General features: G+C 44.1%; 4 protein-coding genes and 1 pseudogene across 7 annotated transcripts in view, besides 1 other annotated feature; 1 reads left to right on the top strand and 4 right to left on the bottom strand.

Moving 5' to 3' along the window:
- On the top strand, window positions 12,524-14,248 carry VDAC1P2 (voltage dependent anion channel 1 pseudogene 2; annotated as a pseudogene).
- Window positions 37,345-46,870, bottom strand: GAGE1 (G antigen 1). Of its 3 annotated transcripts, NR_102272.2 has the most exons (6): window positions 46,756-46,870; window positions 45,625-45,716; window positions 45,039-45,159; window positions 42,090-42,215; window positions 40,743-40,885; window positions 37,345-39,890 (listed from the first exon to the last, which is right to left on the bottom strand). NR_102272.2 is itself a non-coding variant. In NM_001040663.4 (5 exons), the coding sequence occupies exons 2-5, from the start codon at window positions 45,706-45,708 to the stop codon at window positions 39,868-39,870; spliced, it is 354 nt and encodes a 117-aa protein (NP_001035753.1). In that variant the 5' UTR covers window positions 45,709-45,716; window positions 46,756-46,863; the 3' UTR covers window positions 37,345-39,867. The 3 variants fall into 3 exon arrangements, 2 of the variants coding, with proteins under 2 accessions (NP_001035753.1, XP_011542198.1); NM_001040663.4 differs by lacking the exon at window positions 40,743-40,885 and having other exon boundaries at window positions 46,756-46,863; XM_011543896.3 differs by lacking the exons at window positions 37,345-39,890; window positions 40,743-40,885 and adding an exon at window positions 41,779-41,819.
- A 2,188-nt stretch (window positions 46,871-49,058) lies between these two features.
- On the bottom strand, window positions 49,059-56,387 carry GAGE2A (G antigen 2A). The gene is made up of 5 exons (NM_001127212.4): window positions 56,280-56,387; window positions 55,152-55,240; window positions 54,566-54,686; window positions 51,640-51,765; window positions 49,059-49,172 (listed from the first exon to the last, which is right to left on the bottom strand). Exons 2-5 carry the CDS (start codon window positions 55,230-55,232, stop codon window positions 49,150-49,152), a joined length of 351 nt encoding a protein of 116 aa, NP_001120684.1. The 5' UTR covers window positions 55,233-55,240; window positions 56,280-56,387; the 3' UTR covers window positions 49,059-49,149.
- Window positions 55,494-56,215: an enhancer, noted in NCBI's record as "H3K27ac-H3K4me1 hESC enhancer chrX:49354271-49354992 (GRCh37/hg19 assembly coordinates)". NCBI's record gives its function as "activates a minimal SCP1, AML or CMV promoter by ChIP-STARR-seq in primed H9 embryonic stem cells {active_cell/tissue: H9 hESC(primed)}" and the evidence as "EXISTENCE:reporter gene assay evidence [ECO:0000049][PMID:30033119]".
- Window positions 56,388-58,581: 2,194 nt separating the features above from the next.
- Window positions 58,582-65,934, bottom strand: GAGE12H (G antigen 12H). Its single transcript, NM_001098410.3, has 5 exons — window positions 65,827-65,934; window positions 64,696-64,787; window positions 64,110-64,230; window positions 61,162-61,287; window positions 58,582-58,695 (listed from the first exon to the last, which is right to left on the bottom strand). Exons 2-5 carry the CDS (start codon window positions 64,777-64,779, stop codon window positions 58,673-58,675), a joined length of 354 nt encoding a protein of 117 aa, NP_001091880.1. The 5' UTR covers window positions 64,780-64,787; window positions 65,827-65,934; the 3' UTR covers window positions 58,582-58,672.
- Window positions 65,935-68,125: 2,191 nt separating this feature from the next.
- Window positions 68,126-71,042, bottom strand: part of GAGE12G (G antigen 12G) — a 7,361-nt gene continuing 4,444 nt past the window's right edge. Inside the window, exons 4-5 of one of the 2 annotated variants that reach the window (NM_001098409.4) lie at window positions 70,710-70,835; window positions 68,129-68,242 (exon numbers count right to left, since the gene is read on the bottom strand). In NM_001098409.4, the coding sequence (NP_001091879.1) occupies window positions 68,220-68,242; window positions 70,710-70,835 (149 nt within the window). In that variant the 3' untranslated portion in view covers window positions 68,129-68,219. Of the gene's footprint in view, window positions 68,243-70,709; window positions 70,836-71,042 lie in introns of both variants that reach the window. The other variant, NM_001354422.1, reaches the window with a different exon arrangement.

Below are 71,042 nucleotides of genomic sequence, written 5' to 3'. Positions count from 1 at the left end.
AATCCTCACTTATACATCATATACCTATTGTGTCCCCAGGTCGGCAGTACACTGCACCAAGAGGGATGTAAGAAAAAGAAGGGACCTCAACACTATTTCCTGCTTTAAGGGAGCCCATACTTCAGCTGGCATAAGAAGATGAAGGAGCCTAGGATTTTAGGAAGCATAAGCAGGACAAGGTTGTTCTATTTACACTCCAGGTGCTAAGACTATCAGAGAGAGCCAGATGAACCAGAGCGACTATGATGGCAGCAGCAACCCATCTGGAGCAGCTGCTGCCAAGGTGCTGGCTACAGCCGGGAGGCACAGGGCTGCAAGTTACAGGGAGCTGGTGGGAGCCAGGGACAAGCAGGAGCTGCACCCCTTCCAAGTTGGTGGGGAGGGAGCTGCTGCAGCTGCCCTGCCATGGCTCCAGACCCAGGCTTCCCTGTGCTCTTGGGGGCTAGGAGCAGGCGGGAGCCCCACCCTCCTGGACATAGCTGCAACCATCCAAGCCACAGCTGCAGACCTGGGCATATCTGCACTCTCAGGGTCCCAGGAAGACCCCCGTCCCCCCACAGGCTCAGAGGGGTCTGCTCCTTCTGCCTGGCTTCTCCACACTCCCAGCGCCCACTCCAATCTCAGAGCAAGGTTGGGGCCAAGCCCAGGTGCTATCACAGCCTGGCCGTGTGTGTGCGCACTCTAGGCAGTGCTGACATGCCAGCCCCCTGCTGCCTCAGCCCTCTCCAGACTTTGGGCACTGACCAGCACAGGAGGGAGGCCGAGGGGGTGCTGAGGGCAGCTCCACACTGGCCTGCAGGCACTCCTTGGCACAAACAAATTGGGCACCATAGAAAGCCATAAGAGACAGGCTCTGGGGTAGAAAGTAGTGGGTCCCCGGTGAAGCCCTACCTTCAGGCTGGGGAAGGCCTGAAGCCTGGAAGCCAGGCCTCCAGTCCTGCTGACCGGAGGGGGAACTGGTGATGTTTTTCCTGGGCCCAGCCATGGCTGCCCATGGACCAATCAGCACACACTTCCTCCCCTCTGAGGCCCATGAGAACCCTGGACTCAGCCAGACTCTGGGAGACATCACCATAATGTGCCTGTAAAGAAGAGCTACCCATTTCAGGGCTTCCTTGCTGCTGAGAGCTGAACACTCTCATCTGAAAGATGACCTGCCTTCAGAGAGGAGCTACCCATTCCAGGGTTTCCTCTGAGCTATTCAGTCACTCAGTAAAGCTCCTCTTCACCTTGCTCATTGTCCATTTGTCCATGTACTTCATTCTTCCTGGACACAAGACAAGAACTCGGGAGCTGCCGAACGGCAGAGCTGAAAGAGTTGTAACACAAACAGGGCTGAAACACACCTCTTGCTTGCCACGTTGCAGGCAAAGAAGGAAAGAAGAGCTGCAGCCCTTCAGGGAACCCAGATGTGGGTGCTCCCTGAGCCAGGGCTGTGACTTCCTCTTTGAGGTCCTGTGGTTCCTAGAGTCTCCAAGTTTCCAGGCACCACTGTTCCCCAGTGCCAGCCATGGAAGCTGCTTGTGGTGTGCCTGGTCCAGCTGCAGCCTCGCAGTGAGCCAGCATCCATGCTGGCACCTGGAGCTGCCTGTCCCACTGCAGCAGCCAACATGCTTGACTGTGTGCAGTGGCTGGACCCCCTGCTCACTTGCTCACACACCCCTCACTGTTCCATGCCTGGCTTGCCCTTGGCAGGTGTGGGGTCCAGGGCAATAGCATGAGCAAAGCACAGCCTGCCAGGCTGAGTGGGTGGAACCAGCCCAGCGGGCCTGAGCAAAACTTGGGCAAAGGCGCCACTGGCCACAGAGGTTTCCAGCCAGAAAAGCAACACCCAGGAATCCTGCGACAGCTACAGAACTAGTCCACTGGCAAGTTAACAGAAGTGGTTGTGGAGCCCCTTCTTTGGAGTGATTCAGAGATGAGATGAGTGTTGTTGATGAAAAGAGTCACACTCTGTAAAGTATTTGAAAATATGTATTCAGAGCCAAATATAAGTGACCAATTGTCTGTGACACAGCCCTCAGGAGATCCTGAGAACATGTGCCCACGGTGGTTGGGGTACAGTTTGGTTATATATATTTTAGAGAGACATAAGACATCAATCAGTACATGTAAGATGTACATTGGTTCGGTCAGAAAAGACAGGACAATTCCAAGTGTGGAGGTCCTTCCATGTTACAGATAGAGTCAAAGATTTTCTGATTGGCAATTGGTTGAAAGAGTTAAGTTATTGTCTAAAGACCTAGAATCAACAGAAGGGAATGTCTGGGTTAAGATAAGGGGTTGTGGACACTGGGGCTTCCATTATGCAGACAGAATCAATAGAAAGGAGTGTCTGGGTAAAGGGGGAGTTGTGGAGACCAAGGTTCCCATTATGCCAATGAAGCCTCCAGGTAGCAGGCTTCAGAGAGAATAGATTGTAAATGTTTCTTACCAGAGTTGGTTCTCTCCTGGATCAGGGAAAAGGCCTGGAAAAGGAAGGGGATTCTCTTCAGAGTGTACATTTTCCCCATAAAAGACAGCTTTGCAGGACAAAGATATGGCAAATAAACATGATTTCGGGTAAAATACTTTGATTTATTTCAGGGCATGCTATCTGTCGTGTGATGCTGTACTAGAGTCAGGATGGAATTTGATATCTTCTTATTACAAAGAGTCTGCTTTGTCAGCCTTAAGGTCTGTGTTAATGTTAATACTGGTCAGCTGTGCCAGAATTCTAAAAGGGAGGAGGGCATAATGGGGCATGCCCTACTCCTCCTTCCCATCATGACCTAAACTAGTTTTTCAGGTTAACTTTGGAATACACTTAGCTGAGAGAAGGGGTCCATTCAGATGGGTGGGGGGCTTAGAATTTTAGTTTTGCTTTACAGAGTTGACAAAGAATTACCAGATGGAACAGTGTAAATGGTCAATATTAGGAATGAGAGAGGTAACATCACTACTAATTCTATTAAAAGAATAACTAGGGGTGTATTATGATATTAAAATTATATTAAAAGGTGATTCAAGGGAATATTGTAAACTTTACACCAATAAATTTGAAAACAGCCAACACAGCTTTGAAAAAGAGGAAAAAGGTGGGCTAACACTACCTGACTTCAAGACATGATAAAGCATATTAATTTGTATTGCTGCCATAACAAATTATCACAGACCTTTAAAACAACACAAATTTATTAAGTCACAGTTCCTGTAAGTCAGTAGTTCAGTTGGGTAATCCACTTCCAGGGTTATTCAGGATGTTGACGGAATTTAGTTCCTTGCAGTTACAGAAATGAGGTTCTTGTTGCCTTGCTGGCTGTCAGCTGGAAGCCACTCTTTGCTCCTAGAGTCCTCTTTGGTCCTTTCTGTGGACTCCTCCATCGCAGAGACAGCAAAAGTGTGTGGAATCCTTCTTACTCTTGGGATCTCTCTGATTTCTCGCACCTCTCTGCTGCATCTCTCCTACCTGACTCTATCGCCTTATCTTTCTGACTTCAGCTGCAGAAAGCTATCTGCTTTAAGGGTTCGTGTGATTAGATTAGGCACACCCAAATAATCCAAGATAATTTCCCTATTTTAAAGTCCGTAACTTTATTTACATCTGCAAAGTCCTTCTTGCCAGCAAGGTGCAGTGGCTCAGGCCTGTAATCCCAGCACTTTGGGAAGCCAAAGTGGGAGGATTGCCTGAGCCCAGGAGTTTGAGACCAACCTGGGAAACATAGCGAGACTCCATCTGTACAAAAAAATAAAAAAAGTAGCCAGGGGTGGTGGCACGTGCCTGTAGTCCCAGCTACTTGAGAGGCTGAGATGGGAGGATCACCTGAGCCTAGAAGGTCGAGCCTGCAGTGAGCTGAGATTGCGCCACTGCCCTCCAGCTTGGGCAACATAATGAGACTCTGTCTCAAAAAATAAATAAGTAAAATAAATAAATTTTTTAAAAAGTCATTTTTGCCAATGTAACACAACAAATTCACAGGTTTCAGAGATTACAGCATGGATATCTTTGGGGAGCCATTCCACCCATAACTTAAAGTTATAGTAATTAAAAGAGTGTAGTTTTGACATCAAGGTAGACAAATAGACCAACGAAACAGAATACAGTCAAGAAATAAACCTACACAGATATAGATCACTGATATTTTACAAAGGCACAAAAGAAACACAGTAGAGAAAGGATAATCTCAACAAATAAATGGTAATAAAACAATTGGATATCCATATGTGAAAAAAAGAACAAAGAACCTCAAGCCATACTTTCTACCATGTGCATAATTACCTCAAATGGATCATAGACCTAAACATAAAACCTCAAACTATAAAACTTGTAGGACAAAACCTTTGTGATGTTGGATTAGGAAAAGTTTTCTTAGACATGACAGCAAAAGAACAAGTCGAAAAGAACAAATTAATAAATTTGACTTAATCAAAACTAAAACGTTTCTGCTTTTCAAAAGACACAGGAGAATAAACTGACAAGCCGCAGACAAGGAGAAAATATTTGCAAAGCATATATCTGATAAAGGACTTTTATCCAGAATTTATAAAGAACGCTTAAAACTGAAAGATGAGAAAACAAGCAACCAAAAAATATAGGCAAAGAATTTGAACAGACACTTCACCAAAGGAGACACTCAATTGGCAAAGAAGCACATAAAAAGATGCTCAACATTATTAGTCATCAGGGAAACGCAAAATAAAACCACAATGAGGTACCATTCTACAGGCGCACACCTATTAGAATGGCTAAAATTTTTTAAAAGCTGACCATACTATGTGCTGATGAGGATGTGAAGAAACTGGAACCCTTATACACCACTGGTAAGAATGTAAGATACAACCACTTTGGAAAATTATTTGGCAACTTCTTACAAAGTTAAACATATACATATAACCCAGCCATTCCACTCCTAGGTATTTACCCCAAAGAAATGATAGTATAAGTCCACACAAAGACTTGTACACAAATGTTCAGAGCAGCTTTATTTGTAATAGCCCACAGCTGGAAACAACCCAAATGTTCATCAATAGTTAAATAGATAAATTGTGTTATATCTACACAATAAAATACTACTCAGCAATGAAAATAAATGACCTATTGAAACACGCAACAATTTGGATGAATCTTACAGTAATATGAGTAAAAAAAGACAAAAAAGAATGCATACTATATGATTCCATTTATATAAATTATAGAAAATGCAAAATACCTATACTGACAGATAGCAGATCTCTGATTTTCTGAGGAGGTGGTGGCAGGGAGGACCCAGAAGGAGGGATGACAAAAGGGCATGAGGACACTTTCAGGGGTGATGAATATGTTCACTATATTGATTGTGGTGATGGTTTCATAATGTAAACATATGTCAAAACTTACCAAATTGTACAGTTTAAATGTGTGCCATGTATTGTATGTCAATAAATGTACCTCAATAAAGCTATAAAAAAATTGTAAAGGACACAATGTCCTTAGGGAAGTGTTACTCATGGAGGAGATGAAACTGAAACTTGATGGATGAGGAGCATTTGCACGGATACGGAGAATGGGTGTAGGGGATAAAGTGGTAAGAAGATATTGATAGGAAGAAACATAAAGACTTAGATGATGACAAATGCAAAAGGTGTTCAGGCCAGGCACCGTGGCTCACGCCAGTAATCCCAACATTTCGGGAGGCTGAGGTGGGTAGATCACCTGAGGTCAGGAGTTCAAGACCAGCCTGGCCAACATGGTGAAACCCCATCTCTACAAAAAAATACAAAAATTAGCCAGACGTGGTGACGTGTGCCTGTAATCCCAGCTACTCGGGAGGCTGAGGCACGAGAATTGCTTGAAGCAGGAGGTGGAGGTTGCAGTGAGCCGAGATTGGGCCACTGCACTCCAGCCTGGGTGACAGAGTGAGACTCCGTCTAGTTTAAAAAAAAAAAAGGGGGGGGTGTTTGGAGAATTAGACATAACATAAGTAAGGATTCACGAAGGGCTGTTCTATGGGCAAGACTATAGTATGACTTTTCAGAGGATAAAGGACGATAAAGGAGCTATACAAGAAATTTCTTCAGATTTCCAAAAAGATTACTTTCTGACTAAGGAGAAGTAGGGGTCCATCTGAGGGTCTACCTTAGCCACCATTTTTGCCTTGGAAAATAGAAGCTTTCTGATAAAAACAGTAAGTTGCAATCACTAGAAAGGAGGCTTAGCTTCAATGTGATTGCTAAATTTTAAGAAAAGGAGACAAGGAAACCATGGGCAGCAATTGTATTCAACTCTTCAAAGCTCCTGGAAGGCAGTAACCAGTTCCTGACAAAACGAAGATCCAATTCCAAGGACAAATGTAAAAGGTGAGGGGGAAGAGGCTGGTTGTTCAGCACCAGAGGGGGGATGCTCTGCCTTAGAGATGATAAGAAAATGTATCCAAAAACTTGGAAATAGAGCAAGTGGAGATCAGTGTGTCTTCTTTATTTATTTATTTAGAGATGGAGTCTCGTGCTGTTGTCCAGGCTGGAGGGCAATTGTATGATCATAGCTCACTATAACCTCAAACTCCTGGGCTCAAGCAACAGCATGTCTTTTTAATGTCATATTGGAGCATTGTTTAACAGGCTCGCCCAGGAACTACTGAATTCTGTAAGTAGAATGTGCCTTTCTTTGATACACTGTCTACTATTGATCAAAAGCCTAGACTCTGTGAAGTTTTCTATTAACTTGCAGATGTTTGTCCAGTAGAGAAACAAATGATTTTTGTTCTGTCAGAAAGATAACTCCAAAGGATATGGTTTCATTGCCCTGTGACACATTAATCTGTTTTGTACCTAACCTAACAGTATTAATCTAATATTCTTTTTTATAAAGGATTATATAAATCCAGGTCCTCAAATGCTCTCGGAACCAGCATTAGCATACTGCTGTTTCCTCAACGATAAGTTGAATAAAATATTTGACACTTTGAGGTAAACATAGAGATGCACCACCCAGACCACCTTTCAAGGAAAGACTCACTGTGCAGCTGCAGGGAGTGCAGTGGGCAGGCAGCCTCCAGTTGTCAGCTCCATCAGGGTTCGCTCCAGCTGCAAAAAGCTACCTCTCGAAGGTCATGCCCTTTCCCCAAAACAGGGGACACTCTACTGCGCTGTCCCTGCTCCAGAGCTCCCCACTGGGTTGGCCAAGGCTTTGTGTGGCCTGCATCCCACTCAGCTCTCCCTCTGCCTGATCCTGTTTATTCACCCCTTCCTTTCATATCAATTGATCCCCAATCTTGTACCCAAAACTCCATCTCAGCAACTGACTCAGGAAAACCCACCCTGTGATAGATAATACTGGGAGGAGTCTAAGAAAGTAAGAGATGGCCAGGCACAGTGGCTCACGCCTGTAATCTCAGCAGCTTGAGAGGCCAAGGTGGGTAGATCACGAGGTCAGGAGATCGAGACCATCCTGGCTAACATGGTGAAACCTCGTTTTACTAAAAATACAAAAAATTAACCAGGTGTGGTGGCATGCGCCTATAGTCCCAGCTACTTGGGAGGCTGAGGCAGGAGAATCGCTTGAACCTGGAAGGTGGAGGTAGCAGTGAGCCGAGATTGCACCACTGCACTCCAGCCTGGGTGACAGAGTGAGACTCCAAATGAGAGAGAGAGAGAGAAAGAGGAAGGAAGGAAGGAAGAGTAAGAGATAAGATGGGCATTTGGAGCTGGATCATTCACCATCAGCTGGCAATGAGGACCCCATCCTTGGTGGCAGATGGAGCACAGACAGCCCCTGGTACAAAATAGGGGTTTGGCTGTTAAAGCTTTCACTGTTTGTGAGTTGGGAGACTATACAGGTGGGAAAGAATGCATGATTGAACAAGATGTATCAGGCGTTAGAGATATATGGGGGAAACAGTAGATGAAAGGATCTAAGGATAAAAGCATTGGATGGCTATTACAAGTGCCACTGATGCTTTACAAAAAGATAATGTTATTCAGACAACTGGACTGTGACAAATGACTGAAAGCCAGATGTGAACACCAGAGGGCCTCCTTATTTGCATTCAGAATCCCAGCTCATGACCGGCAGCTCCAGGTGCATGATGTCTCAGTGCTCCATGGCCAAGCATTCCATCTCTACCACAGCCCAGTAACACATCAGGGCCATATATATATATATGAAACAATGTTCACCATTTTTATTTGTGAGATTCTGAGTCTCTTCTTTGTTACCAACTTAACCATTTCCAAGTCTATGGTCCAGTGGTGTTAACTCGATTCGCATTGCTGTGAAACAGATCTCCAGAACCTTTTCATCTTGCATAACTGAAATTCTTTTCTTTTCTTTTCTTTTTTCTTTTTTTTTGAGATGGGATCTCACTCTGTCGCCCAGGCTGGAGTGCAGTGGTATGATCTCGGCTCACTGCAACCTCCGCCTGCCTCCCAAACTTAAGTGATCCTCCTACCTCAGCCTCCCAAGTAGCTGGGACCACAGGACTGCGCCACCACACCCAGCTAATTTTTTGTATTTTTGATAGAGAAAAGGTTTTGACATATTGCCCAGATTGGTCTTGAACTCCCAGGCTCAAGCAATCCACTCGCTTCAGCCTCCCAAAGTATTGGGATTACAGGCGTGAGCCACTGCACCAGCTGCATAACTGAAATTCTACACTCATTAAACAACTCCCCATTCCCCACTCCCCTCAGCCCCTGGCATCCCCCATTTGGCTTTGTCGCTATGATTTTGACTACTCTAGGTACCTCACAATATGTGGAATTATATAGTATCTGTTCTTTTGTGACTGGCTTATTTCGCTTAGCATAATGTCCTCCACGTTCATCCATGTTGTAGCCTGTGTCAGGATTTGCCTGGGCCTTTTTTAAAAAAAACAATTCACACATTGTCTAGCTATGTTGCCCAGGCTAGAGTGCAGTGGAATGATCATGGCTCACTGCAACCTCGGCCTCCCAAAGTACTGGTATTACACGCATGAGCCACCATGCGCTGCCCAGGGCCAATTTTTTAAAAATGTATAATTCTCCACTGTACATGTCATAGGCCTGCTCCAGAACCTCAGAAGTCTAAGCTTGGATATGCCCACTGGGGCTTACTACAAATTCTATACCATCTTTTCCCACCACTGATACTTCCAACACTCTAGTGGTTGCCAGGTCACATGGCCCAAGCAGCAGAGCTGTTTGAACTGCATCCTGAACCTGCTATGAGGCCCTTTCCTGCTCTGGGTTCCATTCAAAACTGGTAGCCTTCTATATCATGTGGTATCAGCAATATTCCCAGGTGTCAAATATGCTGCCTGCAGAATCTGATGAAGCCCACCAGGCATTGTCCCTCCTTCATGGTGGGAGATGCAAGATGCAATCATCTGTCCTTTACTTTGTGGATTTTTTTGTTTTTTTTGGTTCTCATTTTGAGACAGAGTCTCACTCTGTTGCCCAGGCTGGAGTGCAGTGGTGCAATCTCAGCTCACTGCAACCTCTGCTTCCTGAATTCAAGCGATTCTCCTCCCTCAGCCTCCCAAGTAGCTGGGATTACAGGTCTGCACCACCACGCTCGGCTACGGGATTTCACCATGTTGGCCAGTCTGGTCTTGATCTCCTGACCTCAAGCGATCTGTCTCCTTTGGCCTTCCAAACTGCTGGGATTACAGGCATGAGTTACCGTGCCTGGCTTGTCCTTTACTTTGGAGGGAACGTTCTAGGACTGAACTCCAGACCACTGAACTCCTAACATTTGTAGGCACGTGGCAGTTTCCTGAATTTTCAGTGTTCATCTCCTACCCTCTGGAGCCCATGTCTCTTACCAAGTCCTTCATTGTGCTGGCCCCCTCTTACATAATGTAATCGATATCATGACTTGATGTGATGTTCTGTGGGGTATCCAGACTGTCCAGATTCCCTTTTACTAATTATGACAGAAGGCAGGAGAGTTAAAATACCTTTGGGACAAAACTATAAATGAATATTGTCTCCCATTTTGTGTGATTGTAAACTGTTTTTGATCTTATTTTCTGATAGGGATAGAAAAGCATGCATTCGACAAATTGAGGGCCACATACCATCGACCTGAGGCCAGGTTAAGCTTCTCTAGAAATGATACAACATCTGGCTGCCACTGGGGCTGCTGTTATTTGGTTGAACTGTGGCAGTCCTCTGTCAACCTTCAGGATCCAGCCAGTTTCTGAAGGAGCCAGACTGACAAATTAGATGGAGACACGATGAGACTCACCATCCCTGCATCTTCTAGATTCTTAAAGGTGGTGCTAATCTCAGCCATAACCCCAGGATCCAAAATTGCTTTTGATCCTCTGCTGAGTGGTGGGTAGTGTTATGGGTTGAATAGTGTTCCTCCACCCCACTGCAATTCAGATGTTGGAGTCCTAACCCCCACTACTTCAGAAAGTAATCTTATATGGAAATAAAGGCATTACAGATGTAAATTAGTTAAGTTAGGATGAGATCATACTAAAGCAGGTGGGCCCCTAATCCAATATGACTGATGTTCTTAAAGGGAAATTTGGGCACAGACACACAGACACATAGACACACACACACACACACACACACACACACACACGCCACGTGAAGATGAAGGCAGAAATTGGAGTGATGCTTTTACAAGCCAAGGAAAGCCAAAGATTGGCAGCAAACCGCCAGAAGCTAGGGAAGAGGCAAGGAACAGATTCTCCCTCATAGCCCTCAGAAGGAATCAACCCTGACAACACCTTGATTTTGGACTTCTGGCCTCCAGAACTGTAAGATGATGAACTTCTGTTATTTAAGCCACCCAGTTTGTAATACTTTGTTATGGCAGCCCCAGAAAACCAACACAGGCAGTTCCAGAGGTTTCCACTTAGCCTTCCCCACATCCAGCTCTTACCCCACAGGCCAAGAAACAAATGTAGGAGTTACGCTAACTACCAATTATGTCAATCCCAATTATACATTCAAAGACCAGTAAAATGACAACCAGCTGGGGCCTTGGCCCCATTGCCCCAGTGTAAGCACCATAAAGTCCCACTATAAGGTGGACTTGGGCCAGGACTCTACTTATTATCTGGCTTTTGTACACGCCACTCTAACAGAGGGGCCACAATGACACTTTGCGTCTCTAGATATCAGTGTCAACTCAGACCCTGTGTCCAACAGTCCTTGAAAAGTCTGGATATTTTTCTTTTCCTAGTGCAGTTGTCTAAGACCAGCTCCAATGGCAAGGGTTATGATTCATCCCACTAGTTGCCCTCATTAAGTTAACCTGAAAGAACAGCAGCCCACCAGAATTTTAGAGGAATAGACCATGCAAACATAAACCCGTACCACCCAGGGCCCCTTCAAGTTCTTTCAGGGACTGCCTCAGCTTCAGAGAGCTGCCTGGGCTGAGGTCACATACTTCCTAGGATGGCCCACAAGCAGTGACTCAGTGAGGCCACGGGGGAATACAGGGCCGGCCATCTTGGCCCAACACAAGACACTCAGGTGAACAGTACTCACTGCAATGGACTGAATGTTTGTTCCCCTACACTCCCCACTCCACCGAAATTCACTTGTGGAAACCCTAATCCCAATGTGATAGTGTTAGGAGGTGTGGCCTCTGAGAGGTCATGAGGTCATGAGGACTCTGCTAATAGGATTAGTGCCTGCCAATAGGATTAGAGCCAGAGAACTAGCTAGCTCTCTTTCCACCATGCAGGGACACAACATGAAGTAGGCATGTCTGCAACCGGAAGAGGGCCCTCACCAGAACCCAGCCATACTACCACCCTGATTTTGGACTTCCAGCCTCCAGAACAGGGAGAAATAAATACTTTGTGTTTGAGCCTCCCAGTCTATAGTTAATGTGTTCCAGTAGCCCAAGCTAAGACACTTACTCCAGAACTCCTGTCCAGATTAGCTGGCCAGGGCTTTGTTGGGCTCTCCATTGTAGTTCCGTTTGTTCCTCTGCCCAGTTATACTTCTGTCCCCTCCCTTTTACAGGGCTGATGCTTACTAAAGGTCTTGTCAGGCTCAGTGGCTCACACTTGTAATCCCAGAGCTTTGGGAGGCCAAGGTGGAAGGATCGCCTGAGGCCAGGAGTTCAAGACCAGCTTGGGCAACATAGAGAGACACCCATCTCTGCAAAAAAAAAAAAAAAAATTAATTAGCCATCATGTCATTGCACTCCTGCCTGGATAACAGAGCAAGGCCCTGTCTCAAAAAAGAAAAAAAAAAATTAGCCAGCTGTGGTGGTGCACACCTATAGTCCCAGCTACTTGGGGGCTGAAGCAGGGGGACCACTTGAGCCCAGGAGTTGGAGGCTGCAGTAAGCCAAGATTGTGCCACTGCACTTTGACCTGGGCAACATAGCGAGACCCTGTCTCTAAATAAATAAGCAAAGTCTTGCCAACAAACCTCATCTCAGCAACAGTTGCCAGAGAATGCACCTTGTGATATATGTTCACTCCATATTTGTATCAGGGCCACGCTTGTGACATTTTGAAAAGTGTACTTCAACAGATATCACAGGCAGCATAGAAATGTTGCAAGGGCCCGCTGTAGCCACCTCTGAGCCCGCCGCCACCGTCTCTGAGCAGAAGATGGCTGTGCCACCCACGTATGCCGATCTTGGCAAATCTGCCAGGGATGTCTTCACCAAGGACTATGGATTTGGCTTAATAAAGCTTGATTTGAAAACAAAATCTGAGAATGGATTGGAATTTACAAGCTCAGGCTCAGCCAACACTGAGACCACCAAAGTGACAGGCAGTCTGGAAACCAAGTACAGATGGACTGAGTATGGCCTGACGTTTACGGAGAAATGGAACACCGACAATACACTAGGCACCGAGATTACAGTGGAAGATCAGCTTGCATGTGGACTGAAGCTGACCTTCGATTCATCCTTCTCACCTAACACTGGGGGGGAAAAATGCTAAAATCAAGACAGGGTACAAGCAGGAGCACATTAACTTGGACTGCGACATAGATTTTGACATTGCTGGGCCTTCCATCCGGGGTGCTCTGGTGCTGGGTTACAAGGGCTGGCTGGCCGGCTACCAGATGAATTTTGAGACTGCAAAGTCCAGAGTGACCCAGAGCAACTTTGCAGTTGGCTACGAGACTGATGAATTCTGGCTTCACACTAATGTGAATGACGGGACAGAGTTTGGCAGCCTCATTTACCAGAAAGTGAACAAGAAGTTGGAGACCGCTGTCAATCTTGCCTGGACAGCAGGAAACAGTAACACGCGCTTTGGAATAGCAGCCAAGTATCAGATTGACCCTGACGCCTGCTTCTCAGCTAAAGTGAACAACTCCAGCCTGATAGGTTTAGGATACACTCAGACTCTAAAGCCAGGTATCAAACTGACACTGTCAGCTCTTCTGGATGGGAAGAACGTCAATGCTGGTGGCCACAAGCTTGGTCTAGGACTGGAATTTCAAGCATAAATGAATACTGTACAATTGTTTAATTTTAAACTATTTTGCAGCATAGCTACTTTCAGAATTTAGTGTATCTTTTAATGTTGTATGTCTTGGATGCAAGTATTGCTAAATATGTTAGCCCTCCAGGTTAAAGTTGATTCAGCTTTAAGATGTTACCCTTCCGGAGGTACAGAAGAAACCCATTTCCAAAAAAAGTCCTTTCAGTGGTAGACTCGGGGGGAACTTGGTGGCCACTTTGAGATGCCAGGTTTCTTTTTTATCTAGAAATGGCTGCAAGTGGAAGCTGATAATATGTAGGCACTTTGTAAATTCATATTGAGTAAATGAATGAAATTTTGATTTCCTGAGAATTGAACCTTGGTTTCCTAACCCTAATTGAGGAGAGGCTCGCTTCTTGATGTTGTGTACAAACTCACCTGAATGGGACTTTTTTAGACAGATCTCCATGACCTGTTCCCACCCCAGTTCATCATCACCTCTTTTACACCAAAAGGTCTGCAGGGTGGGGTCACTGTTTCTTTTGTGCCATTTTGGGGTGGAGAAGGTGGATGTGATGAAGCCAATAATTCAGGACTTATTCCTTCTTGTGTTGTGTTTGTTTTTTTTTTTTGCCCTTGCACCAGAGTATGAAATAGATTCCAGGAGCTCCATCTATAAGCATGGAAGTGTCTGTGTGATTGTAATCATATGGTTACAACACTCAGAATCTAAATTGGACTTCTGTTGTGTTCTCACCACTCGATTTGTTTTTTAGCAGTTTAATGGGTACATTTTAGAGTCTTCCATTTTGTGTGGAATTAGATCCTCCCCTTCAAATGCTGTAATTAACATCACTTAAAAAAAACTTGAATAAAATATTGAAACCTCAAAAAAAAATGTTACAAGGGCAAGCGCCTGGATAGGACAGAGAATCAGTTATTTATTAAGAGCTGTGTGACATGGACACAGGGAGGGGAACATCACACACCGGAGCCTGTCAGAGGGTGGGGGGCAAGGGGAGGGAGAGCATTAGGACAAATACCTAATGCATGCGGGGCTTAAAACCTAGATGACAGGTTGATAGGTGCAGCAAACCATCATGGCACATGTATACCTATGTAACAAACCTGCAAGTTCTGCACATGTATCCCAGAACTTAAAGTAATTAAAAAAAAAAGACCTGTGTGAGGTTAATTGATATCTTTACTATTATCTCAACAAAACTGCTATGTTCTGGGTACCCTGCCTTGGGAACACGTTGAGACTCTCTAACAGAGAAAGGGCAGTGCATACTCTAAAAGATGTAAAGGAAAGGGAACGTTCTCAGTAACACTGTAAACAGGGTGAGTTTCTTCAGGGTTTTCCCTTTTTCCTTTTGGCATCCCCTTTGCACTCTCTTCCTTCTCCTCTATTATCCATGCCAACTGCACTGTGCCCTGGGTCTCCAGAAAATCTCCGGGACCTTTTCCTCCATCCCCTTCCCCTGTCCACCAAAAGGGACCTATGCTTCATTACCCCTCTGGTAATGTCTCATTCCCTTAGACACTTGCTAAGTGACTCATTCATCTGGTCAATCAGGCTATTAATAGCTGCTAATAGCACTGTGAACAGTCCCATTTCTATGCTTTTTCCAGGAGAGGAGTATAATGTGGGGTTTTAGAGCCGTAGTAGGGCCAATAGGACAGACAGCTGCAAGTAGAAGCAGCCACAAATCATGACTTCTCAACAACCACTTTGATATGAAAAGACAGAGTTCAGAGTAGGATCCTAGGAAAGGGATAGTGACAAGTATGGCCTTCAGCAGCCAGAAACAAGTGGCCCGGACTACTCCAGGGACTGGAGAAGTGAAGGGACCAGGGAGAAGAGTGAGACTGCTCCAGCCACCTTCTTGTGAGTTCTGACTTGTATTCAGAGGCAATTCCCAACAAAAAACTGATTTAAAAACAGTCCGAGTTGTTTGCTAACAGTTTGCTGCCCTTGTCCTGGAGAAATCTGGCTTCAGGTAAATGTCAAAATCCTGATTAAAAGAAACAGGAAGCATTCAGAACTCTTGACAAAAAGAAAATAAAATTGAATAATGAAGGCTGTGCACATGGAGCCCTTCCTCTGTGATAAGACTGACACAGCCAGGAAACTGTATTCAAAGTTGTCTGGAAGAATACTTTTCCCTGTGGGTTATGGTTTTGATTAAGAGTTAGGTTCATTTGCGTATGCTTGTATTTACTTTTGGGGGTTGCTTTTTTCCTCCCATTTACATTTACTTTTTTTTTTTCACTAGGTGGCTTTTTCTCATTTTCCTATACATCACAAGAGGAAATGCTGGAAACATACACTGCGAACAGAAGAATTTTTAATTGCCTTTAGATAAAGATTTATGTTGTGCAGATTGCTGAGCCAGGCAAGGTGGCTCACGCCTGTAATCCCAGCACTTTGGGAGGCCGAGGTGGGTGGATCACCTGAGGTCAGGAGTTCAAGACCAGCCTGGCCAACATGAAGAAACTCCGTCTCTACTAAAAATACAAAAATTAGCCTGGTGTGGTGGTGCATGCCTGTAATCCCAGCTACTCGGGAGGCTGAGGCAGGAGAATCGCTTGAACCTGGGAGGCAGAGGTTACAGTGAGTGGAGATTGTGCCACTGCACTCCAGCCTGGGCAACAGAGCAAGACTGCATCTCAAAAAAAAAATACTAGATTGCTGTACCATCTCAAGATATTAAACCTGGCTCCAGGTCCTTAATGTACTTCTGGAATTAACAGCAGAAAGAAAACCCAAGAAGAACAAAGCTGGAGGCATCACGCTACCTGACTTCAAACTATACTACAAGGCTACAGTAACCAAAACAGTATGGTACTGGTACCAAAACAGATATATAGACCAATGGAACAGAACGGAGGCCTCAGAAATAACACCACACAGCTACAACCATCTGATCTTTGACAAACCTGACACACACAAGCAATGGGGAAAATATTCCCTATTTAATAAATGGTGTTCAGAAAACTGGCTAGCCATTTGCAGAAAACTGAAACTGGACTCTTTCCTTACACCTTTTACAAAACTGAGCTCAAGATGGATCAAAAACTTAAACATAAGACCTAGGACCATAAAAGTCCTAGAAGAAAACCTGGGCAATACCATTTAGGACATAGGCATGGGCAAAGACTTCATGTCTAAAACACCAAAAGCAATTGCAACAAAAGCCAAAATTGACAAATGGGATCTAAGTAAACTAAAGAGCTTCTGCACAGCAAAAGAAACTATCATCAGAGTGAACAGGCGACCTCCAGAATGGGAGAAAATTTTTGCAATCTATCCATCTGACAAAGGGCTAATATCCAGAATCTACAAAGAACTTAAACAAATTTACAAGAAAAAAACAAACAACCCCATCAAAAAATGGGCAAAGGATATGAGCAGACACTTCTCAAAAGAAGACATTTATGCAGCTAGCAGACATATGAAAAAATGCTCATCATCACTGGTCATTAGAGAAATGCAAATCAAAACCACAATGAGATCTCACGCCAGTTAGAATGGCTATCATTGAAAAGTCAGGAAACAACAGATGCTGGAGAGGTTGTGGAAAAATAGGAATGCTTTTACACTGTTGGTGGGAGTGTAAATTAGTTCAACCATTGTGGAAGATAGTGTGGCAATTCCTCAAGGATCTAGAACTGGAAATACCATTTGACCCAGCAATCCCATTACTGGGCATATACCCAAAGGATTATAAATCATTCTACAATAAAGACACATGCACATGTATGTTTATTGCGGCACTATTCACAATAGCAAAGACTTGGAACCAACCCAAATGTCCATCAATGATAGACTGGATTAAGAAAATGTGGCACATATACACCATGGAATACTATGCAGCCATAAAAAAGGATGAGTTCATGTGCTTTGTAGGGACATGGATGAAGCTGGAAACCATCATTCTCAGCAAACTATCACAAGATCAGAAAACCAAACACCGCATGTTGTCACTCATAAGTGGGAGTTGAACAATGACAACACATGGACACAGAGAAGGGAACATCTCACACTGGGGCCTGTTGGGGGGTAGGGGGCTAGGGGAGGGATAACATTAGGAGAAATACCTAATGTAGGTGACAGGTTGATGGGTGCAGCAAACCACCAGGGCACATGTATACCTATGTAACAAAACTGCACGTTCTGCACATGTAACCCAGAACTTAAAGCATAATTTAAAAAATAAATAAATAAATAACATCACAAAGCCACTTTTGATTGAAAAATCAAAATCAAAAAAAGAAAAAAGAAAACCCACATGGAAAAATATTTCATCACAGAAGTACCAGCTGCTGGAGACTGGGCTCGTCTAAGGGACCCCTGCTCTGTGGTCCTGGGGTGAGGGGCCCTCCACCAGGGCAGGAATTCTGCTTAATAAAATTTTTTCTTTGAAGTTTCCCTAAATCCCAAATCCGACGATGCAATTTTAGCAATGGAACAAATGAATTAATAAATGAATACACTGCAAGAATGACTGACTGGAGGCAGGGTGCCTGCTGGGCTTGTGACTTGAGTTTAGGGATGAATGGGCACCACAAGACTGCAGGAGCATACATGAAGTCAACCCCCATCACCCGTGCACTAAGAGGCAGAACGCTGTTACAAGCCAGTGATCTCCGTGAATTCTACTACAGGATTTACTATCTTTGGCCCCTTTGACAAATGTCAGTCTCGAGGCACCGAGACAGGATTCGAATCTCTCTTCTCATCCCAAAATTCCCAGGAACCGCAGCCCGGAACTCTGGCCAAGCAACCATTGCGCCTGCGCCGAACCAGCGGCCAATTGGAGGTCGGCGCGCGACCGAGTTGAGGTGCGGGAGTTTGCCCCTTTTGCGCGCAGAAAAAGCTTAGGAGAAATGAAAGCTCGCGTTGACCAGTCAGATCCGAGAACGAGCCTTGCAGCCCGCTCCCTTCTGCTTGGATCCAATCACGTGCCCCTGCAAGCGCAAGCCACAGTTTCAAAGTCAAAAAGCCAAAGAAGGCGGTGCCCAAGGAGCTGGGACTGGACCCGAGGAGAGGTGGAGGCCTGTCATGCTAGCTGGTGCCTGCCTGGGATGGGAAACGAGAGGGTGGGTGTGAGCTACGGACAGTCAAGGTAGCGTGATTCCTGCCTTCTTCAGAGTCTTGGGCTGCAACCACTTGCATGGGGTGGAAGCGGCCCTTCGAGTCCCCCCAACACACACAATGGTTTGATCCAAGCCCCCTACCCAGTGGTGCCTCCCAGAGCTGACTGTTCTGTCTCTGCCTACCGCAGTGGTATCGCCTGGCAGGATGTTTCCATCCTTGATTTGTTGTCCCCTCCTTCCGTAGGCCCCCTAGTGGTGCGATCAAGGAAGCTTCTGTGCAAATGCCTTGCAAACCGTTCCTTCTCCACCTCCCTACTCCCCAGTGGACCATTCCATCCCCACCTCCCGTTATTTCATACTCATGACCCCAGAGGGATCGCCCGTCCCAGGTCCTGACCCTGAAGATCATGCAGAGAGCAAAGGCCAAGGCGTTTATTCACCTGCCTCAAAGCCCCCACCCCAGGAGTGAGCTGAGGATGCCGGTAATTGGACAGCAATATGGCAGCATCTACCAAAATAAAAACTGGAAACATCCTTCACAAGAATTTCCGCTCCATCAAGGCAGGCACATATGGCCTTCTAATTCCCCGATGTATTCCCAGCACCTAGAACAGCACCCACCACAGAGTAGGCAGTCATTAGGTGTTTGTTGAATGAATGGCTCCTTTGACGAAACCATTCCACTTGTAAGAATGTGACGTTAAAAGAAAAAACACTCACCGGGCACGGTGGCTCACTGTAATCCCAACACCTTGGGAGGCCGAGGCGGGAGGATCACCTGAGTCAGGAGTTTGAGACCAGCCTGACCAACATGGAGAAATACCGGCTCTACTAAAAATACAAAATTAGCCGGGCGTGGTGGTGCATGCCTGTAGTCCCAGCTACTGGGGAGGCTGAGGCAGGAGAATTGCTTGAACCTGGGAGGCAGAGGTTGCAGTGAGCCAAGATTCCCATTGCACTCCAGCCTGGGCAACAGGAATGAAACTTCGTCTCAAAAACAACAAAAAAAAAAAAAGAAAGAAAGAAAAAACACTCGCACGTGCGCACAGAGCAATGTGGACAACAATGTCCGCAGCAAACTACTGGCCTGGGGTGGGGGAGACTCTAAATGACCACTTATAGCCAATGACTTGCAGAGTAAAATTAACCATGGGGTTCATGTTATACCACAGAGACCCCCCTCACTAGACATGATGCAGAATGGATAGGACCTGAGGGGGGTGGAGCCAAGATGGCTGAATAAGAACAGCTCCAGTCTACAGCTCCCAGTGTGAGTGACACAGAAGACAGGTGATTTCTGCATTTCCAACTGAGGTACCGGGTTCATCTCACTGGGGAGTGCCAGACAGTGGGTGCAGGACAGTGGGTGCAGCACACCGTGCATGAGCCGAAGTAGGGCAAGGCATCACCGCATCAGGGAAGTGCAAGGGGTCAGGGAATTCCCTTTCCTAGTCAAAGAAAGGGGTGACAGACAGCACCTAGAAAATCGGAACACTCCCACCCTAATAATACTGTGCTTTTCCAATGGGCTTAACAAACGGCACACCAGGAGATTATATCCCGCGCATGGCTCGGAGGGTGCTATGCCCACGGAGCCTCGCTCATTGCTAGCACAGCAGTCTGAGATCAAACTGCAAGGCGGCAGTGAGGCTGGGGGAGGGGCGCCCGCCATTGCCAAGGCTTGAGTAGGTAAACAAAGTGGCCGGGAAGCTCGAACTGGGTGGAGCCCACCGCAGCTCAAGGAGGCCTGCCTGCCTCTGTAGACTCCACCTCTGGGGGCAGGGCACAGAAAAACAAAAGGCAGCAGTAACCTCTGCAGACTTAAATGTCCCTGTCTGGCAGCTTTGAAGAGAGTAGTAGTTCTCCCAGCACGCAGCTTGAGATGTGGGAACAGGCAGACTGCCTCCTCAAGTGGGTCCCTGACCCCGGAGTAGCCTAACTGGGAGGCACCCCCCAGTAGGGGCAGACTGACACCTCACACAGCCGGGTACTCCTCTGAGACAAAACTTCCAGAGGAACAATCAGGCAGCAGCATTTGCGGTTCACCAATATCCGCTGTCCTGCAGCCACCGCTGCTGATACCCAGGCAAACAGGGTCTGGAGTGGACCTCCAGCAAACTCCAACAGACCTGCAGCTGAGGGTCCTGACTGTTAGAAGGAAAACTAACAAACAGAAAGGACATCCACACCAAAAACCCATCTGTACGTCACCATCATCAAAGACCAAAGGTAGATAAAACTACAAAGATAGGGAAAAAACAGAGCAGAAAAACCAGAAACTCTAAAAAGCAGAGTGCCTCTCCTCCTCCAAAGGAATGCAGCTCCTCACCAGCAATGGAACAAAGCTGGATGGAGAATGACTTTGACGAGTTGAGAGAAGAAGGCTCCAGAAGATCAAACTACTCCAAGCTAAAGGAGGAAGTTCAAACCAATGGTAAAGAAGTTAAAAACCTTGAAAAAAATTAGACGAATGTCTAACTAGAATAACCAATGCAGAGCACTCCTTAAAGGAATTGATGGAGCTGAAAACCACGGCCCAAGAACTACGTGATGAATGCAGAAGCCTCAGTAGCCAATGCGATCAACTGGAAGAAAGGGTATCAGCGATGGAAGACGAAATGAATGAAATGAAGCGAGAAGAGAAGTTTAGAGAAAAAAGAATAAAAAGAAACGAACAAAGCCTCCAAGAAATATGGGACTATGTGAAAAGACCAAATCTATGTCTGATTGGTGTACCTGAAAGTGACGGGGAGAATGGAACCAAGTTGGAAAACACTCTGCAGGATATTATCCAGGAGAACTTCCCCAATCTAGCAAGGCAGACCAACATTCAAATTCAGGAAATACAGAGAACGCCACAAAGATACTCCTCGAGAAGTGCAACTCCAAAACACATAATCGTCAGATTCACCAAAGTTGAAATGAAGGAAAAAATGTTAAGGGCAACCAAAGAGAAAGGTCGGGTTACCCACAAACGGAAGCCCATCAGACGAACAGCGGATCTCTCGGCAGAAACTCTACAAGCCAGAAGAGAGTGGGGGCCAATATTCAACATTCTTAAAGAAAAGAATTTTCAACCCAGAATTTCATATCCAGCCAAACTAAGCTTCATAAGTGAAGGAGAAATAAAATCCTTTACAGACAAGCAAATGCTGAGAGATTTTGTCACCACCAGGCCTGCCCTAAAAGAGCTCCTGAAGGAAGCTGGAAAGGAACAACCAGTACCAGCCACTGCAAAAACATGCCAAATTGTAAAGACCATCAAGACTAGGAAGAAACCACATCAACTAATGAGCAAAATAACCAACTAACATCATAATGACAGGATCAAATTCACACATAACAATATTAACCTTAAATGTAAATGGGCTAAATGTTCCAATTAAAAGACACAGACTGGCAAATTGGATAAAGAGTCAAGACCCATCAGAGTGCTGTATTCAGGAAACCCATCTCACGTGCAGAGACACACATAGGCTCAAAATAAAGGGATGGAGGAAGATCTACCAAGCAAATGGAAAACAAAAAAAGGCAGGGGTTGCAATCCTAGTCTTGGATAAAACAGACTTTAAACCCACAAAGATCAAAAGAGACAAAGAAGGCCATTACATAATGGTAAAGGGATCAATTCAACAAGAAGAGCTAACTATCCTAAATATATATGCACCCAATACAGGAGTACCCAGATTCATAAAGCAAGTCCCTAGTGACCTACAAAGAGACTTAGACCCCCACACAATAATACTGGGAGACTTTAACACCCCACTGTCAACACTAGACAGATCAATGAGACAGAAAGTTAACAAGGATATCCAGGAATTGAACTCAGCTCTGCACCAATCGGACCTAATAGACATGTACACAACTCTCCACCCCAAATCAACAGAATATACATTCTTTTCAGCACCACACGACACCTATTCCAAAATTGACCACATAGTTGGAAGTAAAGCACTCCTCAGCAAATGTAAAAGAACAGAAATTATGACAAACAGTCTCTCAGATCACAATGCAATCAAACAAGAACTCAGGTTTAAGAAACTCACTCAAAACCACTCAACTACATGGAAACTGAACAACCTGCTCCTGAATGACTACTGGGTACATAACGAAATGAAGACAGAAATAAAGATGTTCTTTGAAACCAACGAGAACAAAGACACAACATACCAGAATCTCTGGGACACATTCAAAGCAGTGTGTAGAGGGAAATTTATAGCACTAAATGCCCACAAGAGAAAGCAGAAAAGATCTAAAATTGACACCCTAACATCACAATTAAAAGAACTAGAGAAGCAAGAGCAAACACATTCAAAAGCTAGCAGAAGGCAAGAAATAACTAAGATCAGAGCAGAACTGAAGGAAATAGAGACACAAAAAATCCTTCAAAAAATCAATGAATCCAGGAGCTGGTTTTTTGAAAAGATCAACAAAATTCATAGACCGCTAGCAAGACTAATAAAGAAGAAAAGAGAGAAGAATCAAATAGACGCAATAAAAAATGACAAAGGGGATATCACCACCAATTCCACAGAAATACAAACTACCATCAGAGAATACTACAAACACCTCTACGCAAATAGACTAGAAAATCTAGAAGAAATGGATAAATTCCTCGACACACACACCCTCCCAAGACTAAACCAGGAAGAAGTTGAATCTCTGAATAGACCAATAACAGGCTCTGAAATTGAGGCAATAATTAAGAGCTTACCAACCAAAAAAAGTCCAGGACCAGATGGATTCACAGCCGAATTCTACCAGAGGTACAAGCAGGAGCTGGTACCATTCCTTCTGAAACTATTCCAATCAATAGAAAAAGAGGGAATCCTCCCTAACTCATTTTATGAGGCCAGCATCACCCTGATACCAAAGCCTGGCAGAGACACAACAAAAAAAGAGAATTTTAGACCAATATCCCTGATGAACATTGACACAAAAATCGTCAATAAAATACTGGCAAACCGAATCCAGCAACACATCAAAAAGCTTATCCACCATGATCAAGTCGGCTTCATCCCTGGGATGCAAGGCTGGTTCAACATATGAAAATCAATCAATGTAATCCAGCATATAAACAGAACCAAAGACAAAAACCACATGATTATCTCAATAGATGCAGAAAAGGCCTTTGACAAAATTCAATAGCCCTTCATGCTAAAAACTCTCAATAAATTAGGTATTGATGGGACGTATCTCAAAATAATAAGAGCTATCTATGACAAACCCACAGCCAATATCATACTGAATGGACAAAAACTGGAAGCATTCCCTTTGAAAACTGGCACAAGACAGGGATGCCCTCTCTCACCACTCCTATCCAACATAGTGTTGGAAGTTCTGGCCAGGGCAATCAGGCAGGAGAAGGAAATAAAGGGCATTTGATTAGGAAAAGAGGAAGTCAAATTGACCCTGTTTGCAGATGACATGATTGTATATCTAGAAAACCCCATCGTCTCAGCCCAAAATCTCCTTAAGCTGATAAGCAACTTCAGCAAAGTCTCAGGATACAAAATCAATGTGCAAAAATCACAAATATTCTTATACACCAATAACAGACAAACAGAGAGCCAAATCATGAGTGAACTCCCATTCACAATTGCTTCAAAGAGAATAAAATACCTAGGAATCCAACTTACAAGGGATGTGAAGGACCTCTTCAAGGAGAACTACAAACCACTGCTCAATGAAATAAAAGAGGATACAAACAAATGGAAGTACATTCCATGTTCATGGGTAGGAAGAATCAATATCGTGAAAATGGCCATACTGCCCAAGGTAATTTGTAGATTCAATGCCATCCCCATCAAGCTACCAATGACTTTCTTCACAGAATTGGAAAAAATACTTTAAAGTTCATATGGAACCAAAAAAGAGCCCTCATGGCCAAGTCAATCCTAAGCCTAAAGAACAAAGCTGGAGGCATCATGCTACCTGACTTCAAACTATACTACAAGGCTACAGTAACCAAAACAGCATGGTACTGGTACCAAAACAAAGATATAGACCAATGGAACAGAACAGAGCCCTCAGAAATAATGCCACATATCTACAACTATCTGGTCTTTGACAACCCTGACAAAAACAAGCAATAGGGAAATGATTCCCTATTTAATAAATGGTGCTGGGAAAACTGGCTAGCCATATGTAGAAAGCTGAAACTGGATCCCTTCCTTACACCTTATACAAAAATTAATTCAAGATGGATTAAAGACTTACATGTTAGACCTAAAACCATAAAAACCCTAGAAGAAAACCTAGGCAATACCATTCAGGACATAGGCATGGGCAAGGACTTCATGTCTAAAACACCAAAAGCAATGGCAACAAAAGCCAAAATTGACAAATGGGATCTAATTAAACTAAAGAGCTTCTGCACAGCAAAAGAAACCACCATCAGAGTGAACCGGCAACCTACAGAATGGGAGAAAATTTTTGCAATCTACTCATCTGACAAAGGGCTAATATCCAGAATCTACAATGAACTCAAACAAATTTACAAGGAAAAACAAACAACCCCATCAAAAAGTGGGTGAAGGATATGAACAGACACTTCTCAAAAGAAGACATTTATGCAGCCAAAAAACGCATGAAAAAATGCTCATTATCACTGGCCATCAGAGAAATGCAAATCAAAACCACAATGAGATACCATCTCACACCAGTTAGAATGGCGGTCATTAAAAAGCCAGGAAACAACAGGTGCTGGAGAGGATGTGGAGAAATAGGAACACTTTTACACTGTTGGTGGGACTGGAAACTAGTTCAACCATTGTGGAAGTCGGTGTGGCGATTCCTCAGGGGTCTAGAACTAGAAATACTATTTGACCCAGTCATCCCATTACTGGGTATATACCCAAAGGACTATAAATCATGCTGCTATAAAGACACATGCACATGTATGTTTATTGCGGCATTATTAACGATAGCAAAGACTTGGAACCAACCCAAATGTCCAACAATGATAGACTGGATCAAGAAAATGTGGCACATATACACCATGGAATACTATGCAGCCATAAAAAAGGATAAGTTCATGTCCTTTGTAGGGACATGGATGAAGCTGGAAACCATCATTCTCAGCAAACTATCGCAAGGACAAAAAACCAAATACCGCATGTTCTCACTCATAGGTGGGAATTGAACAATGAGAACACATGGACACAGGAAGGGGAACATCACACACTGGGGACTGTTGTGGGGTGGAGGGAGCGGGGAGGTATAGCATTAGGAGATATACCTAATGCTAAATGGCAAGTTACTGGGTGCAGCACACCAACATGGCACATGTATACCTATGTAACAAACCTGCACGTTGTGCACATGTACCATAAATCTTAAAGTATAATAATAATAAAATTTAAAAAAAAGAATAGATAGGACCTGTGTGTGCCTGCGGGGGACAGGGGGCAGGGAGAATGCCTTTTACAGGACAACACTGTAAGCAGGGAAAAGTGGATGGGTGTGTGTGTGCGTGTGTGTGTGTGTGTGTGTGTGTGTGTGTGTCCAATCCCAACAGCCTAGTGCCTCATCCCAACAGAGGGAGGGGAAGACAGAGCTTTGTTAACCTGAGGTCTGGCCCCACACCACTCCATAGGCTGTCTCAGATGGGTGGGCTTGGGGAGGGCTGACTCAGGAGCTTGGGAGATGGTAAGCCATCTCTTTTTGCTTCATTTGGTCAGTCTTCATTCACTCACTGACAAATACCATTGGCTGACCTTAACCTTTATGACTTGAATGAAGATACAATGAGACTCATTCAGACTGACAATGAGAGGACAAGAATCCCCAGATCCTAACAGTGGGGAGGAGACAGACCTCCTCCAGGGAGCCCGGTGTAAAGTCCTGAAGCCCAACTGGACTTCAGGCAAGGAAAGGGGGCTCCATATCAGTTCGGAAAGCGCCAACCAGTTCAGTTGGGAGTCACAGGGAAATCTCGGAGCCTGGAGCTGCAATAACAAAAGTGGCATCCAGAATGGAGGAGGGGGACAGGGCTCCTGCTAAGGGATGGAGACTTAACACTATGACTACACGTTAAGAAAGACGTAATGAAATAAGCACAGCAAACCTTGGAGGGTAGTGCTTTTAGCATCCCCACTTTACATTATGTTCTCTTCCCATTTCCCTTCTTGATCTTCCGTGGGCTGCATTTCTTTTTTTTTTTTTTTTTCAGACAGAGTCTCTCTCTGTTGCCCAGGCTGGTGTAATGGCCTGATGTCAGCTCACTGCAACCTCTGACTCGTAGGTTCAAGTGATTCTCCTGCCTCAGCCTCCTGAGTAGCTGGGATTACAGGTGTGCGCCATCACGTCCCACTAATTTTTGTATTTTTAGTAGAGATGGGGGTTTCACCATGTTGGCCAGGCTGGTCTCGAACTCCTGACCTCAGATGATCTGCAAGCCTTGCCCTCCCAAAGTGCTGAGATTACAAGCATGAGCCACTGTGCCCGGCCTCATGGGCTGCACTTCTAATTCGATGCTTTAAAGTGTTTTCATTAGCAAGCACATATTGAATATTTAATGTTATGTCAGGACCCATTCTAAGTTCTTCACAAATATTAACTCACCTAATAGTCCTCACAATAACCGAATGAAATAAATAATTTTTTTCCTCCATTTTACAAATGAGGCACCTGAGAAACAGAGAGGTTAAGTAACCTGCCAGAGATCACACAGCTGGGAAATCATGGAACCAGGATTTGAACCTAGTCCATCTGGATCCAGAGTTCCATCCTCATAACTACCTACTGCTATGCTTTTCCTTTTCTTTTTATTTTTGTTGTGTTTGTGTGTGTCAGCCTCCCTCACCAGACTGTGACACCTGAGGATTTGTGTGATGCTTGTGTGACTGCCGGGTTTCCAGCAGTCAGGATGCACCTGATGTTGTGTGGGCATCCTTGGACAGATGCTGAATCAGTGGATTAACTCCTCCTCCTTCCATCCCAACCTGGGCATCCATCCTCAAAGTGGGCACCATGGGGTGTGATTGTGTATCTGCCCCCAGGAAGGTCCTTCTGGGCAGCTGGGAGAGGCTGAGGGGCCAGGCATGCCCTGAGGCATGACTTCAGCAGTGGTTCCTGAACTCCAGTCACTCACTTCCCACCTGAGGGGACTGCCCTGTCACAATCCCTTTCAGACTAGTAGAGCCATCTCAAAGTTTCCCCAAGGTCAAATCGCTTTTGTTCTTAAACGAAATGTTTTGAAAAGATTCTATCACTATACAAAATTAGAAACAATTGCCACAGAAGGTAACTGTAAAATTAAATAATGAAAAATGTCCTATTTTATCAATTCTAAAATGTACTTTAAAATATATTTTTATATTATACATAAATATATATATTTTAAGATAGGGTCTCACTCTATCACCCAGGCTGGAGTGCAGTGCCATGATTATAGCTCGCTGCATGTCAAACTCCTGAGCTCAAATGATCCTCCCACCTCATCCTCCCAAGTAGCAAAGGCTACAGGCATGCACCACCATGCCTGGCTAATTTTTTACTTTTTTGTAGATATGGGGTCTCTCTATGTTGCCCAGGCTGGTCTGGAACTCCTGGGCTCAAGTGATCATCCTGCCTTGGCCTCCCAAAGTGCTGCGTTTACCAGTGTGAGCCAGTGCACTCAGCCTTAAAATATTTTAATGTATCTGAAATCAGGAATGCATCATACAGTCACTGAGTTGAGAAGGCAACAGGTCAGAGTTCAATTAGTAGCATTCTTTCTTTCTTAGGGTTACTTACAATAAGAGTGTGACACACAATCTATAGCATCTGAGATTTGATGAAATATGGTAAAAGTGTCATGAAGCTTTCAATCTTAAATTTATTTTTTAATTAATTAATTTATTTTTTCCTTGAGCCGTAACAAGAAAGTATCAATCTTAAATTTAAAGAACTTTGTTTTAGGTAATCACAGATCTGACTTGCAGTATCCTAAGCCCTTCTTATGTGCTATCTCATTTAATTCCCACTAGGACCCTTGGAAGAAAACCCTGTCACCTCTGTCACAGATGAGGACACTGAGGCACTGAGAAGGCAGGTCCCTGGCTCAGGCCCTCCAGCTAGGGTGGGGCAGAGCTGGGGCCAGATGCCAATGCCAGGATGACCGCAGTTGGGGCACTCCCTATGCTCACGCTGCTCCTGTCCCTCCCAGGGTCCCTTCTCTGTCCTCACAGACCCAGCTCTGCAGTGTCCTCCCATCTCCTGAGGTGACACTCACCCCAGTGCCTCCTTCAGGAATATCACCCCACCTCTTCCAGCCCTAGGTAAATTGCCCTGGACTCTCAGTCTGGATCTGAAGTTTCATCTGGATCTGGGAGACATTTCCAGTTCTGCCTTAACAGGGATGTTGTGACAGGCCCCAGTAGCCAGCAGGCATAGGGATTTGGGGAAAGATATAGTGAGGTGTCCCAGAAGTCCTGGTCCAGACACCTGCACCATTCACAGTCTGCTGCTCACCCATTCCCAAGATGCCCACAGGAAACTAACTCCCCTAGACTGCCTCCTGCTGACCTTCAACAACAGAGGCCACTTTAATGGGAGACAGGGCTGTGGGTGTTTCTACACTAGCTGCAGAGTTTTGTGTAGGGCAGGCTGCCGTGTGTGTTATGGGTCATGATTCCCACCCCACTCATAAGTAACCCTGAGCAATAGAAGTTAAACCATGAATATAAGACACCATGGTGTGTGTGTGTGTGTGTGGTGTGTATGTGTGTGTGTGTGTGTGTGTGTGTCAGAGAGAGAGAGAGAGAGAAGGAGGAAGGGGGAGAGAGACAGAGAGAGAGAGAAAGGTGAAGTCAAACAGCCTCTTTGCAGGTCCAGAAGTGATAGCTATTTGGCCACTAGCGAATTCCTAAAATCCATCCTACAGGTCTAGCTCCATAAATGATCCACTCTGAGGAGGCCTCCCTCCAACTCCTCAGGGGTAATGACTTGAGGTAGGGCTTAGGGGCACAGGCTGCAGAGAAAGTCTGAGCACTAACCCTGGCTCTTCTGCTGCCTGCCATCTGTGTGACACCAGGCAAATCATAGAGCCTCCCTGGACCTCAGATTTCTCGTTGTAGAATAGGAATGGTGGCACCTATGATCCCTGCAAAGCGATGGCACATGCCAAACCTGGGGTAAATGGTAGCTGTTATTATCAACATTGTCATTATTATTATTCCTAGTGGCTGTCAACCACTGCTGTATTTTTCTCCTTGTATTGACAGAGCTAGGCCCCATCCGTGTCCACCTCTGTGGTCCAATGTGGGGACAGTGACAGTCACTACAAACGCTTAGGGAGGGAAACGGGGTGTGGTATGAAGAATATGGCCCCCAAAGATGCCCATATCCTAATTTCCAGGATCTGTGAATATATTATCTTACACGGCAAAGGAACTTCGCAGATGTGATTAAGTTAAGCATCTTGACATGGGGAGATAATCTTGGATTATCTAGGTCATAACAAAAATCTAAACACATTTAAAAGAGCTGAAATAATGCACAGGATGTTTTCTAACTATAATGAAACTAAACTAGAAATCAATGACAAAAATATCTAGAAAATCTCCAAATATTTGGAAATTGAACATACTTATAAATAACCTATTTATAACCAAATAATAAGTCGCAAAGCAGTTTAGAAAATAGTTTGAATTAAATGACACCAAAAACACAACACATCAAAATTTGTGACATAAAGCAGTGCTTAGAGGAAAAATTATAGCATGAAATGCTTACGTTAGAAATGAAAGCTTGGGTTTGGACAATAGGAAGAAAAAATAGAAACAAAAGGCTCACATCTAAGCTTCCACCTTACAAAATGAGAAAAAGACAAATAAACCTAAAGCAAGCTGATGGAAGAACATAATAAAGATAAGAGAAGAAATCAAGACAATTGAAAATGAATAACAATAGAAAAAAAATCAATGAAACCAAAAGCTAGTTCCCTGGAAAGATTAATAAAATTGATCTAACTAGCCAGACTGACCAAAAATACAAAAAAACAAAAAACAAAGAGAAGACATAAAACCAATATCAGGAGTGAAAGAGGGAGACAGAAGGGTAAATAGAAAGTCATGGTTTAATAAGTACAGTTTCAGCTTTGCAAGGTGAAAAAGTTCTTGAAAATGATAGATGATGTAAATGTGCTTAATGCTACTGAACTGTACACTTTAAAATGCCTAAAATGGGCTGAGCTTGGTGACTCACACCTGTAATCTCAGGGATTTGGGAGGCTGAGGCAGGAAGATTGCTTGAGGCCAGGAATTCAAGACCAGCCTGGGGAACATAGAAAGACCCCATCTCTAAAAAACAATTTTTAACTTATCTGGGCATGGCAGCTCATGCCTGTAGTCCCAGCTACTTAAGAGGCTGAGACGGGAGGATCACTTGAGCCTAGGAGTTTAAGGCTGCAGTGAGCTATGATTGTGCCACTACACTCTAGCCTGGGCAAAAGGGCAAGACAATCTCTCAAAAAAAAAAAAAAAAAAAGGAAAAGAAAAAGCCATGATGGTAAATTTTATGTTATATGTATTTTATTACAATTTTAAAATAAATAAACTTTTAAAACTAATCAATGGCTGTTACCAGTATACCAAAGCAGACAGTTTTGGTGAAGGAGGAGGAGGTGCCACAACTTCTGCAAACACTCATCCTGCGAGTTCTGGAATTTCAGATGCCTGTAGCCCTCATTGACCTGAGACTCTTGGCCTGAGCAGCCTGGTGGAGCTGGTACCTCTCTTCGGAATTCATCGTGGATGTCTCAGTGTCATGACACCCAATAGACAAGTCTAGGGGTGGGGTAGGGTTGTGGTCCTCCTGAGGCCTTCATTCCCTGTGACATAGACCAGTTTGTGTATAATAACTATGTACCTTACCTGGGACAATAATCCCAGTAGCCTAGGTTAATATTTCCTCTGCCAGGTGCCCTGGCTGATGGGGGCTAGAACCTGTCTTCTGCATGGCTTCTGATGCAGCCACACAGTTCCTGACAGAGGTCTGTGATCCAAAGCCTGAACAATAAGAAGACAATTCCAGACACCTTTAATGGGTAGACTGGAATCTAAATAAACCAAACTTCATGGGTCTATCTTTTTCTGTAAGAAAAAAAAAAAATCTTCCCACCTTTCATCATTGCCCACAATTTCCATCTTCCCTTCAAGTGCCTCCACACTCAAATTTCTGAATCAAAGACAATCATTGAGCAACAGGGAGAAAAACAGGCATCAGCCAGTTTCCCTGACTTTCAGTTTGCCCTAAACTGAGATTAGCTCAATGAAAGCACTCCCATGTTGATACAACTAAAAAATCCCTGTCTCCACAGGCCATCGTTTATCCTTTTCAAAAACAAAACAAAATAAAAACATTTAGGTTGTTGTCAAGGCTGAGGAATGTCAGGGCATGAAAGTCTATGGGCACCATACAACTCCAGGGCTATGTGAACCCTTCCACTGGGGAGGGAAAGAATGACTTTCCATTATTTTGTAGGAAGTTGCCATGATACTGGTATCAGAACTCAACAAGGAGAGTTTAATTGGGTAAGCTGTACGTCTATGTTTTAGGCATCCATTAAGTCAGAAAAAGTAGAATTATTTTTGCTTCTTATTTTATTTTATTTATATTATTTAATATAATATATTGTATTATATATAATTATATATATATTATATATATATATAGAGAGAGAGAGAGTGAGTCAGACTCTCACTCTGTCACCCAGGCTGGAGCGCAGTGGGACCATCTCAACTCACTGCAGCCTCCACATCCTGGGTTCAAACGATTCTCTTGGCTCAGCCTCCCAAATAGCTGGGATTATGGGTGCCCACCACCACACCTGGCTAATTTTTTTTTGTATTTTTAGTAGAGACAGGGTTTCGCCATGTTGACCAGGCTGGTCTCTAACTCCTGACCTCAAGTGATCTGCCCACCTCAGCCTCCCAAAGTGCTGGGATTACAGGCATGAGCCACCGTGCCCGGTCTTGCTTTTTACAAAGGTGAAACAAAAGTAGATTTCTAAAAATTTCCTGGAAATCAGGTAGTTAATAAAAAGCATTCAATGGGAAGACTTGAAAAAGCCAGGTAAGCAAACCTTCCAGAAAGTTGAATAAATAGGCAAAAGGAGTGAAACAATATAAAAATAAAGTCTTAATAAAAATGGTCTAGAATTAGATTAAGAAAATTTCCTGTAATCCCAGCACTTTGGAAGGCTGAGGCCAGCAGATCACATGAGGTTAGGAGTTCAAGACCAGCCTGGCCAACATGGTGAAACCCCGTCTCTACTAAAAAAATACAAAAATTAGCCAGGCATGGTGGTGCACACCCGTAATCCCAGGTACTCGGGAGGCTGAGGCAGGAGAATTGCTTGAACCCGGAGGCAGTGGTTGCAGTGAGCCAAGATGGTGCCACTGCACTCCAGCCTGGACGACAGAACGAGACTCTGTCAGAAAAAAAAAAAAAAAAAAGAAGAAGAAGAAGAATAGAAAAGAAAATTCCCTGGCAAAGAAAATTCCCTGGCTGGGTGCGGTGGCTCACACCTGTAATCCCAACACTTTGGGAGGCTGAGGCTGGCAGATCGCTTGAGCTCAGGAGTCTGAGACCAGCCTGGCCAAAACAGCAAAACCCTGTGTCTGCTAAAAATACAAAAATTAGCGGGGGCATGGTGACACACGCCTGTGGTCCCAGCTACTTGGGAGGCTGAGGCAGGGAGAATCACTTGAGCCCAGAAGGCAGAGGTTGCAGTGAGCTGAGATCATGCCGCTGCACTCCAACCTGGGTAATAGAGCAAGACTCAAGGAAAGAAAGAAAGAAAAAGAAAAGAAAAGAGAAAGAAGAGAGAGAGAAAGAGAGAGAAAAAAGAGAGAGAGAGAAAAAAATAAAATATGTTCAACGTGTTGAAATGCAAATTAAAACTGCAAGGAGGTATGACTACACACCTATTAGAATGGCTAAAATGTAAAAAACTGGTAGTATCAAGTGTTCATGGAGATGTAGAGCAAATGCAGCCCTCATACACTGCTAGTAAGAGTGCAAAATGTCTCAGCCTCTGAAAAACATGTTGGCACTTTAGCAATAAAGCTGTAAAATAAAAAGGGACTCTGGGGGCAAGCTGAGCAAGGAACTGTATTTATGGCGAATGTGAATTAAAACAGAAGACGATATTAAGAGCACAAAAAATGCTTATAATGAAAAGTACATGGGTGTTCCAAGAGTCCTAGGTTGAAAACTGGCTGCACCAGGGACTACTGACTTGACCATGAATGAGATACTTATCTTCTCTGATCTCGTTACCTCATCTATAACATGAGAATAATTGAGCAGTGAGATTTTTATTTTTTTAATGAAAAGGGGGATAATGAACAGAGATTAAAAGTTATTTACCGGCCTGGCACAGTGGCTCATGCCTGTAATCCCAGCACTTTGGGAGGCTGAGGCGGGCGGATCACCTGAGGTCAGGACTTCAAGACCAGCCTGGTCAACATGGCAAAACCCCATCTCTACTAAAAATACAAAAATTAGCCAGGCGTGGTGGCAGGCGCCTGTAATTCCAGCTACTCGGAAGGCTGAGGCAGGAGAATCACTTGAACCTGGGAGACGGGGGTTGCAATGAGCCGAGATCATGCCTCTGCACTCCAGCCTGGGTGACAAGAAGTGAGACTCTTGTCAAAAAATAAATAAAATAAAATAAAATAAAATAAAATAAAATAAAATAAAATAAAATAAAAGTTATTTACTGGCCGGGCGCAGTGGCTCACGTCTGTAATCCTAGCACTTTGGGAGGCCAAGGCAGGTTGATCGCTTGAGGTCAAAAGTTGGAGACCAGCCTGGCCAGCATGGTGAAACCCCATCTATTAAAAATACAAAAACTAGCCGGGCAAGGTGATGGGCGCCTGTAATCCCAGCTACTCGGAAGGCTGAGGCAGAAGAAACGTTTGAACCTGGGAGATGGAGGTTTCAATGAGCCAAGATCATGCCATTGCACTCCAGCCTGGGTGACAGTAAAAATAAATTTATTTATTTATTAATAAGTAATAAATAAATAATATTTATTACTAAATAATAAATAAATAAAAAGTTATTTACAGTGCAGCAGTACTTAGAACACACATCATCCCCTGGGAGTAGACTCTGAGCTCTGTGATAACTCTTATCCTGCATGAATCATTTCTCGATCCTCAGTCTTTCTAGCCCAGGGCACAGAGCCTGATTCCCAGCAGCTGATTCTCAGACAAGTTTTTGTTGTTGGTTTTTGCATTGTTTCGTTGTTGCTGCTGTTGTTATTGTTGGGAGAGAGAGAGATGATGACATGCTCCTTGCTTACTTAAGTGTAGCCATTATTAAACTAGTAATTTGCTTACTGGAAATAATACATTGCAGATGAGACATCACAGGAAATCTCTCTTTGCAAACTTCTGTTCTCTTAGAGGAGTTTGTGCAGGAAAGGATTAACTCAGCAGGACTGCCTGATAAGAGTGTTTTTTATGCCTGAGTCTTTGGGCCACACTGTTAACAGTGGGATCCAATAAGTTTGTTTAACAATGTGATTTATGGTGAATGTTTGTTTTTGCTCAGGAAGGCTAGAGTCTGAGTAGCTGAGGTCAGTTACACAAGTTTTGCATGCCTACGTGACTCCCAATAAAAACCCTGAACACCAAGGTCAGGTGAGCTTCCCTGGTTGATAATACTTCACGCGTTGTCACACATCGTTACTGGGACAGTATATAAACGTGTCCCTGTATCACTCTACTGGGAAAAAACACCTAAAATCTTGCCCCTGGTCTCTCCTGGATTTCACCCCATGTGCCTTTTACCTTTGCTGATTCTAATCTGTATCCTTTCACTTTAATAGATTATAACTGTGAGTATAACAACTTCTGAATCCTGTGCGTCTGGAAGATCATCAAGCTGAAGGTTGTCTTGGGGATCTGTCACAGAGGGCTTGTGCCCTTCACCACGCACTTTGCCCAGAAGCATCTAGTACCAATGTATTACCTTTTATACTTTTGTATTTATAGTGAATATATAATATTTTATAAATATTAAACACTTTTACATTTATAATGAATCTGGGACACTGCTACTTTCTTAGATCATTTCTCAGTTAGGGGCTACATTGGCTAATTTGCTGATGTCTTCTCATATATAAAGGAGCTGATAAAGAAACAGCCCTCAATAAATACTTTTTGAATAAGCACAATACTGCCATTCTGGTTATTTTAGTTTTCAAGTGTGAGGCACAGATGTCACTCAGCCTTCAAAAAATAAAGAGGCCAGGCGTGGTGGCTCACGCCTGTAATCCGAGTACTTTGAGAGGCCAAGGTGGGCAGAACACTTGAGGTCAGGAGTTCGAGACCAGCCTGGCCAACATTGTGAAACCTCATCTCTATTAAAAATACAAAAATTAGTCAGGTGTGGTGGCGTGCACCTGTAATCCCAGCTACCTGGGAGGCTGAGGTGGGAAAATCACTTGAGCCTGGGAGGCAAAGTTTGCAGTGAGCCAATATTGTGCCACTGCACTCCAGCCTGGGCAACAGAGCGAGACTCTGTCTCAAAAAAAAAAAAAAAAACAGGGTCTCGCTCTGTTGCCCAGGCTGGTCTTGAACTCCTGGGCTCAAACAATCCTCCTGCTCAGCCTCCCAAATTGCTAGGATTACAGGTGTGAGCCTCCATGCCCTGCCGTCATTCAGCCTTATATCAACAGAATCAAGTAGATGAACCCAGTGATCAGTGGATATGAGAAGTCCAGTAGATCTCTTTCACTCTCACAAGGCTTTTCTCCTTGTTTTTCTCTTGCTTCTTAGCTACCCCATTCACTTTCGGGGTGTGTGTGTATGTGTGCACCCCAACTGCTCTTCTGTTTATGTGTCTGTCTGCCCCACCGAACATATCCCTCGTGGGAAACACCATATGTATTGGCATCTCATTCTTCATAGCAATCATTTAGCGTAAATATTTTAATTCGTACTTTAGAAATGGGGAAACAGGCCCAAAGAATGTAAGAACCTTTCCCACCATTTCACCATTGCAAAGTCAGTGTGTCAGAGCCAGGATGGAAACCCATGGCTATTTCATGCCACTGCCTATTAAGGAGACAGTGTAAGTAGGACCCAAGTAATTTTGTCTAAGCAAATTTTCCTGGTTGCTTTCCCTTTTCTTCTATATAGGTTCTAATCCTTTCTGCCACCTCCACAACCAAGGGACCCCTCATGTATTTGGGGTAAATTGAGATACCCTGCATTTAGCCTCACTCTTTACTTGAATCATAGATTTTCAGTCCTCTTGGATCAGGAAATATTTTTAAGCATCTGCAAGAGGGAGAAATCACTGTTGTTTATAATCCCTTGTCATTCCCTAAGCAGGGTGGATTCTGAATAGGATTTTTTTTTTGGCAGAACTGTTTTCTTGGGGTGGGGGGTGCTGTGAAGATGCAAACAAGACCTCAGAGGTGTAACCTGTCTTTGTGTATAGTAATAGCGGTAGAAGTCTGGAATCGGGCAGCAAGGAGGGGCTTCTGAGTGAGATCTCTTGACTATCAAGCCAACAGAGGATTTTGTGGAAGAAAAAAAGAGATTTGTGGCTGCTCCCTCCCCACCTGTGAGTAACTTCAAAGGACAGATGTGTTTGTAGGAGATGTTGTGGCACTTTGCCATGCGATTTGTGACACACGTTCTTAACTTTCTCCCCACAAACTGTTGCAAATGGCTTTAGTGTTATATTTTCTGTAACATAATAAGCACATTATCATGAAAAAACGTTTTTAAATGTTTGTTTTTGTATTAATGATTTCATCCAGCCAAATCCACGGCCGGAGCAGGAAGCAGAAGTAGGAGAGTTCCCACAAGGTAGTGCCCCAGACCGACTAGAGATTGGGCCTGTCAAGATTTCCAAGGAACATTAAACACCAGGGTGATCAGTCCAAAGCATTTATTGGGAGAACTTAGAGTAGGCTAAAGCATCCTCGCAACAGGCAACAAGAATGTCATGCCTAGGTATATCCGCACTGAGGGGGTCAGGTTATGGAGTTTTATAGGAGAGTTTAAGGGATTTGGTTCAAGGCCAGAGCTAGATTCTTTCCATATTTTGAGCAACAACTTAAACACCTTTATGTTCAAGGCTCCAGCTTGGGTTCAAGCATGCTGGGTAAACATGCAGCTGGCTGGGTCACAGCACAGTCAAAGCACTTTGTTTTTCAGTCAGAACAAGAGAAAAAGCAGGGGAAATGCGGGGTAGGAGGCCCTAGAGACACCATGCAAGGTTTGTGTGCCACATTTTGGTAGATGCTTCCTTTAAGGGAAGAACAAAGCCTTTTGAGTCAAACACTTTTGTATATGTAAATTTTTAAAGAAAACATCAGATTACAACTAAAATCATCATATACACCATCAGTTCGTGTACATTTAACACTTTCAAAAGCTTTACTTTGAGAAAAGTGCAAGGGCTTTGAGCTTAGAAATTGAAATCCCCCCAAATCTGCTTCTTACTGGAGTCAGTCATCAATTTCATGAAAATTCTGCCTTATCTTGTGAGGATCTAAAGAGGTCATACATGTACACAACCTAGCACAAAGAAGTAATTCATAGATAGTACACATCCAGTAAATAGGAATTTTATAATAATTCCTCTTATTTTAAAAATAAATGGAGCCATTGTCATAATTATACACAGATCTAGGGTCAGTCAGCCCATTCTCAGCCACACAGCACAGATCAAAATCTAGGGAAATTAATAACCAGTGACGTTTAACTTTCTGTGCACAGAGAGTTAATATCAGCAGAGAAACAGGAACAGATAGCTTTCAAATTGAAGAGGCATCTTCAGAGAACGCGACCCTCACAAAGTTTGAGGGGATAGGTACCTGGAGCTGCCCGTTTGGTCACTGCTGTTTAAGTAGGGTCCAAATCTGAGAGAAGCATTCTAGAAAAGCTCATTATGGGAAAGCCTAGCCCTGCATTACTCACAGCCTTGAGGAGACTTGAGTTCCAGTGAATGGAAAAAGAGGTTTTACATACCAACCCGTTTTATGAAGCTAGAGGAACCTTGATAACAACGTCCAACAAATGAGCATATGAAATAAAAGTACAGGTAATGTCACTCATGAGGATATACATAAAAATCCTTAAATAAATTATTAGGACATAGATTACCCATGACCAAATTGTTGGTTTAAATGTACAAAATTTCCAGGCACCGTGACTCATTCCTGTAATCCCAGCACTTTGGGAGGCTGAGGCTAGTGGATGGCTTGAGATTAGGAGTATAAAACCAGCCTGGGCAACATGAAAAAATACCATCTCTAAAACAGAAAAATTAGCTTGGCATGGTGGCATGTACCTATAGTCCTAGCTACTGAGGAGGGTGAGGTGGGAGGATCGCCTGAGCCCAGGAGGTTGAGGTTGCAGTAAGCTGTGATCACACTACTGCAGTCAGCATGGGTGACAGAGTGAGACCTGTCTCAATTGTTAAAATTTAAAAAGTACAGATTTATCAACGTAATTGACTACATAAACAGATTACTGGGGGAAAAAACCCTGTGGTAATCACAATAGATGATTTCAGTTTTCAACATACAGAATCAAACATGAAGCAAAATGTTTTTCATGCAACATGACAAAAGTAAACATGAAGCAGAGTGCCCGCTCACTTTCTTAGTAGCAAAGAAATCTCAATTCACATGTTTTAAGATGACTCAGGTCAGTGTTTGATGAAATTCAACATATATTCAAAATGAACACTCTCAACAAACTAAAACAGAATGGCTTGACTTACTCTGAAAAAGTCCATCTACAAAAAAAGTACACTAAATATTGTCGTGAAATGTTGAAATTTTTCCATTTCTCATCAGGAATAACACAAAAATTTCCACTATCACAATTGTATCCGGTAGATCTGCTCAATGCCATAAAATCAGAAAAGGAAATAAAAGGGTTTAAAATGGCAAAAACAGGACCAGCACGGTGGCCCATGCCTGTAATCCCAACACTTTGAAAGGCCAAGGAGAGTGGATTACTTGCGCTCAGGAGTTCAAAAAAAGCCTAGGACACAGGCCAAAATCCCACCTCTACGAAAAATACAAAAGAAAAAACAAACAAAAAAGGCAGAAACAAAATTGTTCTTATTCAAAAATGATATGATTCTGTAGGTTGAAAACTGAAAAAACCTAGAAGTAAACTTTTAAAATTCATAAGCATATTTAACAAGGTTGCTGGATAGAAAATCAATACATGAGAATTATGCCTCTACACACAGCTCAAGGAGATAGAATACAAAATTGCAAAGAATGAAACATTTCACAGCATCAAATAGCTAGAAATAAAATTGACAAAAGATTCACAAGACTTCTTTGCAGAAGGCTGTAAAGCTTTATTGGGAGAACTTCAATGAAGAATTTTCCAACATAGGAGCAGCCTGCAACATTTCAGCATGTCTTCTTTTAACACTGTGATTGCCCTTCACCTGAAACAAAACAAAACAGTTGGGAACATTACAGAGCAACAGATTATTATTATTATTATTATTATTATTATTATTATTATTATTTTAGATGGAGTCTCACTCTGTTGCCCAGGCTGGAGTACAGTGGAGCAATCTGGTTCACTGCAACGTCCGCCTTCTGGGTTCAAGCGATTCTCCTACCTCAGACTCCTGAGTAGCTGGGACCACAGGCGCGTGCCACCACAAGGGCTAATTTTTTGTATGTTTAGTAGACACGGGGTTTCACCGTGTTAGCCACGATGGTATACAATTCCTGACCTCATGATCCACCCGCCTTGGCCTCCAAAGTGCTGGGATTACAGGCGTGAGCCACAGCGCCCGGCTGAGCAACAGATTATTTAGATGGCCCTAAAGGCATACAAAGCACACTACAGTTTGGGTTTTATTAAATGGACTAAAAACAGAACGCTAAGGTGATCCTCTGTCGTATATCCAATTGAATCTCGGAATACACTTTGAGAGTAGCCCTCCAGAATTTAAAGGTAATTTCTTCCCTAAACATCAAGTGCTTCCTTTCAAGTCACAAGCAATTACAATTAACAGTCAGCAATTTGGAAAACACATGTGTGAAATATACTTCAGTTGATTACTCAGGAAGGACTAGAGTCATGGTCTTTCAACTTTAAATCTTATCAATTCATGTCTCTAAAGCTGAAATTTACATGTAACATTTGATATGATTAGAGATGATTATATCATATGTGTGTCTACAGTCTTATTAGAAATAGTGGCTCATCAAGACTGACAGTGGGGCAGGGAGCATGCATAGCACAGGCATCTTACTCACACCCATGCTGAGCATCACTGACTTACATGCCACAGATGATAGGAACTAAACGGTCTCTTGCCATTTGATATTTCAGTCACTCAAGGTTTCCGTGGGGAAAGATTTAAGAAGCAATTGTTCATTAAAAGCCAGAGAATCCCAGTCTGGGCAACATAGTGAGACCTCATCTCTACAAAAATGAAAAAAAAAATTTTACTCAGGTACGTTGGCTTGTGCATGTAGTTCCAGCCACTCAGGAGGCTGAGGTGGGAGGACTGCTTTAGCCTGGGAGCCAGAGGTTGCAGTGAGCTGAAAGTACACCACTGCACTCCACCCTGGGTGACAGACTGAGACTCCGTCGCAAACAAACAAACAAACCAAGAAGAGGGAGAATTCACAATTTCACAAGATCTTACACTACGTATTCAGCTCTCCACACGGAAAAACTAGGATGAAGCAGAGTGCCCCCTCACTTTCTTACTAACAATGAAATCTCAATTCAGAGATTTTCAGATGACTCGGGCCAGGGTTTCATGATTTGTGATTAACAAACCATGCGAAGCAGATGATCTCTGTGTCCCACGCATTCTATGCAACAGGATCAGAGTATGAAAGAACCGGAATGGAAAATGGTTTTAAAATCTCTGACTTAAACTCACTATTTTCATAACAACCAAAGATAGGTTTAGAAGTGAAAGGACTCACTCAGAATCTCACCAAGGCTGTAAGAGCTGATATTAGAACCCGCATGAGTGCTTCAGCATTTTTCACACCAAGTGATGGGTGTTACAAATGTGTTATGTATTGATTAAAAGCAGACCTTTGCAAAAGCATTTGAAAATTATGAGCTACTGGTTTGAGGATTTATACTCAAAACTTTTAATTCAACATACCTTTGACTCAGCTTGTTTCCCTATCTGAAAGTCTATCACTCGGGTGCTGGGGCCTGAACTACATTTCAAATAACCTTTATATAAGAACTCTTTACTAAAGAGGCAGTATTGTTAACTCTCTCTTACTAAAAATATAATGCTGGGTCTGGCACAGTGGCTCTCGCCTGTAATCCCGGCAATTTCAATGGTCGAGGCAGGTGGATCACCTGAGGTCAGGAGTTCGGGAACAACCTGTGCAACATAACGAAACCCTGTCTCTACTAAAAATACAACAATTAGCTGGGCACGGCGGAGCACGCCTGTAACCCCGGCTCCGCCAGAGGCTCAGGCAGGAGAATCACTTGAACCCTGGAGACAGAATTTCCAGTGAGCCGAGATGGCACCACTGCACTCCAGCCTGGTCTTCAGAGCGAGACTCCGTCTCAAAAACATAGTAAGACTTACAATATGATACTGTGGAAACAGACACCCTACAATGTGCATGCCTAATGGATTGCCTACCTTCTTCAGGCGTTTTCACCTCCTCTGGATTTGGCGGGTCCATCTCCTGCCCATCAGGACCATCTTCACACTCACACCCAGTCTGTGGGTGACCCTGTTCCTGGCTATCAGCTTCAGGCTTCGGCCCTTAAAAATAAAAAATACGTATCAATTTAAGCAGTAAAACATAAAATATGAATAAGAAAATGATATTCATGCTCTCGGTATTATTATATAAAAGCTTTAGCTAACGTAATAATAAATGTGTTGATAAGAATCCCAGGAACATTATTTCAGGAGTCCGTTAGCAGAAAACAGGAAAACAAGGTGTTCCAAATATTACCCTCTTCCTTTCCGAAGACTGCCCTCAGACAACTTTGCTGCCTCCTTTGCACTTCTCTCTTATTCTACTTCTGATTGTCCTTCTCGTATTAAATGACTCAAGGCTCAAATCCCGTCTCTCACAGCACTTACACTCCTAGCGCTTAGACTCTTACATGGCATGAGTAGCCACCAATAAACGCTGAGTGAGAAAACTCTTTTAAAAATACATGAAAAAGCCCAAACTGCAGAATATTCTGCAAACCAACTGGTCTATCCTCTCCAAAAATGTCCGTATCGTGAATGACAAGAAAAATTAAGGAAACATTACAGGTTAAAGGAAACTAAAAACACCTGAAAAGCACATGCAAGGTGTGATTCTGAACTGGACTCTGGATCAGAAAAAGAAATCCTATCAATAAAATTATCTGGGCCGGGCGTGGGGTCTCACGCCTGCAATCCAAACATTTTGGGATGCCAAGGTGGGCAGAGCAGGTGAGGCCAGAAGTTCAAGACCGCAGTGGCCGGCGCCTGTAGTCCCAGCTACACGGGAGGCTGAGGCATGAGAATCCCTAGAACCTGGGAGGTGTGGGTTGCAGTGAGCCGAGATCGCACTACTGCACTCCCACCTGGCCCACAGAGAGAGACTCCGTCTCAACAAAGAAAAAAAAAAGGAAAAAAGAAATTTTCTGGGGAACTGGCAAAATTTGAGTATGCACTCTGTATTAAATGACTCCATTTTCTCATTGTTAAATTTCCTGATTTTGATCTTTGTGCAGTGATGATCCAAGAAATGACTTTCTCTTTGTTCTGACGATAAACACACCCTCAAGTACATAGGGTAAAGGACCATAATACCTGAAACTTTATCGAAACAATTCAGCATTAATAACAGTAAACATATATCCGTATGTGTGTGTGTGTGTGTGTGTGAGTGTGTGGGCAGCACGGTAAGAGACGGAGGGAAGAGATGTGAAACCTATGAAGCGAAAGCTACTAACAATTGGTGAATCCAGATGAACAGTATATGAGTTCATTGTACTATTCTTGCAAATTTTCTATGAATGCTATGACTTGAAGATACATACAGGAAAAATTTAAAAGAATATATGATAACTGCACTGAACTTTAGGAAGAAAGGAATTTCCAATTGTGGTACAAAATACAGATATCCTAAAATTTACCATCTTAACTATTTTTAAGTGGTACAGTTCACTAAGGAGTTACGTTTGCAACATTACCAGCCACTAGGCACAAAAACTTTGCATCTGTGTTTTCCTATACCATGAAAACTTTATTTATTTAATGAATTTATTTATGTATTTATTTATCCATTTATTTATTTATTAGCGATGAGGTCTCACTGTGTTTCCCAGGCTGGGCTTGAACTCCAGGACTCAAGCAATCCTCTCACCTCGGCCTCCCAAGTAGCTGGGACTATGAGTGCATGGCATTCAGCCCAGCTTTAGACCTTTCTCCTAAATGACAATCTAAGGATAAACCACAGGACATGTATAATGCTTATATTCAGCCCTAGAGTACCAACAGCAGTGTGCGTCAGCTGAGAAATCTGAAGTCTACCACGTGGGTAGGATTTCAGTTACAATTACAATGTCAGTTTCTGAAGGATTGATTAGCTGGATGGATTTGAGGACTATGGAAAATCTTACAGTCACGACACCCATTACCTATTGGGGTAAAGAGAAACTTCACTTTGTTCAAATAAAGTTATATTTAGGTCCGAAGGTCCTAAAGGTAATATTCCATAAATGAACCCCGTGAAGAACAAAGCACCAAATATAACATTGTTTGTGAATCACAGAAAATATACTGTCCCCCGCACTGAGAATAAGGGAGTGGGCGGACAGCAATTAATGGGCATTGTTGTCAGTCAGATTCTAGGAACTTTTAACAGTGCATCCCTGGAATAATCCATGACCTCCGTTACATAAATGCTTCCTTTCAAAACATTTTATCTCGGAGAAATTATTTCCATCTCACGTTAATCTCAGGATAATTCCGTTTTTGCTTTTCTAACCATAAAAGGATTTAATCACCTCCTAAAGGCCGCTGAGAAAAATCACTAAACCAGCTACCTGTATGGCAGTATCCTCATTTATCCAGCTTTTATCAAACGTACCATATAAAAATATCAATCAAAGGAAACGGGGGCCAACATTCAGCGACTCGGTTTTTGGAGCTGCTCCTGCTCCTCTGAACTGGGTCTATTCTTGGGTCAGTACTAAGCTACCTTACAGTAAAGCCTTTTGAGTTTTAAGCATTTTCAGCAAAATCACTTCCTTCTTTACAGCAACATACATGATAGGAAGACACAAACCTTGGAACACAGTACAAATGTTGTATTCACCAGTCAAGGGTTCTTGGATAACACACAATCCTGGCACCTCCATTCTCTCATTCATAAAGTCGAGATCTTTTACCATAGTGAGGGATTTGCCTAAGCTAAGCTGCGAACTACATAGCCTCCTCGCTTTTCCAGTCAATTTCAGGCATTCTTTCCATTGTTTTCTTTCCTCCTCTTCCTCCTATGTGACAATGCCTAACACACACACACACACGTGCACACACACACACACGAACACACACACACGCACACACCAGCAGACGTTCTTCTTCCCTTTCCCTCACCTTGACCTGCAGATGCTCCCTCATCCTCTCCCTCCTGAGCAGCTGCAGGATCCTGACGTTGAGTTGCTGGTTCCCCTTCTTCAGGTGTTGCTGGTTCCACTTCATCACTGAACTGCTCGGGCTGGGGAATACGTGTGGGTGTGCAAATAAAAAATAAGTTTCGTTATTGATACAAAATTTTACATATATACACAGAATACATAGCTATTTCTGGTCCTAACTAAGCCTAAAGACATTTCTCCAACTCTATGCTCTATGCCCAATAAGGTTACTCCACCCACAGGGAGGTTACTGTGAGAAAAGTGACGCACGAGGACTTTGGGGGCTATTATACTCTGTGTTGGAATACATGTGTACAATCTGTCATTAACAAACAAAGCCGGAGAAAGAAGTCATGGGCAAAAGCTGAAGAACACGAGAGGAAAAAAAAAATCCTCCAGAATCAATGTTTCCTTCATGAGATGCCATCCTCATTTTTTATGAGCAGGAAAGACCTTTATCAGCATTTCCACACTAATGCAACGACGCTATCACAAAAATTAATTTCTACTAATAGAAAACATCGAATTAACGTTTAAGCACTCACCCGCATAGGCCCAATCATTTCAGGAGGCTGTACATAGCGCCTTGGTCTAGGCCAATAATAGGTCGATCTTCCTCGCCAACTCATATTTCACACTGAAAACAGACAACCGTGATTGGGAACGTGCGCTCCAGAGGGCTGCTATATTCGATCACTTCCATGGATAAATGTTAACTTGCCGTTTTACTTTTGAAAATACTCTCAAAATAAGTCCCAGAGTTAAGCATACGTGTGTACGCTGTCTGAGTGCCTACAAAGCCACTTCTGCTGGCCAGGCTGGCAGAGCAATCATCTTAAGGCGTGTGGCAAAAGGCAGAGGACATTTTTTTCTAAATTTCTTTTGGACACGCGGTCTCGCTGTGTTGCTCAGGCTGGAGTGCAGCGGCGTGATCACAGCTCACTGCAGCCTCGACCTCCCGCTCAAGGGATCCTCCCACCTCAGTGTCCCCAGTAACTGGGAATACGTAGGCGAGCGCCACTGCGCCCCGCAGACAGAGGTCATTTCTGATGAGGTTTAGTTTCACAAGTGCACTCCCCACGAAAACCCTAGTGAATCACAATTCTCGTGATTGCTGCTTTGGGCACACTCCCACTTCCTAGAGCCATTCACCCCCCCTCACAACAAGTTTGGTTGGACCGCACTGCCTCGCCCACTCCTTCCCACTGTTTTCGGACCTTCCATGGCGGAGGTGAGACCTTGCAGTGCTTCTCACTCGGGCGCTCCGCACTCCACACCGCTGAGGGGGCGCTCGCCAGGCCGCAGCCTTCCCAGGTGCCAGGCCCCTTCTTCACCGCCCGCCTCGCCCCCGCCGGGGGCCCCATTCAGGGAATCTGCCCTGTGTCGTCGGGGATCCCGGCACCTCGGGACTTCCATCCCCCCAACAGCACTCACCCCGTCTTCACCTGAGCCCCTGACCGCCTCCCCTCCACGGCCCACCTTCCTCCCCGTCCAGGCCCCTTCACGACCACGAAGCCGCCGGTGGCCTCGCAGCCTGTGAAGGGAAGGAGGACGACCTCGTGGCCCTTCTCCCTCGGAGGCCACAGACCAGGAAGCGGGACCCGCCTGACCCACCCGAGGCCCTCTCCACCCTCACTCACACTTCAGCCCCCGGGATGACTGGCCTGCACACCTACCAGATGAATCTCAGTAGAGGAAAAAGAGTCCGGACGGCAGGAACCACACAGCACTGCCTCACAGCTCCCTGGCGTTCTTCACGTGGGCGAAGGGGCCGGGCAGAAGACGCCCAGTGAACATGCGCACTGAGGCGGGAGCCCAGGGAGCATGCGCGGCTGTGGGCTGGGGAGGGCTGCCGTTCCCAGCGCCACGCCCCAAACCCTCCATGCCCATCCTCATTGAGGATAAGGGAATCCCACCTCCCTCTGCTGTTTCCTATGCCTCTGGGACTCAAGTAGTGCTCCCCTCAAAACTCACCCCATCTTCAACTGAACCCCACCCCCAACCCAGGGCCCTCTCTTGCCCCGGACCCACCATGGGGACAAGGACCACTGTGACTGGCTGGGAAGACAGGTAAACCACCTGCGAAAACAGAAATAGCAACCTATCCCAAAAGGAAATTGTTCAATGTGAACAAGTCAGAGAAAGAGACTGAAAGAAAAATGAATAGAATCGCTAGGACCCGTAAGAAAATGCTAAAACGATATCTATCATTTGTAGCATCAGAATCGCAGAGGGTGAAGTGACAGTATTAGGGAAACAGGACAGCCAGAGTGACACCACGTGAAAATATACTCCGTCTTGAAAGCAGCAAGATACATAGTCCTACCAGTCACAACCCATGGTCCTAAGATGTTTGGAGTTGAGAAAACAGATGAAAGGTACCTCCAAGGACATGCTCCCACAGCAGCGGAAAGTGCACGGTTCCCAACACCCATTAACAATATATGCTTTCAACAGAATTATGCTTTCATGGACTTACACACTGGTAAGTCAAGGACAGTTTTCTTTAAATCAATAGAATGATAAAAGTCATCATGCTCTTAGCCCACCCGCACAAAGGCACAGATTAACTTTAGTCTTTATATAGATAAGACCCCTATATAAGAAAAACCAGACCAGGCCAAGGCTCACGCCTGTAATCCTAGTATTTTGGGAGGCTGAGCTGGCCAGATCACCTGAGCTCAGGACTTCGAGACCAGCCTAAGCAACATCAGAAAATCTCATCACTACAAAAAACAAACAAAAAACCATCGAAAAATTAGCTGGGCATGGTGGCATGTACCTATACTCACAGCTCCTCAGGAGGCTGAGGTGGGAGGCGCGCTTGAGCCCAGGAGGTCAAGGCTGCAGCGAGCTCTGATAACACCACCGCACTCCAGCCTCGGTGACAGAGTGAGACGCTGTCTCAAGTTTTAATAATCGAACCTAAAAACGTACAAATTTATCAATCGAATTCACTATATTAACACATGAATGGGAAAAAACGCTGTGGTAATCGAAATAGATGCACTGTTTGATGAAAATCAACATATATTCAAATGAATACTCTCAGCAAATTTGGAACAGAATGCAATGACTCACTCTGATAAAGTCCGTCTACAAAAAAAGGAGAGTGAATAGGATGGTGAAATGTTGAAATTTTTCGGTTTCTCATCAGGGATAAGACAAGGATGTCCACTGTCACCATTGTAACGGGTGGGTCTGCGCAATGCCATAAAATCAGAAAAGGAAATAAAACTCTTTACAATGGCAACGACGGGCCCGCCACGGTGGCCCACGCCAGTAATCCCAGCACTGTGGGAGGTGAGGTGGGTGCATCACTTGCACTCAAAAGTTCAACAACAGCCCGGGAAACATGGCAAAACCCCGTCTCTACAAAAAAATACAAAAGGGAAAAGAAAAAAATATGGCGGAAACAAAACTGCTCTTATTCCAGGATGATATGTTTCTGTATATTGAAGACTGAAAACGACCTAGAAGTAAACTTTAGAATTCACAAGCATATTTCACAAGGCCGCTGGATAGAAAACCAATATGTAAGAATTATGTCTCCACCGGGCGCGGAGGCTCATGCCTGTAATCCCAGCACTTTGGGAGGCCAAGGCAGGTGAATCACGAGGTCAGGAGTTCAAGAGCACCCCGGCCAAGATGGCGAAAGCCCATCTCTAGTAAAAACACAAAACTTAGCCAGGCGTGCTGGTGGGTGCCTATAATCCCAGCTACTCGGGAGGCTGAGGCAGACAATTGCTTGAATCCGGGAGGCGGGGTTGCAGTGAGCAGAGATCGCGCCACTGCACTCCAGCCTGGGCGACAGAGCAAGACTCCGTCTCAAAAGAGGACAAAGAAAGAAAGAAAAAAAAAAGAACGATGTCTCTACATACCAGCTCAGAGAGTTACAATACACGATTTCAAAGAATGATACATATTTCACAGCATCAAAAAGCTAGAAATAAACTTCACAAAAGATGCGCAAGACTTCTTTGCAGAAGGCTGTAAAGCTTTATTGGGAGAATTTTAATGAACAAATTTCCAACATAGGAGCAGCCTGCATCATTTCAACGTGTCTTCTTTTAACACTGTGATTGCTTTTCACCTGTAACAGAAACACAACGATTGGGAACATGACTTAGCAACAGATTATTCAGATGACCCTAAAGGCATACAAAGCACACTACAGTTTGGGTTTTATTAAATGGACTAAAAACAGAACCCTATGGGTGATCCCGTGTCTTACACGCAATTGAACCTCTGCATAAACTTTGAGCGTAGACCTGCAGAATTTAAAAGGAATTTCCTCCCTGAACATCAAGTGCTTCCTTTCAAGTCACAAGCACTTACAATTAACAGTCAGCAATTTGGAAAACACATGTGTAAAGCATACTTCAGTTGATTACTCAGGAAGTACTAGAGTCATGGTCTTTCAACTTCAAATCTTATCAATTCATGTCTCTAAAGGTGAAACTTACATGTAACATTTGATATGATTAGAGATGATTATATCGTATGTGTGTCTACAGTCTTATTAGAAATAGTGGCTCATGAAGACTGACAGTGGGGCAGGGAGCATGCATAGCACAGGCATCTTACTCACACCCATGCTGAGCATCACTGACCTACATGCCACAGATGATACGAACTAAACGGTCTCTCGCCATTTGATATTTATTTCAGTCACTCAAGGTTTCCGTGGGGAAAGATTTAAGAAGCAATTGTACCATTTGACCCAGCCATCCCATTACTGGGTATATACCCAAAGGACTATAAATCATGCTGCTATAAAGACACATGCACACGTATGTTTATTGCGGCATTATTCACGATAGCAAAGACTTGGAACCAACCCAAATGTCCAACAACGATAGACTGGATTAAGAAAATGTGGCACATATACACCATGGAATACTATGCAGCCCTAAAAAATGATGAGTTCATGTCCTTTGTAGGGACATGGATGAAACTGGAAATCATCATTCTCAGTAAACTATTGCAAGAACAAAAAACCAAACACCGCATATTCTCACTCATAGGTGGGAACTGAACAATGAGATCACATGGACAGAGGAAGGGGAATATCACACCCTGGGGACTGTTGTCGGGTGGGGGGAGGGGGGAGGGATAGCACTGGGAGATGTACCTAATGCTAGATGATAAGATAGTGGGTGCAGCGCACCAGCATGGCACATGTATACATATGTAACTAACCTGCACAACGTGCACATGTACCCTAAAACTTAAAGTATAATGATAAATAAATAAATAAATAAATAAATAAATAAATAAAAGAAAAAAAAAGAAGCAATTGTTCATTAAAAGCCAGAGAAACCCTGCCTGGGCAACACAGTGAGACCTCATCTCTACAAAAATGAAAACAAAAAAATGTAGTCAGGCACGGTGGCTTGTGCATGTAGTTCCAGCCACTCGGGAGGCTGAGGTGGGAGGACGGCTTTAGCCTGGGAGCCAGAAGTTGCAGTGAGCTGAAATTGCATCACTGCACTCCAGCCTGGGTGACACACTGAGACTCTGTCGCAAACAAACAAACAAACCAAGAAGAGGGAGAATTCACAATTTCACAAGATCTTACACTACGTATTCAGCTCTCCACACGGAAAAACTAGGATGAAGCAGAGGGCCCGCTCACTGTCTTACTGACAATGAAATCTCAATTCAGAGATTTTCAGATGACTCGGGCCAGGGTTTCATGATTTGTGATTAACAAACCATGCGAAGCAGATGATCTCTGTGTCCCACGCATTCTATGCAACAGGATCAGAGTATGAAAGAAACGGAATGCAAAATGGTTTTAAAATCTCTGACTTAAACTCACTATTTTCATAAGAACCAAAGATAGGTTTAGAAGGGAAAGGACTCACTCAGAATCTCGCCAAGGCTGTAAGAGCTGGTATTAGAACCCGCATGAGTGCTTCAGCATTTTTCACACCAAGTGATGGGTGTTACAAACGTGTTATGTATTGATTAAAAGCAGACCTTTACAAAAGCATCTGAAAATTGTGAGCTACTGGTTTAAGGATTTACACTCAAAACTTTTAATTCAACATAGCTTTGACTCAGTTTGTTTCCCTACCTGACAGTCTATCAGTCGGGTGCTGGGGCCTGAACTACGTTTCAAATAACCTTTATATAAGAACTCTGTTACTAAAGAGGCAGTATTGTTACCTCTCCGTTATTAAAAATATAATGCTGGGTCGGGCACGGTGGCTCTCGCCTGTAATCCCGGCAATTTCAATGGTCGAGGCAGGTGGATCACCTGAGGTCAGGAGTTCGGGAACAACCTGTGCAACATAACGAAACCCTGTCTCTACTAAAAATACAACAATTAGCTGGGCGCGGCGGAGCATGCCTGTAAGCCCGGCTCCGCCAGAGGCTCAGGCAGGAGAATCACTTGAACCCTGGAGACAGAATTTCCAGTGAGCCGAAATGGCACCACTGCACTCCAGCCTGGTCTTCAGAGCGAGACTCCGTCTCAAAAACATAGTAACAATTACAATATGATACTGTGGAAACAGACACCCTACAATGTGCATGCCTAATGGATTGCCTACCTTCTTCAGGCGTTTTCACCTCCTCTGGATTTGGCGGGTCCATCTCCTGCCCATCAGGACCATCTTCACACTCACACCCAGTCTGTGGGTGACCCTGTTCCTGGCTATGAGCTTCAGGCTTCGGCCCTTAAAAATAAAAAATACGTATCAATTTAAGCAGTAAAACATAAAGTATGAATAAGAAAATAATATTCATGCTCTCGGTATTATTATATAAAAGCTTTAGCTAACGTAATAATAAATGTGTTGATAAGAATCCCAGGAACATTATTTCAGGAGTCCATTAGCAGAAAACAGGAAAACAAGGTGTTCCAAATAATACCCTCTTCCTTTCCGAAGACTGCCCTCAGACAACTTTGCTGCCTCCTTTGCACTTCTCTCTTATTCTACTTCTGATTGTCCTTCTCGTATTAAATGACTCAAGGCTCAAATCCCGTCTCTCACAGCACTTACACTCCTAGCGCTTAGACTCTTACATGGCATGAGTAGCCACCAATAAACGCTGAGTGAGAAAACTCTTTTAAAAATACATGAAAAAGCCCAAACTGCAGAATATTCTGCAAACCAACTGGTCTATCCTCTCCAAAAATGTCCGTATCGTGAATGACAAGAAAAATTAAGGAAACATTACAGGTTAAAGGAAACTAAAAACACCTGAAAAGCACATGCAAGGTGTGATTCTGAACTGGACTCTGGATCAGAAAAAGAAATCCTATCAATAAAATTATCTGGGCCGGGCGTGGGGTCTCACGCCTGCAATCCAAACATTTTGGGATGCCAAGGTGGGCAGAGCAGGTGAGGCCAGAAGTTCAAGACCGCAGTGGCCGGCGCCTGTAGTCCCAGCTACACGGGAGGCTGAGGCATGAGAATCCCTAGAACCTGGGAGGTGTAGGTTGCAGTGAGCCGAGATCGCACTACTGCACTCCCACCTGGCCCACAGAGAGAGACTCCGTCTCAACAAAGAAAAAAAAAAGGAAAAAAGAAATTTTCTGGGGAACTGGCAAAATTTGAGTATGCACTCTGTATTAAATGACTCCATTTTCTCATTGTTAAATTTCCTGATTTTTATCTTTGTGCAGTGATGATCCAAGAAATGACTTTCTCTTTGTTCTGACGATATACACACCCTCAAGTACATAGGGTAAAGGACCATAATCCCTGAAACTTTATCGAGACAATTCACCATTAATAACAGTAAACATATATCCGTATGTGTGTGTGTGTGTGTGTGTGTGAGTGTGTGGGCAGCACGGTAAGAGACGGAGGGAAGAGATGTGAAACCTATGAAGCGAAAGCTACTAACAATTGGTGAATCCAGATGAACAGTATATGAGTTCATTGTACTATTCTTGCAAATTTTCTATGAATGTTATGTCTTGAAGATACATACAGTAAAAATTTAAAAGAATATATGATAACTGCACTGAACTTTAGGAAGAAAGGAATTTCCAATTGTGGTAAAAAATACAGATATCCTAAAATTTACCATCTTAACTATTTTTAAGTGGTACAGTTCACTAAGGAGTTACGTTTGCAACATTACCAGCCACTAGGCACAAAAACTTTGCATCTGTGTTTTCCTATACCATGAAAACTTTATTTATTTAATGAATTTATTTATGTGTTTATTTATTTATTCATTTATTTATTTATTAGCAATGAGGTCTCACTGTGTTTCCCAGGCTGGGCTTGAACTCCAGGACTCAAGCAATCCTCTCACCTCGGCCTCCCAAGTAGCTGGGACTATGAGTGCATGGCATTCAGCCCAGCTTTAGACCTTTCTCCTAAATGACAATCTAAGGATAAACCACAGGACATGTATAATGCTTATATTCAGCCCTAGAGTACCAACAGCAGTGTGCGTCAGCTGAGAAATCTGAAGTCTACCACGTGGGTAGGATTTCAGTTACAATTACAATGTCAGTTTCTGAAGGATTGATTAGCTGGATGGATTTGAGGACTATGGAAATCTTACAGTCACGACACCCATTACCTATTGGGGTAAAGAGAAACTTCACTTTGTTCAAATAAAGTTATATTTAGGTCCGAAGGTCCTAAAGGTAATATTCCATAAATGAACCCCGTGAAGAACAAAGCACCAAATATAACATTGTTTGTGAATCACAGAAAATATACTGTCCCCCGCACTGAGAATAAGGGAGTGGGCGGACAGCAATTAATGGGCATTGTTGTCAGTCAGATTCTAGGAACTTTTAACAGTGCATCCCTGGAATAATCCATGACCTCCGTTACATAAATGCTTCCTTTCAAAACATTTTATCTGGGAGAAATTATTTCCATCTCACGTTAATCTCAGGATAATTCCGTTTTTGCTTTTCTAACCATAAAAGGATTTAATCACCTCCTAAAGGCCGCTGAGAAAAATCACTAAACCAGCTACCTGTATGGCAGTATCCTCATTTATCCAGCTTTTATCAAACGTACCATATAAAAATATCAATCAAAGGAAACGGGGGCCAACATTCAGCGACTCGGTTTTTGGAGCTGCTCCTGCTCCTAAGCTACCTTACAGTAAAGCCTTTTGAGTTTTAAGCATTTTCAGCAAAATCACTTCCTTCTTTACAGCAACATACATGATAGGAAGACACAAACCTTGGAACACAGTACAAATGTTGTATTCACCAGTCAAGGGTTCTTGGATAACACACAACCCTGGCACCTCCATTCTCTCATTCATAAAGTCGAGAACTTTTATCATAGTGAGGGATTTGCCTAAGCTAAGCTGCAAACTACATAGCCTCCTCGCTTTTCCACTCAATTTCAGGCATTCTTTCCATTGTTTTCTTTCCTCCTCTTCCTCCTATGTGACAATGCCTAACACACACACACACACACGTGCACACACACACACACGAACACACACACACGCACACACCAGCAGACGTTCTTCTTCCCTTTCCCTCACCTTGACCTGCAGATGCTCCCTCATCCTGTCCCTCCTGAGCAGCTGCAGGATCCTGACGTTGAGTTGCTGGTTCCCCTTCTTCAGGTGTTGCTGGTTCCACTTCATCACTGAACTGCTCGGGCTGGGGAATACGTGTGGGTGTGCAAATAAAAAATAAGTTTCGTTATTGATACAAAATTTTACATATATACACAGAATACATAGCTATTTCTGGTCCTAACTAAGCCTAAAGACATTTCTCCAACTCTATGCTCTATGCCCAATAAGGTTACTCCACCCACAGGGAGGATACTGTGAGAAAAGTGACGCACGAGGACTTTGGAGGCTATTATACTCTGTGTTGGAATACATGTGTACAATCTGTCATTAACAAACAAAGCCGGAGAAAGAAGTCATGGGCAAAAGCTGAAGAACACGAGAGGAAAAAAAAAATCCTCCAGAATCAATGTTTCCTTCATGAGATGCCATCCTCATTTTTTATGAGCAGGAAAGACCTTTATCAGCATTTCCACACTAATGCAACAACGCTATCACAAAAATTAATTTCTACTAATAGAAAACATCGAATTAACGTTTAAGCACTCACCCGCATAGGCCCAATCATTTCAGGAGGCTCTACGTAGCGTCTTGGTCTAGGCCGATAGGTCGATCTTCCTCGCCAACTCATATTTCACACTGAAAACAGACAACCGTGATTGGGAACGTGCGCTCCACAGGGCTGCTATATTCGATCACTTCCATCGATAAATGTAAACTTGCCGTTTTACTTTTGAAAATACTCTCAAGATAAGTCCCAGAGTTAAGCATACGTGTGTACGCTGTCTGAGTGCCTACAAAGCCACTTCTGCTGGCCAGGCTGGCAGAGCAATCATCTTAAGGCGTGTGGCAAAAGGCAGAGGACATTTTTTTCTAAATTTCTTTTGGACACGCGGTCTCGCTGTGTTGCTCAGGCTGGAGTGCAGCGGCGTGATCACAGCTCACTGCAGCCTCGACCTCCCGCTCAAGGGATCCTCCCACCTCAGTGTCCCCAGTAACTGGGACTACGTAGGCGAGCGCCACTGCGCCCCGCAGACAGAGGTCATTTCTGATGAGGTTTAGTTTCACAAGTGCACTCCCCACGAAAACCCTAGTGAATCACAATTCTCGTGATTGCTGCTTTGGGCACACTCCCACTTCCTAGAGCCATTCACCCCCCCTCACAACAAGTTTGGTTGGACCGCACTGCCTCGCCCACTCCTTCCCACTGTTTTCGGACCTTCCATGGCGGAGGTGAGACCTTGCAGTGCTTCTCACTCGGGCGCTCCGCACTCCACACCGCTGGGGGGGGGCTCGCCAGGCCCCAGCCTTCCCAGGTGCCAGGCCCCTTCTTCACCGCCTGCCTCGCCCCCGCCGGGGGCCCCATTCAGGGAATCTGCCCTGTGTCGTCGGGGATCCCGGCACCTCGGGACTTCCATCCCCCCAACAGCACTCACCCCGTCTTCACCTGAGCCCCTGACCGCCTCCCCTCCACGGCCCACCTTCCTCCCCGTCCAGGCCCCTTCACGACCACGAAGCCGCCGGTGGCCTCGCAGCCTGTGAAGGGAAGGAGGACGACCTCGTGGCCCTTCTCCCTCGGAGGCCACAGACCAGGAAGCGGGACCCGCCTGACCCACCCGAGGCCCTCTCCACCCTCACTCACACTTCAGCCCCCGGGATGACTGGCCTGCACACCTACCAGATGAATCTCAGTAGAGGAAAAAGAGTCCGGACGGCAGGAACCACACAGCACTGCCTCACAGCTCCCTGGCGTTCTTCACGTGGGCGAAGGGGCCGGGCAGAAGACGCCCAGTGAACATGCGCACTGAGGCGGGAGCCCAGGGAGCATGCGCGGCTGTGGGCTGGGGAGGGCTGCCGTTCCCAGCGCCACGCCCCAAACCCTCCATGCCCATCCTCATTGAGGATAAGGGAATCCCACCTCCCTCTGCTGTTTCCTATGCCTCTGGGACTCAAGTAGTGCTCCCCTCAAAACTCACCCCATCTTCAACTGAACCCCACCCCCAACCCAGGGCCCTCTCTTGCCCCGGACCCACCATGGGGACAAGGACCACTGTGACTGGCTGGGAAGACAGGTAAACCACCTGCGAAAACAGAAATAGCAACCTATCCCAAAAGGAAATTGTTCAATGTGAACAAGTCAGAGAAAGAGACTGAAAGAAAAATGAATAGAATCGCTAGGACCCGTAAGAAAATGCTAAAACGATATCTATCATTTGTAGCATCAGAATCGCAGAGGGTGAAGTGACAGTATTAGGGAAACAGGACAGCCAGAGTGACACCACGTGAAAATATACTCCGTCTTGAAAGCAGCAAGATACATAGTCCTACCAGTCACAACCCATGGTCCTAAGATGTTTGGAGTTGAGAAAACAGATGAAAGGTACCTCCAAGGACATGCTCCCACAGCAGCGGAAAGTGCACGGTTCCCAACACCCATTAACAATATATGCTTTCAACAGAATTATGCTTTCATGGACTTACACACTGGTAAGTCAAGGACAGTTTTCTTTAAATCAATAGAATGATAAAAGTCATCATGCTCTTAGCCCACCCGCACAAAGGCACAGATTAACTTTAGTCTTTATATAGATAAGACCCCTATATAAGAAAAACCAGACCAGGCCAAGGCTCACGCCTGTAATCCTAGTATTTTGGGAGGCTGAGCTGGCCAGATCACCTGAGCTCAGGACTTCGAGACCAGCCTAAGCAACATCAGAAAATCTCATCACTACAAAAAACAAACAAAAAACCATCGAAAAATTAGCTGGGCATGGTGGCATGTACCTATACTCACAGCTCCTCAGGAGGCTGAGGTGGGAGGCGCGCTTGAGCCCAGGAGGTCAAGGCTGCAGCGAGCTCTGATAACACCACCGCACTCCAGCCTCGGTGACAGAGTGAGACGCTGTCTCAAGTTTTAATAATCGAACCTAAAAACGTACAAATTTATCAATCGAATTCACTATATTAACACATGAATGGGAAAAAACGCTGTGGTAATCGAAATAGATGCACTGTTTGATGAAAATCAACATATATTCAAATGAATACTCTCAGCAAATTTGGAACAGAATGCAATGACTCACTCTGATAAAGTCCGTCTACAAAAAAAGGAGAGTGAATAGGATGGCGAAATGTTGAAATTTTTCGGTTTCTCATCAGGGAGAAGACAAGGATGTCCACTGTCACCATTGTAACGGGTGGGTCTGCACAATGCCATAAAATCAGAAAAGGAAATAAAACTCTTTACAATGCCAACGACGGGCCCGCCACGGTGGCCCACGCCAGTAATCCCAGCACTGTGGGAGGTGAGGTGGGTGCATCACTTGCACTCAAAAGTTCAACAACAGCCCGGGAAACATGGCAAAACCCCGTCTCTACAAAAAAATACAAAAGGGAAAAGAAAAAAATATGGCGGAAACAAAACTGCTCTTATTCCAGGATGATATGTTTCTGTATATTGAAGACTGAAAACGACCTAGAAGTAAACTTTAGAATTCACAAGCATATTTCACAAGGCCGCTGGATAGAAAACCAATATGTAAGAATTATGTCTCCACCGGGCACGGAGGCTCATGCCTGTAATCCCAGCACTTTGGGAGGCCAAGGCAGGTGAATCACGAGGTCAGGAGTTCAAGAGCACCCCGGCCAAGATGGCGAAAGCCCATCTCTAGTAAAAACACAAAACTTAGCCAGGCGTGCTGGTGGGTGCCTATAATCCCAGCTACTCGGGAGGCTGAGGCAGACAATTGCTTGAATCCGGGAGGCGGGGTTGCAGTGAGCAGAGATCGCGCCACTGCACTCCAGCCTGGGCGACAGAGCAAGACTCCGTCTCAAAAGAGGACAAAGAAAAAAAGAAAAAAAAAGAACGATGTCTCTACATACCAGCTCAGAGAGTTACAATACACGATTTCAAAGAATGATACATATTTCACAGCATCAAAAAGCTAGAAATAAACTTCACAAAAGATGCGCAAGACTTCTTTGCAGAAGGCTGTAAAGCTTTATTGGGAGAATTTTAATGAACAAATTTCCAACATAGGAGCAGCCTGCATCATTTCAACGTGTCTTCTTTTAACACTGTGATTGCTTTTCACCTGTAACAGAAACACAACGATTGGGAACATGACTTAGCAACAGATTATTCAGATGACCCTAAAGGCATACAAAGCACACTACAGTTTGGGTTTTATTAAATGGACTAAAAACAGAACCCTATGGGAGATCCCGTGTCTTACACGCAATTGAACCTCTGCATTAACTTTGAGCGTAGACCTGCAGAATTTAAAAGGAATTTCCTCCCTGAACATCAAGTGCTTCCTTTCAAGTCACAAGCACTTACAATTAACAGTCAGCAATTTGGAAAACACATGCGTAAAGCATACTTCAGTTGATTACTCAGGAAGTACTAGAGTCATGGTCTTTCAACTTCAAATCTTATCAATTCATGTCTCTAAAGGTGAAACTTACATGTAACATTTGATATGATTAGAGATGATTATATCGTATGTGTGTCTACAGTCTTATTAGAAATAGTGGCTCATGAAGACTGACAGTGGGGCAGGGAGCATGCATAGCACAGGCATCTTACTCACACCCATGCTGAGCATCACTGACCTACATGCCACAGATGATACGAACTAAACGGTCTCTCGCCATTTGATATTTATTTCAGTCACTCAAGGTTTCCGTGGGGAAAGTTTTAAGAAGCAATTGTACCATTTGACCCAGCCATCCCATTACTGGGTATATACCCAAAGGACTATAAATCATGCTGCTATAAAGACACATGCACACGTATGTTTATTGCGGCATTATTCACGATAGCAAAGACTTGGAACCAACCCAAATGTCCAACAACGATAGACTGGATTAAGAAAATGTGGCACATATACACCATGGAATACTATGCAGCCCTAAAAAATGATGAGTTCATGTCCTTTGTAGGGACATGGATGAAACTGGAAATCATCATTCTCAGTAAACTATTGCAAGAACAAAAAACCAAACACCGCATATTCTCACTCATAGGTGGGAACTGAACAATGAGATCACATGGACAGAGGAAGGGGAATATCACACCCTGGGGACTGTTGTCGGGTGGGGGGAGGGGGGAGGGATAGCACTGGGAGATGTACCTAATGCTAGATGATGAGATAGTGGGTGCAGCGCACCAGCATGGCACATGTATACATATGTAACTAACCTGCACAACGTGCACATGTACCCTAAAACTTAAAGTATAATGATAAATAAATAATAAATAAATAAATAAATAAATAAAAGAAAAAAAAAGAAGCAATTGTTCATTAAAAGCCAGAGAAACCCTGCCTGGGCAACACAGTGAGACCTCATCTCTACAAAAATGAAAACAAAAAAATGTAGTCAGGCACGGTGGCTTGTGCATGTAGTTCCAGCCACTCGGGAGGCTGAGGTGGGAGGACGGCTTTAGCCTGGGAGCCAGAAGTTGCAGTGAGCTGAAATTGCATCACTGCACTCCAGCCTGGGTGACACACTGAGACTCTGTCGCAAACAAACAAACAAACCAAGAAGAGGGAGAATTCACAATTTCACAAGATCTTACACTACGTATTCAGCTCTCCACACGGAAAAACTAGGATGAAGCAGAGGGCCGGCTCACTGTCTTACTGACAATGAAATCTCAATTCAGAGATTTTCAGATGACTCGGGCCAGGGTTTCATGATTTGTGATTAACAAACCATGCGAAGCAGATGATCTCTGTGTCCCACGCATTCTATGCAACAGGATCAGAGTATGAAAGAAACGGAATGCAAAATGGTTTTAAAATCTCTGACTTAAACTCACTATTTTCATAAGAACCAAAGATAGGTTTAGAAGGGAAAGGACTCACTCAGAATCTCGCCAAGGCTGTAAGAGCTGGTATTAGAACCCGCATGAGTGCTTCAGCATTTTTCACACCAAGTGATGGGTGTTACAAACGTGTTATGTATTGATTAAAAGCAGACCTTTACAAAAGCATCTGAAAATTGTGAGCTACTGGTTTAAGGATTTACACTCAAAACTTTTAATTCAACATAGCTTTGACTCAGTTTGTTTCCCTACCTGACAGTCTATCAGTCGGGTGCTGGGGCCTGAACTACGTTTCAAATAACCTTTATATAAGAACTCTGTTACTAAAGAGGCAGTATTGTTACCTCTCCGTTATTAAAAATATAATGCTGGGTCGGGCACGGTGGCTCTCGCCTGTAATCCCGGCAATTTCAATGGTCGAGGCAGGTGGATCACCTGAGGTCAGGAGTTCGGGAACAACCTGTGCAACATAACGAAACCCTGTCTCTACTAAAAATACAACAATTAGCTGGGCGCGGCGGAGCATGCCTGTAAGCCCGGCTCCGCCAGAGGCTCAGGCAGGAGAATCACTTGAACCCTGGAGACAGAATTTCCAGTGAGCCGAAATGGCACCACTGCACTCCAGCCTGGTCTTCAGAGCGAGACTCCGTCTCAAAAACATAGTAACAATTACAATATGATACTGTGGAAACAGACACCCTACAATGTGCATGCCTAATGGATTGCCTACCTTCTTCAGGCGTTTTCACCTCCTCTGGATTTGGCGGGTCCATCTCCTGCCCATCAGGACCATCTTCACACTCACACCCAGTCTGTGGGTGACCCTGTTCCTGGCTATGAGCTTCAGGCTTCGGCCCTTAAAAATAAAAAATACGTATCAATTTAAGCAGTAAAACATAAAGTATGAATAAGAAAATAATATTCATGCTCTCGGTATTATTATATAAAAGCTTTAGCTAACGTAATAATAAATGTGTTGATAAGAATCCCAGGAACATTATTTCAGGAGTCCATTAGCAGAAAACAGGAAAACAAGGTGTTCCAAATAATACCCTCTTCCTTTCCGAAGACTGCCCTCAGACAACTTTGCTGCCTCCTTTGCACTTCTCTCTTATTCTACTTCTGATTGTCCTTCTCGTATTAAATGACTCAAGGCTCAAATCCCGTCTCTCACAGCACTTACACTCCTAGCGCTTAGACTCTTACATGGCATGAGTAGCCACCAATAAACGCTGAGTGAGAAAACTCTTTTAAAAATACATGAAAAAGCCCAAACTGCAGAATATTCTGCAAACCAACTGGTCTATCCTCTCCAAAAATGTCCGTATCGTGAATGACAAGAAAAATTAAGGAAACATTACAGGTTAAAGGAAACTAAAAACACCTGAAAAGCACATGCAAGGTGTGATTCTGAACTGGACTCTGGATCAGAAAAAGAAATCCTATCAATAAAATTATCTGGGCCGGGCGTGGGGTCTCACGCCTGCAATCCAAACATTTTGGGATGCCAAGGTGGGCAGAGCAGGTGAGGCCAGAAGTTCAAGACCGCAGTGGCCGGCGCCTGTAGTCCCAGCTACACGGGAGGCTGAGGCATGAGAATCCCTAGAACCTGGGAGGTGTAGGTTGCAGTGAGCCGAGATCGCACTACTGCACTCCCACCTGGCCCACAGAGAGAGACTCCGTCTCAACAAAGAAAAAAAAAAGGAAAAAAGAAATTTTCTGGGGAACTGGCAAAATTTGAGTATGCACTCTGTATTAAATGACTCCATTTTCTCATTGTTAAATTTCCTGATTTTTATCTTTGTGCAGTGATGATCCAAGAAATGACTTTCTCTTTGTTCTGACGATATACACACCCTCAAGTACATAGGGTAAAGGACCATAATCCCTGAAACTTTATCGAGACAATTCACCATTAATAACAGTAAACATATATCCGTATGTGTGTGTGTGTGTGTGTGTGTGAGTGTGTGGGCAGCACGGTAAGAGACGGAGGGAAGAGATGTGAAACCTATGAAGCGAAAGCTACTAACAATTGGTGAATCCAGATGAACAGTATATGAGTTCATTGTACTATTCTTGCAAATTTTCTATGAATGTTATGTCTTGAAGATACATACAGTAAAAATTTAAAAGAATATATGATAACTGCACTGAACTTTAGGAAGAAAGGAATTTCCAATTGTGGTAAAAAATACAGATATCCTAAAATTTACCATCTTAACTATTTTTAAGTGGTACAGTTCACTAAGGAGTTACGTTTGCAACATTACCAGCCACTAGGCACAAAAACTTTGCATCTGTGTTTTCCTATACCATGAAAACTTTATTTATTTAATGAATTTATTTATGTGTTTATTTATTTATTCATTTATTTATTTATTAGCAATGAGGTCTCACTGTGTTTCCCAGGCTGGGCTTGAACTCCAGGACTCAAGCAATCCTCTCACCTCGGCCTCCCAAGTAGCTGGGACTATGAGTGCATGGCATTCAGCCCAGCTTTAGACCTTTCTCCTAAATGACAATCTAAGGATAAACCACAGGACATGTATAATGCTTATATTCAGCCCTAGAGTACCAACAGCAGTGTGCGTCAGCTGAGAAATCTGAAGTCTACCACGTGGGTAGGATTTCAGTTACAATTACAATGTCAGTTTCTGAAGGATTGATTAGCTGGATGGATTTGAGGACTATGGAAATCTTACAGTCACGACACCCATTACCTATTGGGGTAAAGAGAAACTTCACTTTGTTCAAATAAAGTTATATTTAGGTCCGAAGGTCCTAAAGGTAATATTCCATAAATGAACCCCGTGAAGAACAAAGCACCAAATATAACATTGTTTGTGAATCACAGAAAATATACTGTCCCCCGCACTGAGAATAAGGGAGTGGGCGGACAGCAATTAATGGGCATTGTTGTCAGTCAGATTCTAGGAACTTTTAACAGTGCATCCCTGGAATAATCCATGACCTCCGTTACATAAATGCTTCCTTTCAAAACATTTTATCTCGGAGAAATTATTTCCATCTCACGTTAATCTCAGGATAATTCCGTTTTTGCTTTTCTAACCATAAAAGGATTTAATCACCTCCTAAAGGCCGCTGAGAAAAATCACTAAACCAGCTACCTGTATGGCAGTATCCTCATTTATCCAGCTTTTATCAAACGTACCATATAAAAATATCAATCAAAGGAAACGGGGGCCAACATTCAGCGACTCGGTTTTTGGAGCTGCTCCTGCTCCTCTGAACTGGGTCTATTCTTGGGTCAGTACTAAGCTACCTTACAGTAAAGCCTTTTGAGTTTTAAGCATTTTCAGCAAAATCACTTCCTTCTTTCCAGCAACATACATGATAGGAAGACACAAACCTTAGAACACAGTACAAATGTTGTATTCACCAGTCAAGGGTTCTTGGATAACACACAACCCTGGCACCTCCATTCTCTCATTCATAAAGTCGAGAACTTTTATCATAGTGAGGGATTTGCCTAAGCTAAGCTGCAAACTACATAGCCTCCTCGCTTTTCCAGTCAATTTCAGGCATTCTTTCCATTGTTTTCTTTCCTCCTCTTCCTCCTATGTGACAATGCCTAACACACACACACGTGCACACACACACACGAACACACACACACGCACACACCAGCAGACGTTCTTCTTCCCTTTCCCTCACCTTGACCTGCAGATGCTCCCTCATCCTCTCCCTTCTGAGCAGCTGCAGGATCCTGACATTGAGTTGCTGGTTCCCCTTCTTCAGGTGTTGCTGGTTCCACTTCATCACTGAACTGCTCGGGCTGGGGAATACGTGTGGGTGTGCAAATAAAAAATAAGTTTCGTTATTGATACAAAATTTTACATATATACACAGAATACATAGCTATTTCTGGTCCTAACTAAGCCTAAAGACATTTCTCCAACTCTATGCTCTATGCCCAATAAGGTTACTCCACCCACAGGGAGGTTACTGTGAGAAAAGTGACGCACGAGGACTTTGGGGGCTATTATACTCTGTGTTGGAATACATGTGTACAATCTGTCATTAACAAACAAAGCCGGAGAAAGAAGTCATGGGCAAAAGCTGAAGAACACGAGAGGAAAAAAAAAATCCTCCAGAATCAATGTTTCCTTCATGAGATGCCATCCTCATTTTTTATGAGCAGGAAAGACCTTTATCAGCATTTCCACACTAATGCAACGACGCTATCACAAAAATTAATTTCTACTAATAGAAAACATCGAATTAACGTTTAAGCACTCACCCGCATAGGCCCAATCATTTCAGGAGGCTGTACATAGCGCCTTGGTCTAGGCCAATAATAGGTCGATCTTCCTCGCCAACTCATATTTCACACTGAAAACAGACAACCGTGATTGGGAACGTGCGCTCCAGAGGGCTGCTATATTCGATCACTTCCATGGATAAATGTTAACTTGCCGTTTTACTTTTGAAAATACTCTCAAAATAAGTCCCAGAGTTAAGCATACGTGTGTACGCTGTCTGAGTGCCTACAAAGCCACTTCTGCTGGCCAGGCTGGCAGAGCAATCATCTTAAGGCGTGTGGCAAAAGGCAGAGGACATTTTTTTCTAAATTTCTTTTGGACACGCGGTCTCGCTGTGTTGCTCAGGCTGGAGTGCAGCGGCGTGATCACAGCTCACTGCAGCCTCGACCTCCCGCTCAAGGGATCCTCCCACCTCAGTGTCCCCAGTAACTGGGAATACGTAGGCGAGCGCCACTGCGCCCCGCAGACAGAGGTCATTTCTGATGAGGTTTAGTTTCACAAGTGCACTCCCCACGAAAACCCTAGTGAATCACAATTCTCGTGATTGCTGCTTTGGGCACACTCCCACTTCCTAGAGCCATTCACCCCCACTCACAACAAGTTTGGTTGGACCGCACTGCCTCGCCCACTCCTTCCCACTGTTTTCGGACCTTCCATGGCGGAGGTGAGACCTTGCAGTGCTTCTCACTCGGGCGCTCCGCACTCCACACCGCTGAGGGGGCGCTCGCCAGGCCGCAGCCTTCCCAGGTGCCAGGCCCCTTCTTCACCGCCCGCCTCGCCCCCGCCGGGGGCCCCATTCAGGGAATCTGCCCTGTGTCGTCGGGGATCCCGGCACCTCGGGACTTCCATCCCCCCAACAGCACTCACCCCGTCTTCACCTGAGCCCCTGACCGCCTCCCCTCCACGGCCCACCTTCCTCCCCGTCCAGGCCCCTTCACGACCACGAAGCCGCCGGTGGCCTCGCAGCCTGTGAAGGGAAGGAGGACGACCTCGTGGCCCTTCTCCCTCGGAGGCCACAGACCAGGAAGCGGGACCCGCCTGACCCACCCGAGGCCCTCTCCACCCTCACTCACACTTCAGCCCCCGGGATGACTGGCCTGCACACCTACCAGATGAATCTCAGTAGAGGAAAAAGAGTCCGGACGGCAGGAACCACACAGCACTGCCTCACAGCTCCCTGGCGTTCTTCACGTGGGCGAAGGGGCCGGGCAGAAGACGCCCAGTGAACATGCGCACTGAGGCGGGAGCCCAGGGAGCATGCGCGGCTGTGGGCTGGGGAGGGCTGCCGTTCCCAGCGCCACGCCCCAAACCCTCCATGCCCATCCTCATTGAGGATAAGGGAATCCCACCTCCCTCTGCTGTTTCCTATGCCTCTGGGACTCAAGTAGTGCTCCCCTCAAAACTCACCCCATCTTCAACTGAACCCCACCCCCAACCCAGGGCCCTCTCTTGCCCCGGACCCACCATGGGGACAAGGACCACTGTGACTGGCTGGGAAGACAGGTAAACCACCTGCGAAAACAGAAATAGCAACCTATCCCAAAAGGAAATTGTTCAATGTGAACAAGTCAGAGAAAGAGACTGAAAGAAAAATGAATAGAATCGCTAGGACCCGTAAGAAAATGCTAAAACGATATCTATCATTTGTAGCATCAGAATCGCAGAGGGTGAAGTGACAGTATTAGGGAAACAGGACAGCCAGAGTGACACCACGTGAAAATATACTCCGTCTTGAAAGCAGCAAGATACATAGTCCTACCAGTCACAACCCATGGTCCTAAGATGTTTGGAGTTGAGAAAACAGATGAAAGGTACCTCCAAGGACATGCTCCCACAGCAGCGGAAAGTGCACGGTTCCCAACACCCATTAACAATATATGCTTTCAACAGAATTATGCTTTCATGGACTTACACACTGGTAAGTCAAGGACAGTTTTCTTTAAATCAATAGAATGATAAAAGTCATCATGCTCTTAGCCCACCCGCACAAAGGCACAGATTAACTTTAGTCTTTATATAGATAAGACCCCTATATAAGAAAAACCAGACCAGGCCAAGGCTCACGCCTGTAATCCTAGTATTTTGGGAGGCTGAGCTGGCCAGATCACCTGAGCTCAGGACTTCGAGACCAGCCTAAGCAACATCAGAAAATCTCATCACTACAAAAAACAAACAAAAAACCATCGAAAAATTAGCTGGGCATGGTGGCATGTACCTATACTCACAGCTCCTCAGGAGGCTGAGGTGGGAGGCGCGCTTGAGCCCAGGAGGTCAAGGCTGCAGCGAGCTCTGATAACACCACCGCACTCCAGCCTCGGTGACAGAGTGAGACGCTGTCTCAAGTTTTAATAATCGAACCTAAAAACGTACAAATTTATCAATCGAATTCACTATATTAACACATGAATGGGAAAAAACGCTGTGGTAATCGAAATAGATGCACTGTTTGATGAAAATCAACATATATTCAAATGAATACTCTCAGCAAATTTGGAACAGAATGCAATGACTCACTCTGATAAAGTCCGTCTACAAAAAAAGGAGAGTGAATAGGATGGCGAAATGTTGAAATTTTTCGGTTTCTCATCAGGGAGAAGACAAGGATGTCCACTGTCACCATTGTAACGGGTGGGTCTGCACAATGCCATAAAATCAGAAAAGGAAATAAAACTCTTTACAATGCCAACGACGGGCCCGCCACGGTGGCCCACGCCAGTAATCCCAGCACTGTGGGAGGTGAGGTGGGTGCATCACTTGCACTCAAAAGTTCAACAACAGCCCGGGAAACATGGCAAAACCCCGTCTCTACAAAAAAATACAAAAGGGAAAAGAAAAAAATATGGCGGAAACAAAACTGCTCTTATTCCAGGATGATATGTTTCTGTATATTGAAGACTGAAAACGACCTAGAAGTAAACTTTAGAATTCACAAGCATATTTCACAAGGCCGCTGGATAGAAAACCAATATGTAAGAATTATGTCTCCACCGGGCACGGAGGCTCATGCCTGTAATCCCAGCACTTTGGGAGGCCAAGGCAGGTGAATCACGAGGTCAGGAGTTCAAGAGCACCCCGGCCAAGATGGCGAAAGCCCATCTCTAGTAAAAACACAAAACTTAGCCAGGCGTGCTGGTGGGTGCCTATAATCCCAGCTACTCGGGAGGCTGAGGCAGACAATTGCTTGAATCCGGGAGGCGGGGTTGCAGTGAGCAGAGATCGCGCCACTGCACTCCAGCCTGGGCGACAGAGCAAGACTCCGTCTCAAAAGAGGACAAAGAAAAAAAGAAAAAAAAAGAACGATGTCTCTACATACCAGCTCAGAGAGTTACAATACACGATTTCAAAGAATGATACATATTTCACAGCATCAAAAAGCTAGAAATAAACTTCACAAAAGATGCGCAAGACTTCTTTGCAGAAGGCTGTAAAGCTTTATTGGGAGAATTTTAATGAACAAATTTCCAACATAGGAGCAGCCTGCATCATTTCAACGTGTCTTCTTTTAACACTGTGATTGCTTTTCACCTGTAACAGAAACACAACGATTGGGAACATGACTTAGCAACAGATTATTCAGATGACCCTAAAGGCATACAAAGCACACTACAGTTTGGGTTTTATTAAATGGACTAAAAACAGAACCCTATGGGAGATCCCGTGTCTTACACGCAATTGAACCTCTGCATTAACTTTGAGCGTAGACCTGCAGAATTTAAAAGGAATTTCCTCCCTGAACATCAAGTGCTTCCTTTCAAGTCACAAGCACTTACAATTAACAGTCAGCAATTTGGAAAACACATGCGTAAAGCATACTTCAGTTGATTACTCAGGAAGTACTAGAGTCATGGTCTTTCAACTTCAAATCTTATCAATTCATGTCTCTAAAGGTGAAACTTACATGTAACATTTGATATGATTAGAGATGATTATATCGTATGTGTGTCTACAGTCTTATTAGAAATAGTGGCTCATGAAGACTGACAGTGGGGCAGGGAGCATGCATAGCACAGGCATCTTACTCACACCCATGCTGAGCATCACTGACCTACATGCCACAGATGATACGAACTAAACGGTCTCTCGCCATTTGATATTTATTTCAGTCACTCAAGGTTTCCGTGGGGAAAGTTTTAAGAAGCAATTGTACCATTTGACCCAGCCATCCCATTACTGGGTATATACCCAAAGGACTATAAATCATGCTGCTATAAAGACACATGCACACGTATGTTTATTGCGGCATTATTCACGATAGCAAAGACTTGGAACCAACCCAAATGTCCAACAACGATAGACTGGATTAAGAAAATGTGGCACATATACACCATGGAATACTATGCAGCCCTAAAAAATGATGAGTTCATGTCCTTTGTAGGGACATGGATGAAACTGGAAATCATCATTCTCAGTAAACTATTGCAAGAACAAAAAACCAAACACCGCATATTCTCACTCATAGGTGGGAACTGAACAATGAGATCACATGGACAGAGGAAGGGGAATATCACACCCTGGGGACTGTTGTCGGGTGGGGGGAGGGGGGAGGGATAGCACTGGGAGATGTACCTAATGCTAGATGATGAGATAGTGGGTGCAGCGCACCAGCATGGCACATGTATACATATGTAACTAACCTGCACAACGTGCACATGTACCCTAAAACTTAAAGTATAATGATAAATAAATAAATAAATAAATAAATAAATAAATAAAAGAAAAAAAAAGAAGCAATTGTTCATTAAAAGCCAGAGAAACCCTGCCTGGGCAACACAGTGAGACCTCATCTCTACAAAAATGAAAACAAAAAAATGTAGTCAGGCACGGTGGCTTGTGCATGTAGTTCCAGCCACTCGGGAGGCTGAGGTGGGAGGACGGCTTTAGCCTGGGAGCCAGAAGTTGCAGTGAGCTGAAATTGCATCACTGCACTCCAGCCTGGGTGACACACTGAGACTCTGTCGCAAACAAACAAACAAACCAAGAAGAGGGAGAATTCACAATTTCACAAGATCTTACACTACGTATTCAGCTCTCCACACGGAAAAACTAGGATGAAGCAGAGGGCCGGCTCACTGTCTTACTGACAATGAAATCTCAATTCAGAGATTTTCAGATGACTCGGGCCAGGGTTTCATGATTTGTGATTAACAAACCATGCGAAGCAGATGATCTCTGTGTCCCACGCATTCTATGCAACAGGATCAGAGTATGAAAGAAACGGAATGCAAAATGGTTTTAAAATCTCTGACTTAAACTCACTATTTTCATAAGAACCAAAGATAGGTTTAGAAGGGAAAGGACTCACTCAGAATCTCGCCAAGGCTGTAAGAGCTGGTATTAGAACCCGCATGAGTGCTTCAGCATTTTTCACACCAAGTGATGGGTGTTACAAACGTGTTATGTATTGATTAAAAGCAGACCTTTACAAAAGCATCTGAAAATTGTGAGCTACTGGTTTAAGGATTTACACTCAAAACTTTTAATTCAACATAGCTTTGACTCAGTTTGTTTCCCTACCTGACAGTCTATCAGTCGGGTGCTGGGGCCTGAACTACGTTTCAAATAACCTTTATATAAGAACTCTGTTACTAAAGAGGCAGTATTGTTACCTCTCCGTTATTAAAAATATAATGCTGGGTCGGGCACGGTGGCTCTCGCCTGTAATCCCGGCAATTTCAATGGTCGAGGCAGGTGGATCACCTGAGGTCAGGAGTTCGGGAACAACCTGTGCAACATAACGAAACCCTGTCTCTACTAAAAATACAACAATTAGCTGGGCGCGGCGGAGCATGCCTGTAAGCCCGGCTCCGCCAGAGGCTCAGGCAGGAGAATCACTTGAACCCTGGAGACAGAATTTCCAGTGAGCCGAAATGGCACCACTGCACTCCAGCCTGGTCTTCAGAGCGAGACTCCGTCTCAAAAACATAGTAACAATTACAATATGATACTGTGGAAACAGACACCCTACAATGTGCATGCCTAATGGATTGCCTACCTTCTTCAGGCGTTTTCACCTCCTCTGGATTTGGCGGGTCCATCTCCTGCCCATCAGGACCATCTTCACACTCACACCCAGTCTGTGGGTGACCCTGTTCCTGGCTATGAGCTTCAGGCTTCGGCCCTTAAAAATAAAAAATACGTATCAATTTAAGCAGTAAAACATAAAGTATGAATAAGAAAATAATATTCATGCTCTCGGTATTATTATATAAAAGCTTTAGCTAACGTAATACTAAATGTGTTGATAAGAATCCCAGGAACATTATTTCAGGAGTCCATTAGCAGAAAACAGGAAAACAAGGTGTTCCAAATAATACCCTCTTCCTTT

The sequence above is a fragment of the Homo sapiens genome, chromosome X (assembly GCF_000001405.40).
Source record: "Homo sapiens chromosome X, GRCh38.p14 Primary Assembly".
NCBI classification, from domain to species: domain Eukaryota; kingdom Metazoa; phylum Chordata; class Mammalia; order Primates; family Hominidae; genus Homo; species Homo sapiens.
Note: the sequence above shows the minus strand (reverse complement) of the source record. Positions and strands in the feature narration are given on the sequence as shown.

What these genes read in the sequence shown, in the direction of transcription:
- GAGE12H (NM_001098410.3), bottom strand. Translation starts at nt 64,779, where the DNA reads ATGAGTTGGCGAGGAAGATCGACCTATTATTGGCCTAGACCAAGGCGC. An exon ending in AAATGATTGGGCCTATGCGG is followed by an intron (nt 64,231 to 64,695) that starts GTGAGTGCTTAA and finishes CGTATTCCCCAG; the next exon opens with CCCGAGCAGTTCAGTGATGA. An exon ending in GGTGAAAACGCCTGAAGAAG is followed by an intron (nt 58,696 to 61,161) that starts GTAGGCAATCCA and finishes TTTCTGTTACAG; the next exon opens with GTGAAAAGCAATCACAGTGT.
- GAGE2A (NM_001127212.4), bottom strand. Translation starts at nt 55,232, where the DNA reads ATGAGTTGGCGAGGAAGATCGACCTATCGGCCTAGACCAAGACGCTAC. An exon ending in AAATGATTGGGCCTATGCGG is followed by an intron (nt 54,687 to 55,151) that starts GTGAGTGCTTAA and finishes CGTATTCCCCAG; the next exon opens with CCCGAGCAGTTCAGTGATGA. An exon ending in GGTGAAAACGCCTGAAGAAG is followed by an intron (nt 49,173 to 51,639) that starts GTAGGCAATCCA and finishes TTTCTGTTACAG; the next exon opens with GTGAAAAGCAATCACAGTGT.
- GAGE1 (XM_011543896.3), bottom strand. Translation starts at nt 45,708, where the DNA reads ATGAGTTGGCGAGGAAGATCGACCTATTATTGGCCTAGACCAAGGCGC. An exon ending in AAATGATTGGGCCTATGCGG is followed by an intron (nt 45,160 to 45,624) that starts GTGAGTGCTTAA and finishes CGTATTCCCCAG; the next exon opens with CCCGAGCAGTTCAGTGATGA. An exon ending in GGGAGCATCTGCAGGTCAAG is followed by an intron (nt 42,216 to 45,038) that starts GTGAGGGAAAGG and finishes TTTATTTTTAAG; the next exon opens with GGCCGAAGCCTGAAGCTGAT.